We start from the raw sequence: 72,089 nt of genomic DNA, 5'->3' as shown, positions 1-72,089 counted from the left end.
AGTCACCTTTGTTTCTGATTTTTTCAAGCAAAAGTAGACGTTGTTTGGAGCCCTTTGAGAAACAGATTGCGCGACTTACTTCTAGTTCCTTATTGTGTTTCCTTTCAAGGTGTCTTGCTATTTTGCTTTGAGGCTTAAAGCAGTAGATACAGTAATGTTTTTTGTCCCATTTTCTTCTTCCCCCCTCTTTACTGCACTTCTTAACATATAATAATGACTCACCATTATCCACAGTCACTCCCATGTCACAGAGTTCCATGGGAGTGACTGGAGCTGATTTTAGTGGGGCCTCAGACAGGCTTCCCTCTGGCTGCTTTGAGGTGGCGGCTGGCTGCTTTACGGCGCTGGCTGGCTGCTTTACGGCGCTGGCTGGCTTCTTTGAGGCGCAGGCTGGCTTCTTTGAGGCGCTGGCTGGCTTCTTTGAGGCGCTGGCTGGCTGCTTTGAGGCGCTGGCTGGCTGCTTTGAGGCGCTGGCTGGCTGCTTTGAGGCGCTGGCTGGCTGCTTTGAGGCGCTGGCAAGCTTTTTTAAAGGGGATGCACATGAGTCCTCCGAAGTGCTTTCCTCCGGCAAATATTCTGAGGCACTGCATTCCGTATTACTCTCTACATACTTAGGGTCCTTTAAAAAATAAAAACAAAAAATTATGTTATATATATATATACATACACACAGCACAATATCTGTTATTATATTGGTATATTAAATGACTGCATTACAGTTAACCTCTTGTCACTTGGCAGGTGCATGCTTTCCCCTATCTACTTTCTCTCAACTTGACTGAGTTAGATTTATGTAGCGATTGAGAGGGATATAATGGAGGTTTTGTGTGGATCTAAAATATCTAGCCTACAGAAAAACAATGGTTACCTTTTCTCGGGTTTTCCTTGACTCCATGACCTATTCAAAACGAAATGAAGAGTTTAACTAAATACGTAGTATCTGAAATAGCAAATGGATCAATTTTAAAACGAGTTTACGGTACACACTCTCTGGATAACGTTAAATGATCCAATGTAGCCTAATCACCGAGTGGCTATCAAAATGGCCTAACGTGCGTCATGTGCGGCCTTTACTAAAGCTCGAATCACGACGCATAAAGGATGCATTTTAGACAAATTATATAAATAAATGTAAATATCATCATTTATACACTCAGCATTTGTTGCTATACATTGAACCAAACCAAATACTACAATATTATTAGCGTGACTGCTAGCATTGGTTTTACGGAAAACTCCACGTGCGTCATCGCTGTTTGATCTTTTCTCCTAAATACTTTGCTAATATGCATCTTTGGAAAGTTAAATTTTTTCATCCATTGGAATAATCTTTGGTAAATGTGGATTTTAATCACACGCCATCGAATTTAATCATTTTTTTACAAGCAATCAACTTTTTATCAAGCATCAGCCTACTCTAACTTACCGGGATCGGAGCTTGAGTCTGAATGGCAGAAGCTCCGCTGTTATGACGATTTTATGGATTGTTCTACTGCATATTCACGAGGCCAATTGTAGTTGCTAATATTTGTATACAATAAATACATTTTAATAAAAACGTGCTTACCTTTTTTAGTAATTTCTGTGTAGATTCTTGATCCGTAGTACGGTTCATGTACTTGTAATTTTGGAAACTTATTTCACATTTAGCGTGATGCAAACGAAGTTGATGCAGTCGCCAATGGAAAGTATCCATGTTGATCCAGAAACACGTTGACAAACACTGCTTATTTAAATATCTAGATGCATAAATGTACGTGGACATGTGTTCGTGCCCGAGTAGAACGGTTACCCATAACTAAATGTCTTAAAGATGAATACATGTTCTGATAAAATGTTATAAATATTTAATAGCACATCAGATTTGAGAACGTTATTTCGATTTGCTTGCCAATATCAGGTGATTGGTAGTGGATTAATGAGTGGTTCTCAACTGCCTTTTTGTGCTTATGTTGGTGTGCTTCTCAAATACCATTTGTAGTTACATATTATATGAAACTGACCATGTAAAATGTCCATTAGTCAAGAGAAATGTTAGCTAGAAAATAAAATACTGTACATACAGTAGATAAGGAATTTGGTGTAATACAATATCCTTAAACACCTGTCTTCATTCAAGGAATAAATCACAGGTATTATGTGGCTGAGGGAGCAATCAGACAAGCAGTTATGTAGTCAGACATTCAGGTAATCAAGAGTCCAGAGCAGTCAGGTGGTCATATCTGACCTGGGAGGTGAGGGGACAGCAAGCCTTGTATAGCTAGTACAATGACGGTCAGGCTTCCGCACTTGATAGAACAATAAGAGATCTGTCATGTCCTCGAGGTGTGAAGGTCCTCGAGGGTGGGCAGATTGCAGCCGATCACCTTCTCAGCAGTGCGGATGATACGCTGCAGTCTGCTCTTGTCCTTGGCAGTGGCAGCAGCGTACCAGACGGTGATGGAGGAGGTGAGGATGGACTCAATGATGGCTGTGTAGAAGTGCACCATCATTGTCTTTGGCAGGTTGAATTTCTTCAGCTTCCGCAGGAATGACAAGAGCAGACTGCAGCGTATCAACCGAGCTGCTGAGAAGGTGATCGGCTGCAATGTGCCTACCCTCGAGGACCTACACACCTGGTGATAAATCTTGCCTATAGGGCGCCAATAGTGCTAGGACCGGCACTGCCTGTGTGGTTCTATGCTGGCCTATGTGGTTCTGTCCTGGCCTGTGTGGCTGACTGTACAGGCCTGTGTGGTTTGGTTCTGGCCTGTGTGGCTGACTGTACTGCCCTGTGTGGTTCTGTTCTGGCCTGTGTGGTTCTGTACTGCCCTGCGTGGTTCTGTTCTGGCCTGTGTGGTTCTGTTCTGGCCTGTGTGGTTCTGTTCTGGCCTGTGTGGTTCTGTTCTGGCCTGTGTGGCTGACTGTACTGCCCTGCGTGGTTTTGTTCTGGCCTGTGTGGCTGACTGCTGGTGTGGACCTCCATCAAAACAACAATGGATCACTATCTGCTACTCCCAAACCGGGCACACAGGTTTGACCAGGAGAGCACAGGACCACAAGTAACTGACTATTACAATCTTAGTGTGTTGCATGGGCTGATTCACTTAACTATAAAGTAATTAAAACAAAATAATAATATATCTTAAAGTGACCAAAACGCGTTTTCCATCAACAATCCTTAAAACAGTTTTCCTGCCTAAATTGCCCTCTCTGATTTGAGTCCTCTGACTTACACACACCACTGACCACCTGTCATAAGCTTTGCCACTCAGAACCTAGTGGGGGAGGGGTGAGTGAGTTGTGCTGTGCTGGAAGCCAAATCAAATGTATGAAACTGCCACTTACCAACCTCTCCTAAGGCAACACAATATGCATCCTTAGGTCTCCCAACTTTAATGACTGTCACAAATGTGTATCTGATTATGTTAGGAGAATATTCAAAGTGGTTAATTAATCTATACCAAATACATTGCACGCAATTAAATCATTGCATAGACTATGCAATGCAAAGTGTGGCTGAATATCAGATTAAAAGTTTTGTCAGAAGTCTGGAAAATCTCACGAACAAGCTAAAAGTAGTATTATAAAAAAAAAAAATCCTAAATAGAATTTAAAAAAAATCTGAGTAATCTTAATAAATCTCTGTCAAGATTTCGGATCGCAGTCAGTGAGTGCAGAGCAGTGGGGGTGGGGGAGGGGTATCAGGATACGAGCGTCTGCTAATTGACTAAATGTATCGTTTTCAAACTGTCACTTCACAACCACTCTCCAAAAGCAACACAATATGCAGCCTTATGTCTCCCAGCTTTTATGACTTGCACACAAACACAACTGTTTATCTGTTTATGTTACGAGACTATTCAAAGTGGGCAATTAATTAATTAATCCATACCAAATAGATTTCATGCAATTACATAATTTCATAGACTATGCAATGCAAAGTTTGGCTGAATATCAGATAAAAAGTTTCATCATAAGTCTGGAAAATCTCATGAACAAGCTAAAAGTAGTATTATTTATTTAAAAAAATCCTATATAGAATTTATTTACATAATGTAAAAAAATCCGAGTAAACTTAATAAGTCTCTGTCAAGATTTCAGATCGCATTCAGTGAGTGCAGAGCAGTGGGGGTGGGGGAGGGGTATCTGGATAAGAGCGTCTGCTAATTGACTAAATGTATCGTTTTTAAACTGCCACTTCACAACCACTCTCCCAAGGCCACACATTATGCAGCCTTATGTCTCCCATATTTTATGACTGGCACACAAATGTTTATGTTAGGAGACTATTCAAAGTGTGCAATTAATTAATCTATACCAAATACAATGACATAATTGCATAGACTATGCAATGCAAAGTTTGGCTGAATATCAATTTCAAAACCTTTTCCTTAATATGTACGTATAGAATTCATCAACATATGTAAAACAATCAGAGTGAGCATGATATGTCTGTCAATAAGTCAGATCGCGAGTGCAGTGCATGGCAGAGGGGGTGGGGCGTCGTTTTCAAACTGCCACTCTCCCAACTGCGCTTCGTGCTTCGCGGAGAGATTGACAGACAGAAATGTGGGCAATAGTTGCAGCAATCTTATAATCCATCAAATGGTGTGGGAAAAGGCGAAACTTACAAAGAGGGGCAATGCAAATGTGCGCACACATTGAATTATTTGACCCGATGCACATCATAATGAAACTAAAGCCGAATCATTTTCGCAAATTTAGAAATCTTAATTGGCCCCAAAATGAGGATTATTATTGGTCCCAAAATGAGGACTTAAAAATGTTTTTCAAAAATGTAAAGCCAAAATCGCCATTGATTTTATAAACTTTATGTTTGGCCTAGATTGTAATAAACATTGAACTAGCAGCCCTTTTACTTTTTTCCCCAAGCTCAAATATAATATGTGAGACATTTAGTAACTGATATACAAGTTAATCCAGGTCTATGTATTGCATTTGGGTTCCCAAATGAAGCAAAAGCAGGTGGCCACATCCTTCCTCTCCCTTGGTCACGTGGTTAAAAAATTCTAGCCAATCAGAAAAATAGCCCTGATTCAGAAACCAATCAAAAAAGGTGTGCAACTCAATGGGAAAATCCGAATGCAACACCAAGCCTGGCCTACAGGGGTGCACTAGAGCATAGAGCCAAAACACAGTTTTTGACGGACTACCACATAGGTGAGGACTTTTGGTGAAATTTGCAGAGATGGATGCCTATGGTCATAGGGGGTCTGTGTAAGAGTTTGAAGCGATTTGGTTGTGAGGACCAGCCAAAATGTCCTCACAAAGAAAAATGTCCTCACTTTAAAGGTCTGTTGTCAGGTTGTGGTCCTCACAAGTATAGTATTACAAACACACACAGACACACACACACACACACACACACACACATACACACACACACACACACACACACACACACTCATATACACACACACACACACACACACTCATATACACACACACACACACACACACACACACACACACACACACACACATACACACACACACACACACACACACACCGACACACACACACACACACACACACACACACACAGACACACACACATACATATACACATACACTTACGGGTGCACTGAATATATGTTTAAGCCCATTGCAAGAAAGCCCATTTACTAAAGAGGTTATTCCAGACTCCTTCTAGCAGACAGGCCTATATTTGCTCCTAGAACATCTGGCCACTTTCTCTTCGTAACACGACACTTGTGTCTTAACTTTGAGAGGATCGGCTGCTGCGTTACTGTGATGGACCGTAAAGTGCTTCCTACTGTACCGCCGTAAAGTGCTTCCTACTGTACCGCCGTAAAATGCTTCCTACTGTACCGCCGTAAAGTGTTTGCTACGCTGCATTGTTGCGCAGAGATGGTCGTTCCACATCATCACGAATTACGATGGGTAAGATGTCAAGAGGCCTCGACCTAAGCCATGACCCCCCCACTAGTGAGGAAGTAGCGCTGACCTTTCCAACACATTCACTGGCTACCAGGGCCCTGAGCTGTGGAACACGGTTGTCTGTAGCCATTATGGTTCAAAAACAGGAACCGTGAATCTCTGATTGTTCGTTATTCGACATCAAGTACACTTGACAGTATGCTACTTGTATGTTTATATATAAATATACTTTGCTTGATTCAGTTAACATCCTGGTTGTTTTACCTTACAGACCCCCGAGAGATTTGGATTCGAAAGCCTGTGTGACCATCGGAGAAAAGGTAAGATTATTTTTCTATGAAATTAATTCATTACACTGGGATTTAATGCATTATCATACAGTGCATTCTGGTTTTATGCATTCTCTATTTGATACAGATCATTGTGATTCAATGCATTCTCTAGTTAATGAAGCACAATATGATTCAATGCTCTGCCTTGTTAATAAAGCACAGTGTGATAGTGCTCCCCCTAATTCTGCCTACATGTTTTAACTGTTGGCCCTCAAACAGACCAACACAAATGTTTGGATAAGCCAGTTTTATCTCGTCACTACACAACCATGAAGTGTCTGGTAACGTGTGTATTTTAAACTCTGTACTGTTTGGTTGAGTACTGTCCTCAGTTTCAATGCAGAAATCTTGGCTCAATTAAGGGGCTTATAGCCATAACCCCCCCCCCCCCCCCCAGCGAACATTACTGCCGAATTGAACACTTCTGATTGTAGGCAGGCTGGAATGCACTTTATTGCCTGTCAGGCAGTAAAAATATTTATTTTAAACTCATCAAATAAGTGGAATTTTCCACTGGCAAGGACACCAGCAGCTTTGTTTTTTTTTTTTTTTTTTTTTTCTTAAAATGTTTTTCTTATGGACAGAAAAGATTCCATTCTTCTGAACTACACCTACTGTTTCAGATGAAAAGGTTTGTTTACGCCTTTTGGACGTAGACTATATAATCTTTTGCAGCCTTAAAGGTTCAAAGCCTTTTCTCTGATAACTACTGTCAAGGTGCTTATTCAGGGAAAATCATTCTTCAGTGGGCATCCATTTCCCATTAAACAAAAGGAGACAGGAGAGACCAGATAACGCTTCTCAATTTTCAGTTTGTTTATATGAGGTAAAGATGAGGTCAAGCTTGTACTCTCTTTCACTACATCACAGTCTTTTTATTATTATTTATTTCTTTGCAGAAAGAACTGTTGCAGATATTTGAAAGCACAAGAAAATACATTGTCGATTTCATTTATATCACAGTTATTCTGTCTCCTTCGTTCTGTTTACGTGTCTGATGAAGCTGCTGCTAACTTCTCCCTCTCCTTCTTTCCCCCTCTGCTCTTCCTCACCCCTCTCCTCCCCCCCACACCCCCTCTCCTCCCCCCCACGCCCCCTCTCCCCCCCACGCCCCCTCTCCCCCCCCACGCCCCCTCTCCCCCCCCACGCCCCCTCTCCTCCCCCCCACGCCCCCTCTCCCCCCCCACGCCCCCTCTCCCCCCCCACGCCCCCTCTCCTCCCCCTCACGAGCAGAAGTTTGTGCTGAAGGCGGATGACCTGGAGCAGATCGGCGAGCTGGGGAGAGGGGCGTACGGTGTGGTGGACAAGATGAGGCACGTGCCCAGTGGCCTGATCATGGCCGTCAAGGTGGGTGACCTTCGACCCGGCCCACCTGAACCTATCCAGACGAAGGTGTTTCACGGCCCACGCTGTTTCCTCTTGTCCTGAAGCTGTGTGTTTGTGTTTGTGTGGCGTGTGTGTGTTTGGGTGTGTGTGTGTGCCGTTTGTGTGGGTGTTTGTGTGTGGGTGGGTGTGGGTGTGGGTGTGGGTGGGTGTGTGTGTGTGTGTGTGGTGTGTGTGTGGTGTGTGTGTGTGTGTGGCGTGCAGAGGATCCGGGCCACGGTGAACACACAGGAGCAGAAGAGACTGTTGATGGACCTGGATATCTCCATGAGGACCGTGGACTGCTTCTACACCGTCACCTTCTACGGAGCGCTGTTCAGAGAGGTGCCCATCACAACGCTGCTCCCAAGCACACTGCCGACTGCTGCTGCTTTTTGCATTATTGTTTGTTGCAAAAAAGTCAATGGCCACCTTGTTATTCTAAATGGAAGCATTTCGTTCATGATAAATAACACTTACAGGGTGAATGCCGGAGGCTCGTATTTGTACGTAGTCAAGATAAACAGACTCGGAATTCTGGATTAAAACATTTCCGGATGTCCTTCCTCACCTCCAGAGTTCCTCAGGATATCCCACAGTGAGACACGTTGGGAAGCTTGGCTTCCTGTTGGTCCATTCACTCGTCAGGAATGTGGCCTGGCCTGGCTTTGATGCCTTTTTCCCGAACCTCCTCAAAACACACACACACACACACACAGATCTTATTGGCTCTGTCATCTGTTGCCAGGGTGACGTGTGGATCTGCATGGAGTTGATGGATACTTCTCTGGATAAGTTCTACAAGCAGGTGATAGAGAAGGATCTTACCATCCCAGAGGACATCCTGGGCAAGATGGCCGTGTCTGTGAGTAGTCTGACAACAAGCCAGTCGCCTGACTCGAGTATGATAGCAACATGACAAATAAACCAGTGTTGTACCTGTTCTTTTTTAACCCTGTGTAGCCTGACATAACTTGACCTTTCTTTCTACAGATAGTAAAGGCTCTGGAACACCTGCACAGTAACCTGTCAGTCATCCACAGAGGTAAGAACGAGAGGGTCTCCAGGGCGTTCGTCCCCCAGACCAGTTCGAACAGTGATTGTCCTCCAAAACCAGGACACGCCTAGTGTCACACTTTGGGGCTTTCATACAACCGTCTAAAGGCTTTGTCCTTTCCTCGTTCCTCGTCACCGAGCTCTTTGTTTAAAACGAGTTGATGACCGACCGTTGTTGTCTTGCTCCAATCGCCCTGTGGCTTCCTGTGTCTTAAAAGTCTCATGTCGTCATTCACGATTACAGGTCATTAAAGACAAAGTGACAGTCTGTGACTCTGGATTGGTCAGTGACCGCAGTCCCCAGTGCAGATGGTTATATGTGTTTAAAGGAACTACTACAACCTCTAATCCTTATTTTCTTTTCTTTCTCTTTCTACCTTTCACTTTCTCTCCCTCACTGTACTCCTGTCTCTCTCTCTCTCTCCTCTCTCTCTCATCTCTCTCTCTCTGTCTCTCTCTCTGTCTCTCTCTCCTTCTCCCCTCTCAATCTCTCTCTCCCCCTCTCTCTGTCTCTCCCCCCTCTCTCTGTCTCTCCCCCCCTCTCTCTGTCTCTCTCCCCCTCTCTCTGTATCCCCCTCTGTCTGTCTCTCTCTCTATCTCTGTCACTCTCACTCTCTCTCTCTGTCTCTCTCCCTCTCTCTCCCTCTCTCTCCATCCTTCCCTCCCCCCGGGCAGATGTGAAGCCCTCCAACGTGCTGATCAACAACCCAAGGCCAGGTGAAGATGTGTGACTTTGGGATCAGCGGTTACCTGGTAGACTCCGTAGCAAGACCATGGACGCCGGCTGCAAGCCCTACATGGCAGTAAGAACCCTGCAGCTCTCTCTGGAGCCCCGCAGGCCAGGGACGCCATCATGCCCACACAAGTCACAGTTAAATGTCAGAGAAACTGAAAAGGAGTGGAGATGTACGCTAGAATGTAATGACAGATGTGTAATTGGCGGTGTGTTGACAGAGCAGCCTAGCAGAGCAGCCTGGGTGCGTGAGAGCCCGTGGCCCCTCCCCTATCCAGCCGTGGCCTTAGTAACCCCAGTTAGGTTTGTGCAGTGAAGGGGGGGAGTGTGTCCACAGTGCCTGGCAGTCGTCCTGGTTTTAGGGCCAGGCTAGCATCCAGGGAAACAAGAGTGCCCTGTGTGTGTTCAAGAGGTGAACATGACAGGGCAGAGAGCCCGTCGTCCCCGGAGACCAGCGGGGCCCCTAAGCACCTGTGGTACTGTCGAGTGATGTCATCTTCTTCCGGTTTGAACATTTCCCCCCCCTCTCCCCCCTCCCCCCAGCCTGAGAGGATAAACCCGGAGACCAATCAGAAGGGCTACAACGTCAAGTCGGACATCTGGAGTTTAGGAATAACAATGGTGAGTCTCGTTCTCAAAAACCGAAATCATCGGACTTTGTTGTGTCGATGGATCTCACAGGCCTCCGTCGTGACGGCCACCGTTTGTGTTCCGAGTGTCTTCGTTATTGTACGTCATGACATTCAGATTAGACGGTGCTCAGTCTGTAGGTTTAACCCCAGCCCCACGGCCGCCTCCACCTTTTATTAGGAGCTGTTAAATATTCATAGCTCGCTCATTTGCACGTTTTGAACTCTGTCCCACCCAAGAATGTGTGGGCTCCAGTAATCCAGCAGGCCTGGTTTAAACACTTGGTAATAAGGGACATCGTCGTGCCTGTTAACAAGACGCAACACTATCAACATGAAGGAATTACCACACCACAAGTGCGGTAACCCTAACCCTAACTGCAAGAGAGCAAGAGCTGTGACCCCCTCCTCTGACCGTCTCTCCTCTGACCGTCTCTCCTCTGACCGTCTCTCCTCTGACCGTCTCTCCTCTGACCCCCTCTTCTGACCGTCTCTCCTCTGACCGTCTCTCCTCTGACCGTCTCTCCTCCTGTTCCTCAGATCGAGCTGGCCATCCTGCGCTTCCCTTACGACTCTTGGGGCACGCCCTTCCAGCAGCTCAAACAGGTGGTGGAGGAACCGTCCCCACAGCTGCCCACCGACAAGTTCTCCCCGGAGTTTGTGGACTTCACCTCCCTGTGGTACGATCGCACACCCCACTCCAACCCCCTCCCCCTCCCCATGCATGCAGACACCATGCACACTCGCTCAGCCAGTCAACCGGTATCTCGTATCGAGAGTCCCAGCTGTGAGCCAGCGGAGGCAAGCTTTCCTCCGTGCTGTCAGTTAGTGCTCAGCTTCCTCCGTTGTTATGATGTTTACTCAACCTTGTTGGACAGGGCAGAATGTCATGTGTGTTCCCGGAGCTCCACAGATCTTTCTGGAAAGCGTCAGAATACACCTCCCCAGCAGCTTCCTCCAGCGTTCCATAGAAAGCATGTTTTTCCAAGTTTTTGAGAGAATTCTTTAGAAAAGTTTTTGAAAGAATTCTTTTGAAACATTTTAAGTACTGTAAGAAGGTAATGAAGTCTAAATGTGTATTTGAAAATCTTTAAGAGTGATACAGAATCATGGGTGAGCAGAAAATATAAAAAAGTTTGTGGCTGGTTGCAGTTGCTTGTTGTTTTTTGTGTCTGACACATTGTGGAGTGTTGAGTGTGGCTTGTTGAGTGTTACTCCTGCAGGTACCATTCCACTCTTTTCCGGCAGGATGTCCTCTCATCATGCCCGCTAGAGTACAATTTCCAGGTTAGAGGTGTTAACAAGAGTTTCCAAGTGTTCGTTAGAGCATTGTTCTGTACCAAGAAGACTATATTCCTGAAACATAAAGTGGTTAGCAGCGAGTAAGTGCCTGGAAACTGGGCAAATGTTTCCTGTAATCTGACAGACCTCACTTCAGAGTAGGAAAGGAAGAGAAGGAAGCGATGGCTCATGTGAAGAAGATACTATTTATGTTCTTGTTACCCACAACATTGTTGTTACCCTTTTCCATTTTCCTTCCTCCTCCTCAGTCGACAGTGCTCGTCTTGGGGCTGTCAGTCAGTATGGACTAGCTGGAGATGGGAACACTCAGACCGACAGTTTAAAGTCTTATCTATCTTGTGTTAACTCTCATCTCCTCGTCTTCGCAGCTTAAAGAAAAACTCCAAAGAACGGCCAAACTACACGGAACTCATGGTGAGTTTGTTTAAGCGTTGGCCATCCACACGACCAGCAAACGTCCATTTTTATCACTTCAGGATGGTGAACTAGGAGGATGTTCTTTGTCCTTGTCCTGCAGTCTTTGTCCACTAGAGGGCAGGCTGAGTCTACAAATGTAGAAGGTCCTGGTCTACACGCACAACTTGACAACTGTCAAGCTAACAAAGACACTAATTAGGCCAAACCCCTTTTGTGAAGTTTTTATGAACACGGTTTTCTTTCAACCTGACTTTTCATAACCAGATTTGTCTGTTTACGGCCAGATAAAGTTGAAATGACTCGTGTTTCCTCCACAGCAACACCCCTTCTTCACCTCACACGAGTCCAAAGAAACTGACGTGGCGAGTTTTGTCAAGGTCACCCTGGGGGACTGAAGCTCCGCCCCCTGGGGGTCTGAAGCTCCGCCCCCTCGAGCTACGCTCCGGCCGACCTGCAAAAGAAGAAGAAGCACCATCTGCAACCCTGTTACCTGTGGGCCCCCGCCCCACACCCCCCCCCTTTAACCCCACCCCCTGATGCTGTGGGCGAGGGACACTGAGGAGTATCAGAGGAGAGCGGCCATCTTATTGAAGGAGCGGGAGACAGGAGCTAGACTCAACGTACCACTCATACAACACTTAATAGGGCTGGGGAGGGAGGGGGGAGGGGGGGCGATATTGTTAGGTTTGGGGAGGTCCCACACACTATTCTGGATTAATTGAATATACACTCCCTTCCCTCCCCCACCAACCTAAAAATCGTCCCACACTTGTCACTACTTAAAGACCCCAAACAGTAAGTGACTCTTGGATGTTAGTGATTTAGCAGCTGTGAGGATTGTGCCCTATCGGTCTTCTTAAAATACGATGTCAGTAAAATACTGCAAAGAAAAACATTTGAATGCTACAACGCTATATCTGTGTATAATCTAGATGTGTGTATACTCAAGCAAGTGTTACGTTGGTTTACTGAGAGACTGCATGTACAGAATTCACCTTTGGGGGAGCAGAATTCTGTGGGGAGGGGACAGTGAGAAAGCCTCAACACTGCCACACACTTCGGTGGCCAGTCAGAAGTACTGCAACTCAGCAGATATCTTAGGAAGACAGCGGTTTTCCCACACATAAATGGGGTCAAGGCACGTGTGTGGCAGTTTGGGGGGGGGGGGGGGGGGGGGGGGGTAGGTGTGAGGCTGTCTGTTAGGTGTGTCAAGTATACAGTAGGTTAACTTTGTTATGGCCAGTTGTGGTTTAGTTGTATCTAGACACTCTATTGACTTTCCCTGTTCCATGTTTGACTCAAAAAGGATATTAATATTATCTTTATTAATATAATATAAATATTATTCGTTTTTCTAGATTTCCCCCCTGAGAATATATATTGCAGTTTACTAATTTATTACAACTGCTGTTTTCTTCTTGAGAACTTGATATGGTGGAGACTGTCCTCTCATGCTAGTTTGATATGGTGGAGACTGTCCTCTCATGCTAGTTTGATATGGTGGAGACTGTCCTCTCATGCTAGTTTGCGGATAGCGTGTGTGCAATGTTTTTGTGGTGTCTGTCTTCGCTCGCAAGCCTTCTGTGTGCCTCCCTGTAGAAAACGGCAAAGGGAAAAACAAAACGAGAAGAGGTTCCGAGTGATGCGGAGCGATGTTTACCTCGCTCCTTACCCCTTCCCGTTCTCTCTGCCAGACCCTCAATTTCACCCGCTCTTGTTTTTTGTTGTTGTCATTTTTTGTTTTTATCGCCGTTCTGTTGCACAGATCGTATTGTGCGTTCACTCCTGCTTGTTGCTTCTCCACGCAGGAGAACGTGTAATCAAGTGTCTCTGCGCTGGTGAGAATTAAATCTCAAAAGGAAATTATTTATTATTTTGAAACTAGATCATAGCCTTGCATGCTGGCTTCTGGTTCTCTTTGTGGTCAACACTGTTGGTCAGATGATATTGGACCGCTCAAGAGATGCAAAAAATTGTGTTTTTCTCTATTGTTATGCAAATACTACTCTTATCTAATTACGTTTGTTTATGATTTACATGGTTCTCAATCCATATTGCTGTCAGATGTCTGGCAAAAAAAGAAAAAGGTCTTAGTTGGTTTGACTTATTTGGCTTTCTATATGATTCACTACCTACAGCTGTTCTACGTTACAAAGAAACGTCTCTTTTTCAATAGGAAAGTTGGTATGGCGTGCATCATGGGTGCTGTCGTAGACCCTGTCACCTTGGCATGGCGTGCATCATGGGTGCTGTCGTAGACCCTGTCACCTTGGCATGGCGTGCATCATGGGTGCTGTCGTAGACCCTGTCACCTTGGCATGGCGTGCATCATGGGTGCTGTCGTAGACCCTGTCACCTTGGCATGGCGTGCATCATGGGTGCTGTCGTAGACCATGCTGTGGACCCTGTCACGACAGTGCCGTCTCTCTGGGCCCCTGGTCCAGGACTCCTCCAAGAGGGAAGCCTTTGTCCCGAGGCCAGCTCCGTGGTCGTAAGGACGTTCGCTTAAGTGTTTCCTGTTTGGCCGCGGCGGGCCTGATCGCCCCCCTCTCTCACCCTTGGAATACCGGCTTCCCCCCTGGCTCCTCGGCTGGTTCACCTCCTCCGGCACGGCGCTCTGAGGGGTATTGTTGAACACCCCTGGTGTTGAGGACAATCAGCTTTGGGCTATAAAGCGTTTCCGCTCCTAGTAGTAGGTTTCCCTGTGCTGTGTCCCCAGTCCCAGGGCCTCCTACCCAAACCATGCCCCCAGACCCCCCCTCCTACCTCTTACTCTCCCCCTCTGGAGTAGAGCAACTGTATTCCTCCTGGTTCGGCAGTGCTGACTAGTGGTGGATGATGGTGGCATTGTGGTGGAAAGTGTGCCTGTCTGCATCGCTGCCCGCTGCCAGTACACTCATTGTTTCCCTGTGGTCAGGTTGGCAGAGTGGGTCGAGGCGAGCTTGTGGTCGACTGTTGTGACTACTGCGCACTGGTTCATGTGTCGTGCTGTTGAATTGAATTAGAGACGACTGCTCCGCGAGAAGATGCGAGTCAAACGTTGTGTTTGTTACAGACACGCGTCGTCACGTGTGACTAATTGTGGTTGAAGAATGACAATGTCCCCTCCCACTTCCCATTTGTTCCACAGATTTTGCCAGCCCCACACCCCCTCTCCAGCCCCACACCCCCTCTCCAGCCCCACACCCCCTTTCCTACCCCACACCCCCTCTCCTACCCCACACCCCCTTTCCTACCCCACACCCCCTCTCCTACCCCACACCCCCTCTCCTACCCCTCTCCTACCCCACACCTCCTCTCCTACCCCACACCCCCTCTCCTACCCCACACCCCCTCCCATGCCCCACACCCTCTCTCCAGCCCCACACCCCCTCTCCTGCCCCAAACCCCCTCTCCTACCCCACACCCCCTCTCCTACCCCAAACCCCCTCTCCTACCCCACACCCCCTCCCATGCCCCACACCCTCTCTCCTGCCCCACACCCCCTCTCCTACCCCACACCCCCTCTCCTACCCCACACTCCCTCTCCTACCCCACACCCCCTCTCCTACCCCACACCCCCTCCCATGCCCCACACCCTCTCTCCAGCCCCACACCCCCTCTCCTACCCCACACCCCCTCCCATGCCCCACACCCTCTCTCCAGCCCCACACCCCCTCTCCAGCCCCACACCCCCTCTCCTGCCCCAAACCCCCTCTCCTACCCCACACCCCCTCCCATGCCCCACACCCTCTCTCCAGCCCCACACCCCCTCTCCTGCCCCAAACCCCCTCTCCTACCCCACACCCCCTCTCCAAGCACAGACACTAATCGCTAAACCTCATCCTTGTCTTGCAATTCTGTCCTGTACTGGTAGTGGACAGTTCCTGTCCTGTACTTTGTTGGAAGAGGCCCTGGGTCTTGTGATCAGCGATGTCCTCGCCAGCTCCCTAATAGAGGCTCCTCCTGATTCCTCGTCCCCTCGTCAGCATCAGCCAGACTCACTTAGCCAACGTGACGCTTCAAGAAAGCAGAGGGCCACTAGGACCAGACAGGGAGGAGGGGGCAGGCTGGTAGTCTAACCCCCCCCCCCCCCACACACACACCTAATCCCCCTTGTCCCATCAAAACACAAACATGTGGAGAGACTGTACCACATGAGAGAACAGCTATATCAGCTTCATTGTCTTTTTGTAGTCTTCACAAAGTCAGTTTTTTGGTTCTGGAGTTAGTAGGTCTTGTACTGTAAGTGCCTAACGCGTTTCAAATGGTCAGCTGACCTTTCCGTACGTTTCTACACTCATCATACTCGTTTAGTTTGGTTTATCCGCTTTCAAAGCTGTCGTTCCCCGTCCGTCCCCCCAACACTGAAGCTGCATGTCGCGGTGATTGTATTGCACTGTACAGTGGAGCCATATTGATTATGTATGTATATTCTTTTTTTTTCTCCATATAGGCTTTTCTTGTTTGTTTATTCAGTGAAAGGAAATGTTTCCATTTAACCAACATTAGAAAGCGCCTGTATGGTTACAGTTACAAGTATCAGGTGGCTGAGCGGTGAGGGAATCGGGCTAGTAATCCAAAGGTTGCCAGTTCGATTCCTGGTCATGCCAACTGACGTTGTGTCCTTGGGCAAGGCACTTCACCCTGCTTGCCTCGGGGGAATGTCCCTGTATTTACTGTAAGTCGCTCTGGATAAGAGCGTCTGCTAAATGACTAAATGTAAATGTAAGTATAATAGGCGGGTTTCACTGGTATCGTGGTTCATCAATACTATATGTTGTTTTGTGTGTGTGCATGATCAGATTCAAATGTCGTACAAATGTCATTTTTGGTGGATGATACTCGGATAAAAGGGGGGGGGGGGATTACATTTACATTACATTTAGTCATTTAGCAGACGCTCTTATCCAGAGCGACTTACAGTAAGTACAGGGACATTCCCCCGAGGCAAGTAGGGTGAAGTGCCTTGCCCAAGGACACAACGTCAGTTGGCATGACCGGGAATCGAACTGGCAACCTTCGGATTACTAGCCCGATTCCCTCACCGCTCAGCCACCTGACTCCCAAAATGCAAAAACAATGAACATTTAGTGCAGTAGCTACAGTAAATAACTCTTTGAGGTCCTACAGATTTTGCCCGACGGCAAAATGTCTTATGATGATTGTGTGTGGTGCTGGGGGGAATGAGTACAGTCCTCAGCTGTGTCTGTGTGTGCGTGTGTGTGTGTGTCTGTGTGTGCGTGTGTGTGTGTGTGATGGGGGGAGGGGCTGGTCCACCCACATACACACTGTGGGTGGACCAGCATGGGCTGGCCTGCTACAGGTACTGTCTCCCCCCCACTGCAGCATGCCTCTCAAGGAAGGTGAAGAGAAGCAGTCAGGTGACCCCACCCACGTTCCCACGTTCCCCCACAACAACATCTATTTCCTGCCTCGGTGCGAGAGTGAGTGGGTGTGTGCGTGTACGTGTGCACGTCCATAGTTCTGTTGAGCTGAGTGGTCGTTGCCTCACCTGCTGATGGGGTCCTTATCACGTCAGCGGGGGTGTTGTTGCAGGACGGCACAAAGGAGAAACACTGCCTTCCCATGTGTCACCGTTTTCCGCTTGGATTCTGGGCTTTCCCAAAGCCTGTATTTAAACCAGCTAAAATGAGCATGTATTTAAGGATGACTAATTTTAAGGGGAGCCTTCTTACTGGAATAGGGAGCATGCCTGTTGAAGTGTCGCATGACTCCAGAGGTCAGAGTTCATGTTTGGTCAGAGGAGTTGAGAATGAAAGGATGTCTGGCTGGCTATTTTCTCGGACTGTTCAACCAGTGATATGCAAAACTGGAACTGAAATGATTTAATCGATCTGTACTTTCCCCCTATTGTTAATATTTTGTTGGAATAAAAGAAAACATAAAAACTAACTTGTCCTCCAGCGCTGTCGTCCTCCCTTCTCCTTCTGTCCTCACGAACCCTCGTGCCGAACTGTAAATCAGACTTATTATTAAGCATACATGTCACAATGTTAAATTTGCCTGAATATAGCAAACGTAAATCTGTTGTGTGTGTGTGTGTGTGTGTGTGCACACTCCTGTACATTACAGTGTGTCTGTGTGAGTTAACTTTGCTTGAATACTATGCTTTGCACAACACGTTGTGATTGAATGTTCCTCGAGCTACTCTTGATGATGATGAACTTTGTGAAACTTACAGCTTTAGGTGTGTCTGAAGCAGGGGCGCTGCTGGCTCACACTGCTGGATGGGACTTGTTGCAGTGTTGTGCTCTTGGTGAAGCTAGACTAACATGCGGGCGAGGAGGGGTAAAGAGACATTCCCCAAGGGCAGTGGGAGGGGGGTGGGAGGGGGGTGGAAGTTTATTCAAACTAGTCTTCAAAAGAATGTGTGCAGGGATGCTGCATTCTGTGGATTAAGGGTTAATAAACAATATTTTTCTGTGTGTTGGGGGTGGGGGGGGGGGGGGGGGAGGATGATGTGTGAGGACTTTAGGTCTCACACATTTGACAGCACCTCCTCCCAGGGGAAGTGAAGTTCTCAGTACATTTACCCGTCTCGAAAGCCTCTGCAAAAGACTGATGACTGTTCCTTCAGAGCTAAATGAATTTCTATAAATATTTTCGATTGCTTAAACTTGATTGTGTGCAATTGTAATGATGGAAATTCAATAAAAGAGGTATTTTTACACAATACTTTCTGTGTTCAATTTGTGTTTTCAGTGGGTCACGACCAGAAACCAGCTCCAGCATTGGGATGTTGTTGTATTGATGTTTTTATTGTTCCTTGGTCATAACCGCTGGAATACCGTTGCCAAGCTACGCACATCCGATCCATGATCGTCTATTGACCTTGCTACATGCGCATTTGTATGTCGCTTTGGATAAAAGCGTCTGCAAAATGAATCTCCAGCTTCATGTAAATGTAATTTAACTCAGATGCGATCCTACTGACAGGCACATGAAGCACGAGAGCGCTCGTACATCAGAGCAGCGGTGCTGGGAACTGCACCCGGCAACCTTCCGCCTCGGACAGTATGAAGGATGTTGCGTGCAGGGGGAGAAAAAAAAAATCCCTGCTGAATCTGTTGTTAATGCTGCAAAAACAAAAGATGAGATGAGAGAGGGGGAGAGGAAACCTAAACAGCCAAATGAAACCAAAACACACAGTTGTGAGGCGACAACAGAGAGTCTGCATGCCCACAACACAATCCCACCTCCCCACCCCCCCTCCGAAACACACACACATTTAAATACATCCACTGCCTGGCCCCCCAGCCCAGGGCCACCTGTTGTGACGTGCTGTATGTTTTGACGCACATCCCTCCCCTCTGAACTCGCTCTGCAAACAGCCCCAGTTTGGCTGAATGATGGATATTTATAGTGTGGAGGGAGTTTGTCATGCCACACATCTCTTCCTTCCTTCAGGCTCAGAGATTGCCTGGCTATGGGTCCTCAAGGTTTAGCTGACAAGTTCAAATGACCCTCCACTCCCATCCTGTAAGGTCGTGCAGTCGAAGAAATTCACACCGTACCTCTTAAAACGAAACAAAAACCTTTTTGTGTGAGAAATCAACTCAATTATGATTTTTGGGGAGGCATTTTCATGCTTTTATTGGGTAGGACAGTTCAAGGTAGACAGGAAAGGCAGGAAGAGAAAGGTGGCCTGGGCTGGATTCAAACCCAGGCTGCTGTGGTGAGGCCTTAAACATCTGGGTCTCTCTGGGAGCCACGGAGGTGCCCACGGTGAGGGGTTACGAATGGCGATGAGAGAGTAAACTGAGATGGAGTCTTAGCTGAGGAGAAGTCCTGTAATCACACTGACGGATTGTCACCATGTTTCACCTCCCTCAGCCGGGCCCCAGGCACCGGGGTCAGAGTTCAGCTTGTATGGGCCCCACCGAACATGCTGCGGTTGTCTCTGATGTCCCCTGGTCTGTCTCTGATGTCCCCTGGTCTGTCTCTGATATCCGGCCTGGCTGGAAGGCAGCTTCTCCACAGCTATTTTTAACGCCCTCTCCACTCGCTCGTTCCTTTACAGCGAGCCCAACAAAGCTGTTTTCCTCCTCTCTCCTCAGACGTCATGTGGTTTCCTCTCTCACCTTGGATTTGAGCGGGGGAGGTGGGGGTGTGGGGGGGGGGATGGGTCTCGTGGAGTACTGAAGAAAAAAAAGAAACTGCAGGCAGCTGTCCCAGAACCAGTGAGAAAGACCTTTCACCTCGTGTTCGCTGGGTAGGGGACAGAGTGGACCAGGGTCGGTAGTGGTCTTACACAAGAGCTGAGCTCCCCTCGCCTTTGAGGCCGTCCAGGAGTCCTGACAGGGGCCACTGGACAATCAAATTAAAGACAGCTCGTCCCTGGCCTCAGTCAAGGCATTGTTTTCTAAATCAAACACGTGATCACGTTTTTTCTCTGCTTGCTTTCCTCAGGTGCTCCAGGACAAACCTAATGAACTGTCCCAGACGACAGTGCTGCTCCCTGCGTAGGGACTCTGGTCGGCGGAGGCTCTCTGCCGTCGTTAACGTACAGCTCAGCAGGCCCCGCGTGCTTCTCATGCGTAGCTTGTTGCTCTCCGCGCCCGCTTTAAACGTTCGCAATATAAGCGACTGGCTTCGCATATTGACAGCTGATGATGTCATGGAAACTGTTCTGAGTGCACTTAAAAAACGGTTGGGTTTGTAATGAAAGACAGCCCCTTTCTTCTGAGAGGGGGAGTGAGGCGGGCTGGGGTGGATGAAAGGTTGGGGGGGCTTGGGGCGGGAGGGGGGGGGGGGGGGGGGGGGGGGGCTCTGGAGAGTTTCTGTTCATTAAGCAGATCTACCTGGGTTGAACTTGGAACCAAAAGCAGCCATTCGTCCTCCAGCCCCCCCCCCTCCACACACACAAACACACTCCCCCCTCCTTCTCCCCCAATATTTTAAGAAGTAAAAAGAAAAAAATGCTGGAAAAAATACGTCCTTTTATGCACATTTTCATGTCCCTGTAGCTTTCAAGTCCGCTCACTGTAAATATATCAGGAACAAAGGTTCTGTTGACCTGTGAACCACTCTGTAACTTTCTACATAGGGGCCAACTCAATCCAATCTAGAACCTTCTACAAAGAGGCCCACTGTAGAACGGGGAGACATTCAGCCTGCGTCTAGGGCGACATGATAACTATGTGGATATTTCTATTCCAGTTTGGGGAAAAGGCAAATAAGACGGTGTGACATCAAACACAAAAGTCCTTTAATAAAGTACCCTTTCCCTAACCTAACCTAACATAACCCTGTCCCTAACCCTGAACCCAGAGGTATCTAAAAAAAAACTTTGATCCCATGTCTTAAATCACAGAGGGCCCTCATTCATTTAGATGCCAAAAGTAACTTGTTTTGACAACAATGGGAGGTTTTGTAACGGGGAACAGAGTGTGTGTGTGTATGCATGTGCGTTTTGGAAAAAAAAAGAGAGGGAGGAGAGGGAGAGATAAAGGGAAAGAGAGAATCCACGAGAGTCTGAATGAATGTTCTGGAAGTGAGTAGAGGAAGAGAGGAGCTTGTTTGGGAGGGTAGGGGAGTGTGGGGGGGGGGGGGTAAGGGGCTGTGCACCTGCAGTAGAGTAGCTTCTTGGGAAAGCGAAGAAAACAGGATCTGAAACTCAAACAACATCCTGTTGCTCCTGCCCAGCCCCCACCCCCCCCCCCCCCCACCCCCCCCCACCCCCATCCCCACCATCCCCCAAACACCTCTGTCTCACCGCTGTTTGTGTTGCTGTTCCGGCCTCGTGTAGAAAGTGGAAAAAGTTGAATCAGCCCTCGGAGTGAGCAGGGGGCGGGGGGGGGGGGGGGGGGGGGTCCGCTGCTTCCTGTTGGCTGGGACTCTGCTCATCCTCGCAATCCTCTGTCCTGGCTGACGCACTCAGCGCCATTCATCCTTTTTATTCAAATGGGAATTCACAAGGGGATGTTGAAACGTGATGAAGAGTGGAGTAAGTGAATGAGTGAGAGGGGCAAGTCCCTTTCAGACTCTGAGTAAACTGTCTGCTCCAGACAGAATCAAGTACATCTTCCTTTGTGAATATCGGGAATAAAAAAAACTAACAATGCACTGTCATTGTGATGTTGGAGTGATACTTTTCCTGCTTGAGCAAACGGTGATGGGAACATAACGAGGCTTCTTCCTTTCCACTGATTCATGAATAGCTCTCCTTTGAAAGCACTAAACTAAGAGGTGCAGGTGCGTGTGTGTGTACGACAGAGAGAGAAAGATATAGAATGTGAGAGAGCGATGTGGTTCACCACGATGAGCGTTGACTGATGGGTATAAGTATTGATTGTCCTGTCTACCCTACATAAGCTTGTTATCTCTTCTCCATGCACCCTTGTTTGTTCCGGATGTTTTCAAGTGGTCACATGCTCAGACAGTGCACACGTATTGGATGCAAAGTATCCTCCCCAGCTCAGAGAAGTGGCTTTGTAAAAAAACGGATCCATTTACTGTTCCGACAGGCATACAGCAGGCATCCTTTGATCACGTTGAGGAGTTTTGCTCACACGTCTACAAAAGTGACTCACGCGAACAAAACACACACACGCACACACACACACAAGCACAGTACAGTGCTTTCAGCCTTGGTCTCCGAGGCTGTGAAACAGGAAGTGAGCCTTCCCTGTTGTGCACAGCCAGGGGAAGACAAAGTATTGCAGTTAGTAGCAGAGGGAGCAGGGTGTTTCAGGGTGTCTCAGGGTGTCTCAGAGTGGTGAGGGGCAGGGGGCCGGCAGGGGGCCAGGGGGGTGGGCAGGAGGGCCGGCAGGGGGCCTGGGGGGCCTGGGGGGGCCAGGGGGGCCAGGGGGGGCGGGCCAGGGGGCCGGGGGCCAAGGGGGCAGGCAGGGGGGCCAGGGGGGCCGGCAGGGGGGCCGGGGGGGGGGGGCAGGGGTGGCCGGGGGGGGGGGGCTGGGGGGGCCGGCAGGGGGGGGGGGGTGTGTATCCTGCACACACTGAATGCTTCCTGCACCAGCTTCCATGTTCCAGATGAATGGCTGTTGAGCGCAGATAGAGAGCAGGCCAGACCCCAGACACAGGGGCCACTGACCTGCCCTCTCCCAGGCCACAGGCAGCCAGACCCAGACACAGGGCCACTGACCTGCCCTCTCCCAGACCCCAGACACAGGGGCCACTGACCTGCCCTCTCCCAGACCCCAGACACAGGGGCCACTGACCTGCCCTCTCCCAGACCCCAGACACAGGGGCCACTGACCTGCCCTCTCCCAGACCCCAGACACAGGGGCCACTGACCTGCCCTCTCCCAGACCCCAGACACAGGGGCCACTGACCTGCCCTCTCCCAGACCCCAGACACAGGGGCCACTGACCTGCCCTCTCCCAGACCCCAGACACAGGGGCCACTGACCTGCCCTCTCCCAGACCCCAGACACAGGGGCCACTGACCTGCCCTCTCCCAGACCCCAGACACAGGGGCCACTGACCTGCCCTCTCCCAGACCCCAGACACAGGGGCCACTGACCTGCCCTCTCCCAGACCCCAGACACAGGGGCCACTGACCTGCCCTCTCCCAGACCCCAGACACAGGGGCCACTGACCTGCCCTCTCCCAGACCCCAGACACAGGGGCCACTGACCTGCCCTCTCCCAGACCCCAGACACAGGGGCCACTGACCTGCCCTCTCCCAGACCCCAGACACAGGGGCCACTGACCTGCCCTCTCCCAGACCCCAGACACAGGGGCCACTGACCTGCCCTCTCCCAGACCCCAGACACAGGGGCCACTGACCTGCCCTCTCCCAGACCCCAGACACAGGGGCCACTGACCTGCCCTCTCCCAGACCCCAGACACAGGGGCCACTGACCTGCCCTCTCCCAGACCCCAGACACAGGGGCCACTGACCTGCCCTCTCCCAGACCCCAGACACAGGGGCCACTGACCTGCCCTCTCCCAGACCCCAGACACAGGGGCCACTGACCTGCCCTCTCCCAGACCCCAGACACAGGGGCCACTGACCTGCCCTCTCCCAGACCCCAGACACAGGGGCCACTGACCTGCCCTCTCCCAGACCCCAGACACAGGGGCCACTGACCTGCCCTCTCCCAGACCCCAGACACAGGGGCCACTGACCTGCCCTCTCCCAGACCCCAGACACAGGGGCCACTGACCTGCCCTCTCCCAGACCCCAGACACAGGGGCCACTGACCTGCCCTCTCCCAGACCCCAGACACAGGGGCCACTGACCTGCCCTCTCCCAGACCCCAGACACAGGGGCCACTGACCTGCCCTCTCCCAGACCCCAGACACAGGGGCCACTGACCTGCCCTCTCCCAGACCCCAGACACAGGGGCCACTGACCTGCCCTCTCCCAGACCCCAGACACAGGGGCCACTGACCTGCCCTCTCCCAGACCCCAGACACAGGGGCCACTGACCTGCCCTCTCCCAGACCCCAGACACAGGGGCCACTGACCTGCCCTCTCCCAGACCCCAGGACAGGACTGTATCTTCCATCCTGGAGAGGAGTCCATGTTTGAGGAAGTGTGCAGGTATGTCTGCATCACTGCTGTAGGTCACAAGGTCTACCATTGACAGGACACAGTACCTTTACCATTTTTAGCGCACACATACACATGACCGGTACACACATGCACACATGCGCACAAACGCACAGACTCGCACACACAAACACACACACACACACACACACGTGAGCCCATCAAAAACCATGAGCTGGTCAACTCCACACGGAAGAACGGATCAGATTATTGTGCATTATGAAACGATTAAATAAGATAAAGTAGGTGAGAGGGAGGGCGGCGTGATTGATAAAGCCTGTTCCTGGCACGTGGCCAGACATGTTCCTGTGAACATCTCTCTTCTTTCCTGTTCCTCCCTCCTGGTCCACAGTGAGCTGAAGAGGATGATCAGTAATTGGTGTAATGAAGGGCAGAGCGCCAACTCACTCCTCTCCTCCGTCCCTCCCCTCCTCCCTCCAGTCCTCCTCTCCTCCACTATCCTTCACCCCCGCCGGCCCCTCCCCTCCTGACCTCTCTGCCTCCCCTCCTGACCTCTCTGCCTCCCCTCCTGACCTCTCTGCCTCCCCTACTGACCTCTCTGCCTCCCCTCCGCTCCCCCAACAATCCACTCTTCCTCTTCTCTGCCTCCTTTCCCTTCCTGTCCTCCTCTCCTGTCCTCTCCTGCCCCTATCCCTTCACTTTTGTCCTCCTCTTCTCCTTCGCCCCTCCACTCCCCTGGGCATCTTCTCCTCCGCCCCTCCACTCCCCTGGGCATCTTCTCCTCCGCCCCTCCACTCCCCTGGGCATCTTCTCCACTCTGTCCTCCTCACCTCTCCTGCTCCAGCTCATACCTAGGTTCCTCCTGCTCGTCTGCTCCTGCCTCTGCACAGACCACAGGCAGGACTACGTGACTAGGCCGGAGCCAAGCATGTAGCCTGTTCTCATCAAGTCATGTCAGCGAACCTGAGCTGCCCCCAGCAGCCTCATGGGCACTGCCACTGGCAGCTGTTGTTACCCATCTCGGTGTTGCTCACCTAATACCACACACACACACACACACACACACACACACACACACACACACACACACACACACACACACACACACACACACACAGAGTAGAAACATGAAATACCTTCTGTCAGCCAGGTGGCGCTGTTCTGTACCGGTAACTCACACAGTTTTTGTGGGTAAATCCATCCTTGAAATCGTTTTATATTTAGTCCTTTTCGTGATCTCTGTCAGACTACCGTTGTTGAAATTCTTCCAAGACAAAACTTTTTAAAGGAACTTGTGTGACGAGCGTTCCTCAGAATCGGTTGTGATTTTTTGTAAATTACCAGCAAAGTTGACTGCCTGCCTTTACGTTTCAAAACTCTGCAGTATTACACCAGTACACTGGCAGTATATGGCAATACGGTATGTGGCAGTATATTATGTGGCAGTGCAGAATGTGGCAACATATCTGAAGGGACCAGTGGAGCAGCATGTCTAAGAAGCTTTTGGGTTTACAGGAATTAGCTTCCTACCTAATGCACAACACCACAATTCTGAGAACAGCCTTTCATAACCGAATCATTGTCTTGTATTTGTTTATGCCCGGTGCAGTACATTCAATTGAATTATTATGACAGATTTATCCAAATATAAGAAGATTTGATTTTAAACTATTATGGAAGGAGTCGGTGCACCAGACAGACATCAGGCCACCAACAGGAAGTGATGTCGGTATATGTTGACGAGGTGTGAATGTGTGAGTCCTGGCCAGGGCCCAGGGGCCCCCAAACATGACCCAGGGCCCATTTTGAGGCTGCCATTGATTTATTCCTCCTTTAATCTCTCAGGACCTGATTGTATAATGGCCTGGGGACATGTAGCTACTCTCCACTCTGAGGTCATACCACACTTCCATCCTCCACTCGTGTCTGGCCTTAGAAGGCAGGAGGGGAAGGAGGTGTGTGTGTCTGTGTGTGTGTGTGTGTGTCTGTGTGTGTGTCTGTGTGTGTGTCTGTGTGTTTGGCCTACTGGATGTGTGTGTGTGTGCACTTCTGCGTGCACGTTAGTTGGACTGCATACCCGTCTGAGGATGAACGATCACATGTGGAGAGTACCCCCTTCTCCGGCCTCCCCCCCCGCCCTCCCCCCCCCTCCCCCCGGGGCTACAGCGTGAGTAAGGACCCCAGAGAGGCCTCCTAAACCTGCTGGTGATGCCTGGGCTCTCTCTGCTCTCCCCCTGATGAGCTCCCCTCTGAGGGCTGCGTGTCCTCCGGCACAGAGGCCCTTTAAAGGAGACACGACAGCAGCAGGATTGGTCCTGGGCTGTCCGAGACTAGCAGGTGCTCACAGGTCTCCGCACCCCAGGAGCAGCTACCTGCCTCCTCCTGTTCCTTGAAAGGGGGCGCCATTTCCTAGCACGTCGTAGCTGTAATGCAGACTGACATCCCTGTAGCCCTCACAGAAGTCTGACAAGAGCTTTCGCTCAGGTGTTAAATGCCACCCCTGGCTTTCCTGTGTACGCTGAGAAGGCTGCATTAAGAGAAAATAGACACAAGGGCTGCTCTGGGCTCGGATATGTTAAAGCATTCCTAATAATGTGTTGCTAGTAAACAGGCTCCATCTATGTTGACCTTTACAGTGGTTTACATGCCAGCATGTGTCACCAATTTGATACTGTCCGCTGAGCCACGCTGAGATGTTAAGCTGTGCTGTACGACTGTAAGCTCTCTGAAACCCCAGTCAGAACAGTTCAAGGCCACTACTGTCTGAATTGACCTTAATGGTCATTTGAAAGATGTGGATTAGTGTCGCTGTCAGGACGTTGTGTGTGGGATACGCTCGAGACGGGCCTGGCAGTCACAACATGCGGCCCACCTGGGTCTCTTCATGTCTCCCCCTCTCCCTGCCCCTCTCCCTGCCCCTCTCCCTGCCCCTCTCCTCTGTGCCCCTCTCCCTGCCCCTCTCCCTGCCCCCCCCTCTCCCTGCCCCTCTCCCTGCCCCTCTCCCTGCCCCTCTCCCTGCCCTCCCTCCCTCCTCTGTGCCCCTCTCCCTGCCCCTCTCCCTGCCCCTCTCCCTGCCCCTCTCCTCTGTGCCCCTCTCCCTGCCCCTCTCCCTGCCCCCCCCTCTCCCTGCCCCTCTCCCTGCCCCTCTCCCTGCCCCTCTCCCTGCCCTCCCTCCCTCCTCTGTACCCCTCTCCCTGCCCCTCTCCCTGCCCCTCTCCCTGCCCTCCCTCCCTGCCCCTCTCCCTGCCCTCCCTCCTCTGTGCCCCTCTCCCTGTCCCCCTGCCCCTCTCCCTGCCCTCCCTTCCTCCCTCCTGGCCCACCTGGGGTCTCTTCATGTCTTGTCTCACACAGGAACTGTTAACAGTTTATAAAGCACCCAAAAGTAAACAAGACCCGTTGAGTCTTGAGTCTGAGTCAGTATGTGATTCTGACGACGTGGATGCCTTCTGGGTCAAGGGTCGATGTGTGTTGTAGTTACCCGGGTCACGGGCCCCGCCCCTGGGACTGCTGCAGGGGTTGTCAAGGTCAGGGCGAGGCTCGTTCTGTGAAACTCCCTCAGAGGTTGAGAGGAGATGATGGAAGTAGATGCTTGTTGGGTTGGAGCATTTTACACTTTGTGGAACTGTGGTAACTTCCTTTTCATCCGGCTTCTGGGAACGGTCCCCAGACAAGACGCCCCGGAGTGCATGGAGAGGTGGGGCTTCTGAAAACAATTTATTGGGCAAGGCCACCCTAACAAGGAAGTGGTAGGGATTTCCCATGCAGTCAAAGACACTTTAAGGAAACAGACCTTGGAAAAAAAGACCAACATAAAAAGGAAATGGGAGGTGATGACTATAAGGAGCGCGGGAGACATCAATCCAAGACTGAGTGTGAATCCATCCCGCCGAAGACAAACTGAATTTGTGTTCTGCTGAGAGCAGGAACGTTTTCCAGTCAGTGAAGGACAGGAGATCAGAGCAGGACCGCTGGCAGCATTCCGGACCATTCTGCCGTCGTGGTTTCATGATATCCCCCGCTCCAGTTTTCCACCAGATCCCCCCGCCATGTAATTTAAGATCACACAACACAACACACTGGGGCCAGGGCTAAAAACAAAACATTAAAAAGCGCCCGATGGATAAAAGACGGTTTGGATCTGAATAGATTTTCTCCCATTGAATGACATGTGATGAGGTTCTTAGTGAGTGATCATGTTTTGTTTTTTCCACTCTCCGTTTTGTCGGTTTGTCGGTTTTCCGTTCGCCGGGCCAGACCGATCATGTTCCTCGATTGCGTTTGGTTTTCCCTTGTTAAAGAGAAAATAGAACCGCAGAGGTTAAATTTAGCTGAACAAAAGATCTCTTTGGAAGCCATGTAAACTCCTGCTCTCTTCTGCACTCCTGCAAATAGACTTGTAGGGAGGCAGAATCACTTTCAATCCCAACATTACCGGTCACAGAAACAAACCAAGCTTCTGTAACAAAAAATGATCAAATGAGATCTAAAGGAATCAATTAAAACATACCTAAATCATCATCCTAAATCATTTGGACCTAAAGATGAGTGAGCAGGGCTCCTGGTCAGTGTCCCAGTGATCCTGATGATGCCCGTCAACGTAGTTCATGCGTCAGACAACGGTCAGACAACTGTCAGACGACGGTCTAACTATAGATGAATGCCTGCGGGAATACGGATTTAGGCCTTAGGAGAAAGTAAACACGGTTTGAGTAACTGGCCCACACACACACACACACACAGGACAGTAAAATACAGTGCTTTCCTTGCACCTTTCACACCGTGGAACACTTGACCCTGACAGCGGAGCGATGGAGTGCTCTCCTCGTCCCACGGAGGGGAACGTCCAGCCCAATCCCCATGCAGCCCAGATGCTCCTGCTTGAACGATCGACGGCGTAAACACACCATAAACCGTGAACACATCTCTGCCCATGACCACATGGGCAAAGATTTCGAGACCTGTTAGATCACCATCCTCACAGCGAGATGGACATGGGTCCCTCTGACATTGACAAGCAGCCCACTGACAGACTTGACCTTCTCCTAATGCCCACCAGTGACAGATGTGGAGATGGAAAATATATGAGACTGTCCCTGCTGACTCAGTCTTCACAAACGAACCCTGAGCCAAGGGCTGGAGACTTGGGAAAATATGGTGAGGCAGGGGGCCAAGAATATTTCATTGTTCCAGTCAGAGGTTCTTCGGAGCCGTGGCCGTAGGTTCCTCAGTGGAGAAGGTGGAGAACGGGGAGCAGCCCGTCCCGGCGCTGAGAGACACGAGCCTGATCACCCAGGGTTCTGCTGTTGTCCTGTCTCCCTGATCACCCAGGGTCCTGCTGTTGTCCTGTCTCCCTGATCACCTAGGGTCCTGCTGTTGTCCTGTCTCCCTGATCACCCAGGGTTCTGCTGTTGTCCTGTCTCCCTGATCACCCAGGGTTCTGCTGTTGTCCTGTCTCCCTGATCACCCAGGGTCCTGCTGTTGTCCTGTCTCCCTGATCACCCAGGGTTCTGCTGTTGTCCTGTCTCCCTGATCACCTAGGGTCCTGCTGTTGTCCTGTCTCCTGCTTGTTTTCTAAAGAACCCCAAAAAAGCAAGAGTGAAACCCAATATTGAACTGTCAAGACTTAGGTCATCCATGGAAGGACAGCTGCACTACCCAAGTTCTGTTTATAAACTCATACACAACAAGGTTAAAAGAACGCCTATCAATCATGGATAGGCATGTGTAGCCGGTGTAGATCGGTAGACCCCAGGTATGTAGACAGGCCACCCGTGCCAGCAAACCGCTAGCTTACCGCTAGCTTTCCGTTGGCCTAGCTGGTACATTTACATTTACATTTTACATTTAGTCATTTAGCAGACGCTCTTATCCAGAGCGACTTACAGTAAGTACAGGGACATTCCCCCGAGGCAAGTAGGGTGAAGTGCCTTGCCCAAGGACACAACGTCATTTGGCATGACCGGGGATCGAACTGGCAACCTTCGGATTACTAGCCCGACTCCCTCACCGCTCAGCCACCTGACTCCTGGTAGTGTCCGTGGGATGTCAGAGGTGACGGGTTTGATCCCGAGTGTACGTCTGACAGGGCCATGGCTACATCTGTCACTCATGGATCTGGTGATCGATTCGGTGGTTTCTTACTCCAACAGTGTGTCTGTGCATGTGCAGATGTGATGTTAGGAACATGCAATCCCAAATAACAATCGCAATAAGGTAAGTTTGTGAGTCTTATGAACTCATATTAACCTTCCTTAGCATCTTATAAAGGCCATATAACCATTATCTCATCTTGCAAAAACACGAATCCTCACCCTAGCCCTAACCCTTACTAACGTTAATAACACTCGAATAGTCTTACTAACACATATTCATGTTAATAAGCGTCTTATAAAGGCCTTATTCTCTGTTCACTGATGCTTATAACAAGCACCTGGATCTAAAGTGTTACCAGTGCAAGCTCCGCGTATTTGGGAGGGGTGAAGATGGAGGGCAGAGAGGGGTGAGGAGGTTGGGGGTGGGGTCGCTCTGGGGACACCGCAGAGAGGTGTCACACGGTGGTCTGGTGACGCTCTCTCCAGGAGAGGAGAACAATAGCCGGAACCAGCTGTTGTGGGACAAGCAGCGACACATGGCTGGACCTGTTTACAAGCAGCAGGCCCACCGGACTCTGGCCGGACACTGAGCTACGTCACCTCCCCTGAGGTCGTCACACAGGGCCGTGGTCAGCGGAGGCCGACCCTTCTCCTGGAGGTCGTCACCATCCACCGTGTGTCGGCGTTCAAATAAAATAAAATCTGCGTTTGTCTGTACAGCCCTTTTAACAAGCAGTGTAACAGAGGGCTTCACATACGCACACAGAACTGCCCTTCAGTTGTTACATACCTGGTGATGTACTGACAGCTCCTGTAGTCATGTTCAACAGGGCCAGGCTGTGGAATTATAGCCCATGCATTTCATCTTAAACTCTGACATTAGGTTCATTATAACTAAAATAAGTATATGTTTGATGTTTGATTATCCTCTGGATAATTGCAGTGCTGCAAGGATAGGAAGAATGAAGGAGCTTTCATAGAAGTTAATGACTGATACAAAAACGAGCCTTTCAAACCGCGGGCCTTGGAGGTTACATTTACATTTAGTCATTTAGCAGACGCTCTTATCCAGAGCGACTTACAGTAAGAACAGGGACATTCTCCCCGAGGCAAGTAGGGTGAAGAGCCTTGCCCAAGGACACAACATCATTTGGCAGAGCTGGGGATCGAACCAGCAACCTTCTGATTACTAGCCCGATTCCCTAACCGCTCAGCCACCTGACTCCGAGAGGGGTGAGGAGGTTACGCAACATCAACGCAGGCCGCACGTTGCAGTCGACGGGCACATTCTCCAAAGCTGGACAGTTGCGTGCTAGTTCCATGCCAGCTCACTGAGATTTGCTCTGGGAGCCACAACTGTCCCCTAGGATGAGGCGTGGCCAGTCTTCCAAAGCATGGCAACCTCGCAGCAGTACCAAGGCTGCCATTTGTCAGATGTGAAGGCTGGTATGTTTCTCAGACAGGTGGAGAGGGGTGGAGAGGGGTAGAGAGGGGTGGAGAGAGGTGGAGAGGGGTGGAGAGGGGTGGAGAGAGGTGGAGAGGGGTGGAGAGGGGTGGAGATGTGGAGAGGGGTGGAGAGGGGTGGAGAGAGGTGGAGAGGGGTGAAGAGGGGTGGAGAGGGGTGGAGAGGGGTGGAGAGAGGTGGAGAGGGGTGGAGAGAGGTGGAGAGGGGTGGAGAGGGGTGGAGAGAGGTGGAGAGGGGTGGAGAGGGGTGGAGAGGGGTGGAGAGAGGTGAAGAGGGGTGGAGAGGGGTGGAGAGGGGTAAACCTGACCGGTAGTTCCACATAAACCTGGAGACTCCAAACAGAATCCCTGGGCAGTTGCGAAGGGGGTAAACAAGAAACGGTCTAATTTGAGCCTGAGCCTTGCGTGTCTTGCTGTCACCCACCCGTATCTGTGTGTGTTTTGTGTGGACGCTATGAGCAGCCATGCATTCCTGCAGGAAACTGGCAGGAGAATCCTAATCCGGTCCCTGCCTCTGTCTTTTCCTGAAGGTAGGAAGAGCCCCTGGTATATTTAGATCCCAGCTGTCCTGTATGGAAACTGTCAAGGCCCACAGTGGCTCATTGGGGGGGGAAGACTGTTTGAAACACAAAGACAGTGAAAGGCACACATAGTGCAGCAACAACAGACTGGGGTGAGGAGTAGGGGGGGGAGGGGTGATGTTTGGGGTTGAGGGGGGGAGGGGGGGGAGTGGTGTGTGTGCTGTGCTGTGCAGGCTGACTTTCTGTCAGTGTGTTTAGTGCAGGAGAAGTCATACAAATTCCAATAAAATATGCATGTTAAACCTGTGTTAAGATCTGAAACTGTAAAAGACAGTGTGTGTGTGCATGTGTCTGTCTGTATTTATGCTGTGTGTATGTGTCTATTGTCATCTGTAATAACTGACAGTACAGTGACTGACAGTGACACCTTCAACACGTCTCCTTCCTCCTCTTCCTCGCCTTCCTCTTCCTCCCCCTTCCTCTCCACAATCGAGTCCCTGACTGGGAATTCCCCAAAACCCTCCTTAGCTTATCGCCACGACGACCTCGGCCTCACGTTCCGTGCGGGCAGCTGTCACACGCCTTAGTGAAACAGCTGTGTGGGAGAGAGCAGGGTGAGATGGACGAGGGACAATGACAGTTGGAAGGTCCCTGTTCGCTTTCAAACTTTGCTGACCTGTTTCCAGCGTCGTTTTTACATTAGAGAGGAGTGGCCTAGGACTATTTCAACCACTGTTGCGGGAAAGAAAAGACAGCTGCTGTAGTGAAACTAAAAGCTGCATCTGACAGCCTCTCAAAAAGCCTCTCGTAAAAGCAGTTTTTTTATGAGGCAAAGGTTAGCCAGGGCGGTGTGCCCCTCATCCTGGAATTGTCTCAATTATGCTCCTGTTTCCACAACTGAGCACAAATTCAAAGCTGTGTTTGGCCGTTTTGATTTACAACCGTTAATGGTTGTGAGCTGATTCCCCCAGAAGTGACTGCACCCGTTGAACTATTTATGTCAAAATATTCAAAGGCTAATGGAAACTAACAACAACTGGGAAAGATTAGGTTCAGTCAAAAATAAATTAGCATTTGCTTGATGAGCATGAGAACAAACTGCTTTTCTGAGCTTTTCAACTTCTAAAAGAAACACCTGTTCGAAGAATGGATTTTGAGGGAAAGCTTGTCAGTGGAGGGGCTTAATCACATCCTTGAACTCTCAAGTTGTTTCCATGGTCACGTTGACAAAGGGAACATTCTTTTCTGGGATGGCCTGCGGCTTTGAGCAGAAATTACAGATTGAAATTTGCCACAAGAGGATCTCTCAGGATACGGATCAAGAGCTCCCCGATGACTTTGGGTGCTTTTGAATCTTAAGAACAGGTCGAACAGACCGTTCGGGAGTCAGATGTGGTCAGATGGCTGAGCGATTAAGGAATCAGGCTATTAATAAGAAGGTTGCCGGTTCGATTCCCGGCCGTGCAAAATGACGTTGTGTCCTTGGGCAAGGCACTTCACCCTACTTGTCTGGGGGGTTATGTCCCTGTACTTACTGTAAGTCGCTCTGGATAAGAGCGTCTGCTAAATGACTAAATGTAAAATGGTTAGGTACTGTGTTTACCTCCCACTGGGCTCTGGTGTTTTAACTTCAGTAACACATCCCTGGGTCACCACAGTTCCACTGGGTGCCCTGTGTGGCACCGTGACGGTGGTGTGGGTTTCTGATCGCACTCAACTCTCTCTTCCTCCCACTTTAGTTAACCAACACCTGATAGTAGAAACCCATGAAACCTTGAGAGAATTAGTTACACCAAATGCTACTCCATTACCTTGGAAAAACAGAGAGCTGTGTTGCTCAATCCACCTGTGACCCATACGTTGAGTTGAGGGCCTTCTCAATCGATCCATCAACCCATCAACCCATCAATCCATAATGTATGGAAAACCAGCTACTCTGAGTGTGTGCATGTTGTCGTGTTGATTGCTTTTGACATCCATCATGCTGACTGGCCGCGCAGGATGAGCCGATGTCTCTGGCTGACTATCCCTATCAGGTAACAGCTCCAAGCCACAAAGGAAGTTGTAAGATAGGATTTCTAATGAAAGCAAGGTAACTGGGAAGCCTCCATGCTCCAAGCTTGACCCTGCTTCCTGTGTCAGTGATCACATGTCGACATGCTCCAGAGACTTTGTGGGACTCTCTCAAATCAACAACCATCCCTTATATTTGACCTGGCTCCACTACAGTCTAACATCCTCGTAGCTTCAAGCACAGCTTAAGCCATCGAGAAAATATGCCCACACAATAGATCGGAATCGCTGGTGAGACACAGCCCAGTTCTTGGATCTCACGTGCTTCTCGCAGCTCCTCACTGCCAGAGCTCCAGATTAATCCCATTCCCCCCCCCCAAATCTCTCATTATGTTTCATTACAGTGACACTCCAAATCTGTGTGTTCTCTGTCGTTGCCATAACAACCCGCCAGACAGGCCTTGCTATGCCTTCTGTGTGACGCAGCTTCAGTTCGAGGCGGCCACAGAACTCCTGCCAAACAGAATGGTTGTTTTTGGCTGCCGTCCCACGTGAAAGGCCTTTGATGGATGCTTGTGGGGCATTTCCCAGGTCAGTCCGTAGTGGGTTCCTGGCAGCCTTGGGAGCGTTCTATGGAGACGTGCTGTATCATGGAACACACACACATCCACACACTATGGAGACGTGCTGTATCATGGAACACACACACATCCACACACTATGGAGACGTGCTGTATCATGGAACACACACACATCCACACACTATGGAGACGTGCTGTATCATGGAACACACACACACTATGGAGACGTGCTGTATCATGGAACACACACACACTATGGAGACGTGCTGTATCATGGAACACACACACACTATGGAGACGTGCTGTATCATGGAACATCCACACACTATGGAGACGTGCTGTATCATGGAACACACACACACTATGGAGACGTGCTGTATCATGGAACACACACACACTATGGAGACGTGCTGTATCATGGAACACACACACACTATGGAGACGTGCTGTATCATGGAACACACACACACTATGGAGACGTGATGTATCATGGAACACACACACACTATGGAGACGTGCTGTATCATGGAACACACACACACTATGGAGACGTGATGTATCATGGAACACACACACACTATGGAGACGTGCTGTATCATGGAACACACACACACTATGGAGACGTGCTGTATCATGGAACACACACACATCCACACACTATGGAGACGTGCTGTATCATGGAACACACACACATCCACACACTATGGAGACGTGCTGTATCATGGAACACACACACATCCACACACTATGGAGACGTGCTGTATCATGGAACACACACACATCCACACACTATGGAGACGTGCTGTATCATGGAACACACACACATCCACACACTATGGAGACGTGCTGTATCATGGAACACACACACATCCACACACTATGGAGACGTGCTGTATCATGGAACACACACACATCCACACACTATGGAGACGTGCTGTATCATGGAACACACACACATCCACACACTATGGAGACGTGATGTATCATGGAACACACACACATCCACACACTATGGAGACGTGCTGTATCATGGAACACACACACATCCACACACTATGGAGACGTGCTGTATCATGGAACACACACACATCCACACACTATGGAGACGTGCTGTATCATGGAACACACACACACACACACACTATGGAGACGTGCTGTATCATGGAACACACAAGCTGCACACATCCACACCAAGGAAAGGGCTGACAACAGCATGCAAACTCTGACACGGTTCGTGTACGTGAAAATTGGTTTCATTTGGACACATGGATTCCTGTAGCTGTAATACTGTACTTCTTCAAGTGTGTCGCCCTGGTTACCGGTTTTGGGATGAATGGAAAAGTACAACTGGTCCCACATCAAACTGCTCACAGAGCTGAGTGCCTGATGCAGGCCTGCTCGTTGGTTTCCATAGCATGCTCGTACAGCTGCTGGCCACCAGGGAAACAGCAATGACTCCCCTTGAAAACTGTTTCCACCATATGGCAGAGAAGGAAGTGGCCTCTGGACCAAACGTAGCTCCAAAATCTGTCACTGCGTTTTGGACTTTCACTGCAGCGAGGAAAATAAGGTGTCAACCAGACGGAGTTAAGAATCCATTCTGTGCAACAGCAACAACTTTGTCTCTGGGGTTCAATGAAAGAGGCATGATGTGTGTGTGTGTGTGTGTGTGTGTGTGTGTGTGAGTAAGGGGCACAGCCAGTGCACTTTAGAGTATGTGATGAAATCAGAGCGACTCACAGAGCCTTGCCTATCCCCAGAGAGGTCCTTCCCTCGGTGCATGGCCCATGGGACCGCATGCTGGGACAAACAGATGCATTGATGAAAGGGTAAGAGATCCCGCCTCCCTCCCTCCCTCCCCCTCCCTCTCCCTCTCCCTCTCCCTCTCCCTCTCCCTCTCCCTCTCCCTCTCCCTCTCCCTCTCCCTCTCCCTCTCCCTCTCCCTCTCCCTCTCCCTCTCCCTCCCTCCCTCTCTCCCCCCTCCCTCCCTCCCTCCCTCCCTCCCTCTCTCCCCCCTCCCTCCCTCCCTCCCTTTCTCCCCCCTCCCTCCCTCCCTCCCTCTCCCTCCCTCTCCCTCCCTCTCCCCCCCTCCTCCCTCCCTCTCCCTCCCTCCCTCCCCCTCCCTCCCTCCCTCCCTCCCTCCCTCCCTCCCTCCCTCCCTCCCTCCCTCCCTCCCTCTCCCTCTCCCCCCCTCCTCCCTCTCTCCCCCCTCCCTCCCCCCCTCCCTCTGTCTCCTGTCTTTATCTGAGGGTTTATCCTGGAGCCTGGCTCCTTCATTGCTCTCTGGTTACCTGTGTGTGTGTGATGTGGAAAACCACCAGATGAAGTATCTCTCCAATCCTCCTTTCGTTAATTGAATTTGCTGACTGACAAGGTTAATATGGGGCACATCAGCGTGTGTGCTCAATGTACTTTATCTATATTGTACTTTATCTATATTAGATCCTGAGTCTTCTTGATAACTCTCAGGTGTCTCTTCATGTTCACTTTCCGGTTCTTTCTGCTACCTGTACTTTGCTCTGTGGTATTTAGCCCATATTCCGTATACTGACCACATCCAGACCATGCACGTGATACAGAGGATCACATCTCATTTCCATCCTGTCGGGGGAAAGTGTGTTGAACTACAGGTCATTGTGGTGATGAACTGTGGGAATTGTTTTATCGACTCCTCTACTCTGTATTACAGAACCAGGCAGGTGTGACAGGCACACTGTCTGATGAGTACCTGGTTACCATGGCTCCAGGTTGAACCTAACTCACGTTTTTCTCTTAAGAGACTGAAGTGACCCACTCCCACAGGTCTGGGGAAACTAGATAGCAGTTTATCTCATTACCAAGCTAACTTCTGCAAACACTAGCAAATTTATGGATTTACTGTTAACTAAATGTAATGTTTCATTTTAATGTCCCAGAGATACTGTAAGTGTCATTATAGTGAATGTGTCAGATACAGTAAACAAAAGTAAAATGTACCCTTTCAACTCTTCGTGCTGTCATCCTGAAAAAGTGAAATAAAAAAGGATGGAATTGTCGGAAATATAAACATGATGACGTATTTCTAACACTACGTCTGACTCCCTCAACATTTGACTCTAGCCCTCAACACCGACTCTTGTGGCTGGGGAACACTGTATTTCGTGTTTCGTAACAAGACACATTTTGACGTATCTTCGCCCACTGATACCAAGCAGCTCTGGGGTTTGTGCTGTGTTCCTGCCTCTTCACACACACCCTGTTGTCATGGTGTTCTGAGCAGCGACGAGTCGAGGCCGGGGGGACCTAGGCAGCGACAACAGCAGGGGCATCAGGTCAGCTGACAGAGGCAAACAGACAGAGCACCATTAAGTCCCAGGTAAAGCGCGGCCTGTCGGTCATCAATCACCCCCAACCTGTTATGCAAAGTCCTAAGTGGACCGTTTCTGTCAGAAATGTACAAGATGAACCAAACACCGTGCTTCACCTCTTTTATGCCTCAGTGTGAACGCCTTGTCATGGAGCTGTGTGTGTGCCTGCGCGTGTGTGTGTGTGCCTGCTCGTGTGTGTGTGTGTGGCGTGGGAGAAGTGGCGGGCACATGAAACTAAACAATATTAGAGATGATGAGGGGTAGCAGTGGGCTCGATATCCCCTCTTCTGTTGCCTTGGCGATGCCTGGAGAAGCCATTGTGGGTCTCTAATTAACAGGAGATCCGTGGACGTCTAATTACCTCAGGTCACGCACACTGTTGAGGATAATGATATCAAAACACACTGTGACAGGGACTTATCTAATGTTTCTGAAAATGACGGAGGTCCAGTGTACTCACGCTTGTGACAGCTAGAAGAAAAGACTCACAGGAAGGAACCGTTGTGATGTTGAAGCCACATCATGTGCCTCCATCGATTGTGTGCCATGTGTTGTCCTTTCCACTGCCCTGTCGCGAGGTCTGAGGGCGAGCTGTGTCTGATGACGACCACACTCACCCTTTATTTAGATCAGAAGCGTTCGATGTTTCCCGTGGGTGAAGGTTGCATCACGGGCTGCGTCCATGGTGAGTCAGGAGGTTGATTACCACTACGACCACACAATCCGGATTCTGAATTTGAAGATGGCGTCAATAAGCAGGTGAGAACCAGACTTGAACCAGTTTGTATGCTGTTTGATTTATGTGACCTGGAAAACCCAGTTGGACATCTGGGCAGGGTTGACACAACAAACTCAAGCTGGCTCCACCTAGCCCTCATGAGGCTCCTCCACATGCACCCCATCCGTTTCTTTTCACTCACTCACTCACTCACTCATATAAACGTTTTTAAAGTTTTTTCCTCACAATGGCATTGAGGCTCCTGAGAAATCCTTCTGAAGGTGAAGGTGGGGACGTTAATTAACGTGTTCAAAACAGTGGGGAATGCCTTTGCTTTGCTCCCACACTGCTAAGATTCAGGCATCAGCCTACCCAATAATCTAATTTTGAAATATATTAATTGCCTTTCAATGGCATTCTACGTTTCATTTATAATTTTGTCAAAGTGAGTGAATTTAGGCATCCCACAATACTTACGGGCACAGCCATAAAGGGTTAGGGTTAGGGCAGGGTTAGGACAGGGTTAGGACAGGGTTAGGGTTATGGACAGCATGCTTATCCATATGATCTTTTCTGGCTGGTTCATCTTGTACCACAGCCCGTCTCTCATGTTTCAAGGTCATGCCCTCCTGAAATGAAGCATCCAGGATGTGGCTGCACACTACAGAAGGTGAGAGAAATGAGGTGTTTGCCAGATCTCTGTCACCACCAAGCTCACCCCCTCAAACTATTCCATCCTCCCCACAGCTGTTGGTTTTTTTCTCCCGTCTTGGATCGGCCCTCCCCTCTGTTCACCTCTCTGACCAATGGCCGACCTTTCCCCCAGGCCTCCACATCCCCACCCACACCACACAGGTAATCCCCATCTCTGTTTGTAGGTTTGTATCTGGTGCACTGCCTTATCCCGACCATTTGTGGCTTCAGCTTAATGATTCACAATGTCTTTGTGTGGGCTTGATTCCTGCTGATAAAATCACCATGTTACCTGTACTGACAGCTGCCTTTCCTGCTCCACGCATTAGTCAGGTAGCAGAACAATAAAATCACTGGGACATGTCATAAAATGACAAACAGAAAAGAAAGTGTGTTTCACTGTTCTTGCCCTCTCTCTCTCTTTCTCTCTCTATCTCTCTCTCTGTATCTCTCTCTCTCTCTCTCTCTCTCTCTCTCTGTATCTCTCTCTCTTTATTTCTGTATCTTTTTTCTGTCAGTCTCCGGATACAAATCACTCATGCTTGCGTGTCAGCGATCTAATCCTGCTTTTGGATCATTTGTAAACCAAAGAAACCTATTTGATTACCTAAGCCAGAGACACTGGATCTGACATATCCGCTACACAAATGTGTATGGCCTTTGAAGGGGGGAGCCTTTTGAAGATTGGAAGCTATTGCAACCAGAGATCTCCTTCTAATTTACCGGGCATGTAAAATACCGTTCCACAACACATTGCAGAGTGTGTTGTGGAACACACCGCTGTTGTGCCCCTGTGGCAATCTAATTCAGTGGCCTTGTCACATGTCAAATCTTTGAAGGGAAACGACAACACCAGTCAGGATGCAGGTATGCTGTGAGAGAACTTGCTGTGACCCCGGTGAGGAAAGGTCAGCAGAAGAGGACATCTGGAGAATCTCTCTGTCTGACACCCACCTGCCAGTCAAAAGGAGGCCAGCATCCAGAGAGGTGTGGCCCTGCCAAGGACCTCTCCCACGGCTGCTCCAATCAGACCCTGTCTTTCAGAGGGGATCCATCAGTCGTCCGCAGGTGCGGTCTGACAGGCTGGCGGGGCCTGAGCCTGTGCTCAGAGCACAGCGACACGTCGACACATGACCCTCCCCAGCGACCCACCGGAGGAAGCCGCACGTATCGGCCATGATTCAGCTGTCGGAGGACAGGCGAACGCTGTTACGAGACACCACACGGAGATCAAGGCTGATCCCATTTATCATCGAAATCCAAATCTGTCATAACACACGCCTAGCAAGAGGACGTGTCTTGTGTCAGGCAGGGAGAGCGGGAAACAAAGTGATACCAGGAAATCACGGCGGTGCGAAGATGAGGATGGGCCCAGACTCAGGCGACAGCTTTCCACCTGGTCCTCTGAGAACCATGGAAAGTCTGACTGGTCAATGGCCCTCTGCAACAGTCTCATGTGGTGGAATGTTGTGAGTCACTGTGGACTAACTCCTATGTGTTCCTCAGGGCCTTCACCTCCAGACTAGGCCCGTATCTAATGCATACACCCCACCCTGCCTGTGGGAAACTTTCATGGCGTCTTGATTCCACTGATCTTCCTCCTCCCAGGATGGATGAGATGTAAACTTTCCCTTGGCAAGGACATGAATGCAACGAGGCTGATCACAGAGCGTGATACTGCAGTTGGAGTATCATTAAAGTATATCATTAAAAGAATCATTGTCTCTGAACGTGCTTTGGTATCACATTTTGCCAGCGACTACACAATTACATACACATGACAATACACCGTTGATGATGGAAAAGGCCTGGTCGATTGTTGAAAACATTCCTGGCATGCCTGACTCTCCTTTTTTGTCCTGGCCAGCACCCATACTCCCCCTTAGTTCTCCAACACCAGCTGTTTAGTGTCCCTTTCAGCACTGCTAGCGTGACGGGAATGGGATTAGATGACATACAGTCCATTCAGTTCAGCAGGAGCAACACCAAAGAGGTGACATGTAATGTAAAGGGAGCCCTCACTGCGGTGTTTCGAGTCAAAGGAACAATAAGATCGTCCTCCATGTAAAAACACATAAACCAACTTTCCTGTCAATTAACCCTTCAGAATGTGAGCCTGTGTGTGTGGCAGGGAGTCTCGTCAAGTACAGCTGAAAGCTCTATAGAAGACTACTCTGTCTTTGTGGTCAGTGGTCATAAAATCACCAATCATTCCAACGCAGTTATGGCAGGCATGATGTTGTGGCAGCATAGTATTTGAGGCATGCATGTTGTGCAATATATCAAGGGGAGTCTGTTGGCTGAGCGGTGAGGGAGTCGGGCTAGTAATCCGAAGGTTGCCAGTTCGATTCCCGGTCATGCCAGCTGACGTTGTGTCCTTGGGCAAGGCACTTCACCCTACTTGCCTTGGGGGAATGTCCCTGTACTTACTGTAAGTCGCTCTGGATAAGAGCGTCTGCTAAATGACTAAATGTAAATATCCATGTGGTTTAAATGAGCTATTAAAAATATGATTTATTTGTGTATGGTAGCTGGTGTTTCTGCCTTTCAAGTATTTGGATTTGAATATATTCATCAAACGACCCCCAACTTAACAACATTGTGCCAAACACAGCGACTCATCAGAATGTGTTTTTCTGAACACCTAGCTTAACGTAGCTTTTCCAGCCCCTGTGTTAGCACCTCTACATCTCTCTGCCTCGTTTCAACATTCCTCCATTGAGCAGAACCCCTGCGTTCAGAGTAGATGGCCAAGGTTGGCACACATTCTTTTGTTGCTGGCACTTTTAGCCAATATTCTGTTGACACAGTGTCCCTCTGTTAAAACTGCACACAATTCCTCTGTAGAAATGTGTTACCTGTGACACATTCTCTGCAGGGCTGCCACAAGTTGCACGAGGATAGTAACACCAGGCCTCGGGCTTGGAAGTGGCGCTGCCTTGTCAAAAGATGACATTATGACATTAGAGATAATAACATAAAATTGTCCCAAGATAGAGCAACCGTATTATATACCATTGTAACTATGTCATTTTCCACATGAATAACTCAAAATGATGGAAACTATGGAAATGATGGATACTGTGGTGCAAAGGTTACTTCAGCACTCAAGCTTGTTGTTAGTGCGTGTCATGAACTAAAAATAGACTGAGTGAGGGCAAAATTGAATTAACCAAAGGATCTAGAGATGTAATGATGATGATAATGACGAGACATGCTTCCTAATTGTCTGATATTGTTTACAGTTATCGTCGGGAGGGAGACAGCTTTGTCTTTATTCAGACCGCCAGGCTCTTGCCCAAGACACCGCCTCATCACTCCCTCCGAGGCCTTGTTGTGGCGTTGTCGTGGCGTTGTGGTGTTCTGCCTGTGACCGCGGTTACGACTGTTCCCCCCCCGCATCCTATAGCTTTCCCTTTTCAGCTGTGTGCCCTGGCTGCCTCGCAATGCTGGAGTTGGGATTGCCTCTTGGGTGGTTAACCAAATCCTGAAGGATGATGATGATGGTAATGACACCATTGTTTTATTTACATTTTATTTATCCAGGCAACATGATTGGATTAGTTTGGGGTACTTATTGGGCTCTGAGATTAGACTGGTGATGAAAGGTTGGTGGTGTGCATTTTTAGAACGCTGTGCACTAACCCTGCACAGTTCTACACTTAAATGAAGCAGTTTCTGTAGTGTCATTCATAAATAGTGTTTTTTTCCATTCAAAACAGAGTGCAGAGAATAATAACATGAATGAGACACACAAAACCGACGTACTATAAATACAGCATCAAACTGCTGGTCTCGTTCAGTCTTTCGGAGGCTTCTACCTTTTGAATAATAACTCGGCTCAATGCTCTCAGGACTGTGAGCAGTTTGGAGGCCTCAAATGCTCTTTCCAGATCTGCCTAGTGGATTATCTTGTTAACAAATTCTGTACAGTCCATTGGGTCTCATGTTGCTACAGCAACTATTTGAATATGTAAATACTACTCATCCGATGATACACAATCTGATATTAAAAGGTAACAGACTGTGAAAAAGAAATGTATAAATACATAAAAAAGACAAAAATAACAGACTGTGTATAGAACCAGGTATTCAAATATACTACATTGACAATAAATCCCTGGTTATTTAACCATATTTCTATTCTAAGCTGCCGTTACTTAGCACGAGGAGGGCAGAGGGGAACATCTGTTGTCACTCGGCCTTCCTGAAACCTTCCTGTCCGTAACAGTCGATTTCTGGAAACAAGATGAGCTTTGCGAACAGCCCACCTTGCTTCATATTTTCTTTGAGTCCGTCCCTGTGGAGGTAATGAGCTGTCTTATTCAAGACCAGGGGCTATAAATGTTAGCAGACCCTTTGTCGCGGGTTAAGCCCTTCTGCTGGGGTTCAGGTTGCTGGCCAGCAGCATTCTCCCCTGGATATAAACCCCTGTTAACCCCCATCAAGCCGGCGTGATCAAGGTTACGCTTCCCTGGCGGGCCGGGCTGCCGTATGTCCGAGCCAAGCCGATTTAGCTCCCAAAAACAGAGATGAAAAATTCTGATGTGTTTCATCATCATCAAGTGTCACTTTTGCCTTCTCAGTTCACCTGTCTGATCGGTCAGTCGGAACGGAACGTCTAAAAGCACGTAGCACACCGAACACTGTTAGCGTCACATGCGTGATCGTTTGAAAGTGGGCGAGATTCGAACATTCCAACTGAATATTTTCCGATTGACAAAACCTTTTCGACAAACGCTTTAGTATGGCTTCAGAATGTCATAGCATTGCAATGAGCTTCTTGCCAGAGCCAGAAAGTGAAAGTAATCAAATAAACTTCTGGTAAACCAAGTGGTTTTTCAGGAAATCTTCAACATATAATCCATATAATCCAAGCCTTTCTCACCTGTTGAGACTGGCTTCCTCCCTGTAGGTGAATATCGAGTTGTGAACACTTCCTTGAGTAGTCATGTCAGGAGAAAGTGCCAAGTCAGATATGACAGTTTGTGATTGTATAAGTTTTACACATTGTTGTTGTTTTAGTTCAGTCCTGTATATGTCCTTCAGGGGCAATTACCCCTTTAAACCTACCAGTGCTTGGTTGGTTATGGCGTGTTTTCCTTTGTTTGTTTGTGTATTTTCATTTTCCCACTTGTGTTCCATATAAGTATTTTTGCAGAGAGGTCAAGTTTCTACAGAATTTGTTATTTATCCCATTTTAAACTAAAAATGATTCTCCTGACTTTGTTATTTACCTTGTTCAACTCTTATGAAACAGGTTTGGTGGCATACTGATTTAAAAACACAGATGAGAAGTTTCACTTTACATCCTTTCTGCACAAGACTGGATTAACTGGATACATCTATGATTCTTATCAGAGCCAGAAAGTTAAAGTAATCAAAGAACGTTCTGGCAAACCAGGAGGTTTACATGAAGTCTTCAACATATAATTAACTATTTAACCGTACTGTGTTGAGACTGGCTAGTTATCCCCCTCTCTCACCTGTTGAAACTGGCTTCCTCCCTGTAGGTGAATATGGAGTTGTGAACACTTCCTTGAGTAGTCACGTGTGCGTCAGGAGAAAGTGCCAAGTCAGATATGACAGTTTGTTTGTGATTGTATAAGTTTGGCACATTGTTGTTGTTTTAGTTCAGTCCTGTATATGTCCTTCAGGGGCAATTACCCCTTTAAACCTACCAGTGTTTGGTTGGTTATGGCGTGTTTTCCTTTGTTAGTTTGTGTATTTCCATTTTCCCACTTGTGTTCTATATATTAAATCCACAAATACACTGATTTCAAGACAATGATTTCTACACCTACAGCACCTTTAAAATCATTAAGTGTGTTTTCAGAGAGGTCAAGTTTCTACAGAATTTGTTATCTATCCAACTTTAAACTTATGTTGAAAAAATGTTTCTCCTGACTTTGTCATTTCCCTTGTTCAACCTTTATTAAACAGGTTTGGTGGCATACTTATTACAACACAGGTGAGAAGTTTCACTGCACATCCTTTCTCCACAAGACTGGAATAACTGGATAAATTCATCTTAGAGACAGAAAGCGAAAGTAATCAAAGAAACTTCCAGCAAACCAGGATGTTTACAGGAAATCTTCAACATATAATGAACTATTTAACCGTACATGTTTGAAGACTACAGTGTGCAGTATCCCTCCTTCCTCTTACATCCCAAGATGCACCTCCTTCCTCAGCACTGGACCACTGGCTAGCCATCACCCTCACCTGTTGAGACTGGCTAGCCATCATCCGCTTTGTACGCAGCAAAATGTTGGTTGGTCCCACCAAGTCTCACTCCAAAGGTTTTTTGAAAAGTTGGCAGCCCTGTTAATATAGAATTTTAACACCACCGATTTTTGGGGTTTTGAACTCACCTCTTTAAAATTTTAATATGAATTTATTTCAATGTAACCCCCCCCCCCCCCCCTAAATATAATATATAAAAATGTAAAAACAAAATTCAGGCTGCTCATATTCTAATGGTGCAATTCTGATTGCAACATCCGGGACACAAAGGTATTGCTTCTTAGACCGGAACTCTCTGAATTTTTTGATTCGAATATTGGGGATCTTAATTTCCCCATTTAAATTTGAGCAGCCTGAATTGTATTCTATTAGGATGTTTAATTTTACTGTTCGAATTTGAGCAACCTGAATTTCCGAACCTTGAATGTTTGGATCTGAAGTTTTTCTAAATTTAAATAAATTCATATTTAAACTTTAAAGAGGTGAATTCAAAACCCAAAAATTGGTGGTGTTTAAATTTCAATACATTCAATGCCTTTTAAAATTCACATAATTATGTCATTGATTGTCATTGATCAAAGCCACAATTTCTGAACTTTTTTTATGCTCTGGGGGCAAAGAGTGAGGAACTCACTCTGTAATCGTCAATGTTGAAACCGTGTTTTTCTTTTTGTTTTATGTAGCCTGCTGTGTGCAGCCTGGGGATGGTTCCTAGTAGCAGATGGAGAGAGCAGACTCCTCTTTAGGGAATATGATTCAGCTGGTCAACCAAGCAGTAGATGTAATAAGTAGAAATTAAGCCGGAACATTAATTATTTAAGATGTGATGTAATCGTATCCCATTTTTTATTAATTCCTACTTTGGCCCATTTCGAGTGGAAAGGTGCACCTGACCAGGCTGTTGTATAAAAATGTGAATAATAAAAAATATCAAACCACAATGGTTTCCTACATGCTACTTTTTAAGTTATTGAAATACATTTCAGCAGGTACATATAATACAAGTTATTTTACATGACTAAACTGTTCAGTACATGATCAGGACTGTAACACTCTTTGCAGTTCTTTCAAATACTTGTAAAGTGCTACTGTACGGGACATCTGTACAAACGGACATCTTTCAAAAAACACTCATGAGACTGAACGGCTGGTCTCTGGTTATGTTCTGGGACTCACCGTCCAGAGCAGCTGGACAACTCTACCTTGTTACAGGGTGGAAAGAGACAAACAGCCTGCTGCGCCTTCCACTGTGCCTTGTGCCAGCATATGAACGCCAAAAAACGCATAACAAACACTCCTCTAACATGGGAGGTAGAGCTAAATTAGTATAAAAGTATACTGGACACGACAAAGGATCCTAGAAGATTAAATTTTTCAACAACAATGTTTAGTTGATGGAAGAGTCTTGTGTCTTGTCTGGTGACGAGAGGATGAGACTCTGAAGGTGACAGGTTCTGGCATGGCAGGTAATTGGCAAAGCTTCAAAGTCAGGACAGAGCTGGAGCAGCATGTGTCTTTAGTCCTCTGGACGATCAGGCCTTGTCTGCATCGTCCGGCTCGTCTGAACGGATGAGCGCTGCGAAACCAAACGGTCACAGGGAAGAATTAGTGTGAGCAGGACATTTGTGATCAGGATCAAATAATAATAATAAGCATATTTATTTAAACTGATTTTTGGTTTGTACGGTTTAAAAGAAAAATACGCTGCTGGTTAGGTCTTTAGCTGAGAGGTTTTTTCATGTTTCACCCAGATGGGGGGAGCACCTTATCAAAAGGCCTCCTTTGATCCGTCCAGACCCACTGCGGCACCACTGAGAGGGGTTTGTCTGGCAGGGCAGGGGTCCGTGTGAAGCCGGAAGACATCCCTCCAGAGACAGACCAAACACACGGGGATCACAGGTCTGCAGGAGAGCTGGGTCTGTCTGAGAGTCAAGTTCCCAGAAGGTTCACGACAAAAGGTGTTTTTCACAGTGTTCCTGTGATAGTTTCGAACACAGATTGTTTTGTGTTACCGCCGCACGATTTTAGCTTTGCATTGTTGTTCCACTCATAGCGTTGGACACATAGCCTACTAAAAGAAATCAACTGCAGAGCAGAGTGCAACAGACTGAGTAAGGATTCTAAAAATAGGAAAAGTTGTGGTATTTTATATATTTAAGGTTTAAACCTAAGCACAGAAAGTTAGTCCACTGTTTCCTTTCGGAAGTTTGTTTCACTCATATACAACCTTTTTATTGTTTTCATAAACAAAGGAGAGCGACGTATCACAATAGCGTCAGAGCTGTTCACCTAGCCAAGGACTCTGTATGGTGCTTAACAATGTGCCACTATTCTTCCTTTTGAACAGGAAGTAGCCTCAATGTGCCTTTCCTGGTCACCACTTTTCAATTAATAATTCAATAAATAAATGGAATATTAAATGGTGTGACCGGATAAGGTGAAGTCCTTACTCCTGGCTTTCCCACCCCAAGCCCCCTCCGTCGTCTTTCCGTCGCTTGATGGTACAAGATGATACCCTCCTTTTCTGTTCTGCTGGGGCTTTACTGTACTGTTCTTAAACCTCTTAACTACTGATTTATAATGACCGCCAAAAGTTATGGTCACATGAGCTCAGAACGCTCACCGTCATTTACGGTACTTCAGCAAACACCTTTGTGTACTGAGTCACTTTTAAATACTGGACTTGGACTGTATATTTTAAGTGATGATTTAGTAAGAAATTAAGGCAAGCCTAATGCACTAAAAGTAAAAGAGAAAGTATGCGATTTGAGCCGCGGGGATAGAGTATCACATTCGGAGCTATGAGTCCTTTCCAGAAGTTGATATTAGTGTCAGTCTTCCCTAACTGTAAACTGAGGAATTTTCCACTGAACTGGGTTCAAGTCAAGTTTTTCTCCAACTTCTCAATCTTCTCTAAAACAGAAGTGGAGAGATGATGGGGTAGAAGCGGAAGGCCACTGTCACCTTCATCCTCAGTAAAAAATATTTCCACATCCTCCCCCAATCTGTTTTCACTCAACATGACACGGCAAGAGAATTACACGGTTAATAGATGTGTTGTCGGAATTCATCACCCTTTTTCACAATGACACAAATGTGTTGTCTGGGAGATGTAGTCTTTGGGAGAGATTAAAGACATTAAACGGCAACTTGTGATAGGGGGGAGCAGACCTGAACAACAGGAGGACAGTAACAGATAGGGCAGGAGATGGATTAGCTGTTCTGTATGTGTCTAAAGAGCAAAAGGAAAAAAATAAAAAAGGGGTTCTAATCCCTACTGTTGTAAGACGAGGTAGGCTGCTTTGTGTCACAGGCACAGCCGTGGCCACAGCAGGCAGGTCTGACGCACAAGAGCAGGGGGCCATTCAAAACACACTGGCTTGGAGCTGCCCACTGCAGGGCCAGGTTCTCCCACTGCGGGGCCAGGTCAGGTTCTCCCACTACAGGGCCAGGTTCTCCCACTGCGGGGCCAGGTTCTCCCACTACAGGGCCAGGTTCTCCCACTGCGGGGCCAGGTTCTCCCACTGCGGGGCCAGGTTCTCCCACTGCGGGGCCAGGTCAGGTTCTCCCACTACAGGGCCAGGTCAGGTTCTCCCACTGCGGGGCCAGGTTCTCCCACTGCAGGGCCAGGCCAGGTTCTCCCACTGCGGGGCCAGGTAAGGTTCTCCCACTGCAGGGGCCAGGTTCTCCCACTGCAGGGCCAGGCCAGGTTCTCCCACTGCGGGGCCAGGTAAGGTTCTCCCACTGCAGGGGCCAGGTTCTCCCACTGCAGGGCCAGGCCAGGTTCTCCCACTGCAGGGCCAGGCCAGGTTCTCCCACTGCGGGGCCAGGCCAGGTTCTCCCACTGCGGGGCCAGGCCAGGTTCTCCCACTACAGGGCCAGGTCAGGTTCTCCCACTGCGGGGCCAGGCCAGGTTCTCCCACTGCAGGACCAGGTTCTCCCACTCCAGTGCCAAGCCAGGTTCTCCCACTGCAGGGCCAGGCCAGGTTCTCCCACTGCAGGGCCAGACCAGGTTCTCTTCTTGTTCGTGTTTGGGGGTCAGTGAGGATTTCTCATAAATCAGTCTCAAACAGAGTGACTGTGTGGCTTAACCGACGTTCACCAGTGGGAAAAAACAGTAACAAGCGGAAGCTTATCCAATCTGTGTATCTTGCAAGAGGAGGAGAAAATTACCTCTCCTATTAAACATGGTTCATTGAGTTCTGTAGGTGAATTCATATTTGTATATGTTTAGTTGGGTAACGATAACCACTGCATTTGATCATTCATTGAGGTTTTATTGAAAAAAGAACAATATAATATCATATACAATAATAACAATAATATTATTAATATAAAAATCTGTACATTCCATTGTTTTGCAGTACAAGTGGAAGACTCTGATACAAAATGACTGCAGGGAGGGATGTATTTACAAAAGAAGAACCTCTAAAGCCTAAAGGCTTCCCATCGTTGTGTAGAGACAGAAAATAGATTTTACCATGACGCAAACTCTAGGTTTGAAAAACAGGGTTACAGTACTTGTGGTTTTAGACTATGCTTTCCAATCAATGATAAACAAGTACAGCAACACCTTTAAATGACTTTTCTTTTAAATAATGTTGATAACGAGGATGGCAACCTATGCTCTGGATATTAAGTATACAAGCATGAACAACAAAGACAGTGAAGCGTTGTGAAAATGGAGAGATGTACATTTAGTCGTCTCCTGATTGAAAGTGCCCTGGAGGACAAGGAGGATCCTGCTGAACTGCAGTGTCGTCATGTTCATTTCATATTTTTCAATGAATTACTATTGTAACACTGTTCTTCTGAGATTAAGGATTATAATGTTTTAATTGGATGGTCTTGAATTAACAAAATCCTGGCGAGACTTCACTTGAGCCTTTAGATGCAAGACCTACAAATCCGTCAAAATGATTGTTTAGGACAATTGATAAACACTTTCTATTTAACCTCAGAACTTAGATAACTGTTTGTGGCATCGTGTGGCTGACTCAGACTTTTTGTGTTTCTATTGACGATGACAAAGGCTTCGTGTCGAGGGGCTCAAAGGTAATAAAATGTGAACAACTAGTTGAAAAACATTCTTTTTACTTAGAAATTATTTACTCATATCAGTCTTACAAGTGGAAAAAAACACTTTTTAACTATTATAATAATACTCTTTGGCTTTTGTTGTCAAACCCTATAAAATGCAACAACATAGCAGCACTTTTAAGAACATTCATATGCTCATTTTAGCCCAGCCCTCCCCCTCCATTTTGTAGGCTTCAGTTCATCTCCGCTTACTTTCTATACTGATACGTCTACCCTGCTCAATTCCTTCACGTAAACAGGCTCGTTTCCATCAATTTGACCAGCAACTATTCTGTGGGATGAGATACGAGACAGAAAATAATCTCTATGTTTTAGAAACATCGTTGCTCGCGTGATCAAAAAAATAGTTCCAATACATACAAAAAACGTTTCTTCTTTAGACCTCTGCCATGTGTAATGTCTGTCGAGAGACCAGCTCATAATCATTCGTGCAGTGTACCATATCTGCCTCAGACACATATTGATATAGCAAACAGCTAGTAAGAAAATCATATTTCACTTGTATCAGTCTTCGACGGCAACACCCATCAGACAAAGATTTAAAAATGTGTTCAGTTACTTTGATAAAGAACCAGTCATTCCTCGTATAAGTAATATTTCAGTTTGGAAAATGTCTTTGTTACTGAGAGGGATTCCATGGATGAAACATCCAATAACTTTAAAAGGACCTTTTACAAACTTATGCCCAATTAATGTGCAAATTTGCTAAATGTTTCTGGTTTAGAGAAAAACTAGTTCTCGATGAGTATCTTTGCATATTTGCCCATGTTTCCCTACGTGTAAAAGCAGAGCTCCTGCACCTTGCAACATTTGAGAAAGACTGTTGAAGCATAAAAACAACTTCATAACAAACCCTCGTGTACATCGTTAACTGGGCCAATCAACAGACATATCGCTGACATTTTCAAGTCATCTAAACCCCCCCCTTTCCTAATGTGACATGGTATGCTCCAGTCAATGGACACAAAAGACGTCTTTTGTGGGAGACTTTTCCTCCTATGCACACACTTTCAGCGTGCTAAGATTTTCCCGTTGCCCCAGTCCTAGGCCCTTCCCACAGCAGTACCATCAGCGGCAACATGTCCTCCACCCAAGGCCCAGCTCGACTCAATGTGCCTTTTAGAGCAGGTCGTTAAGGAGGATCTCATACGCGAGGTCTCCGCCAGTCATATCTCAGATTCTCGCCTCAGAGGACGCGACTCTAGCGGCACCGTGGCCTGGCTGTGGTCAGTCTCTGAAACATTGTCCGTCTGGGTTCCGTCCGGGCCCACACTCCCCCCATTCCCCTCGTCTGTGTCCTCCTTGCTCGCGAGTGCCACCTCGTTCTCGTAGCAGAAGGAATTAGAGTTGGATAGGATGTATTTTTTCTCCGCGAGGTCTCTGGCACAGCACAACGGGGTGCTCGGCACCTCATATGTCGTATGAAAGCGAGAGTAGTCCACCTTGTAGTAGTTCTTCTCCTCGAAGAGCACAGGTTCGAAGCGATGTCCCCAGAGGATCTCGGAGGCCAGGTAGGAGCTGCGGCACTGCGTGGTCATAGCCGTGGCCTCCACCATGCCCTCCAGGATGACCACGATCTCAAACTCGGACGTCTCCAGCTCCTGCTTGCTCATGTCATAGAAGGGGCTGTCCTCGTCGATCTCGTGGACGATGGTGATGGGCGACACCAGGAAGATGCGGTCGACCCCGCTGTCGAAGCCCACGTCGATGTCCATCTGGTCCAGGGGGATGAACTCCCCCTCCGCCGTGGTGCGAGACTTGAGGAGCTGGGCCCTGACGTGGGCCTCCACCAGGTGGCTCTTCCTCAGGTTCCCCACGCGCCACATCAAGCACAGCTTGTTGTCTCTCATGGCCACCGTGGCGTTGTGACTGAACACCAGTGTCTCGTTCCTCTTCTTGGGCTTGGCCATCTTGGCCATGACGGCGCCGATGATGAAGGCGTCGATGATGCAGCCCACGATGCTCTGGAAGACCACCATGAAGACGGCGACGGGGCACTCGTCCGTCACGTAGCGGTAGCCGTAGCCGATTGTCGTTTGCGTCTCGATGGAGAAGAGAAAAGCGGCGGTGAAGCTGCTGACGTTGGAGACACACTTCTGGCTGTTGTTTTCTAAATCCCCGTGAAAGATGGCGACCAGCCAGAAGACGCAGCCGAAAAACAGCCACGACAGGAGGAAGGCCAGGCAGAAAATGACAAACATCCACCGCCAACGGATGTCCACGCAGGTAGTGAAGAGGTCGGCCAGGTAGCGCTGACCTTTCTCGCTCACGTTGATGAAATGCACATTGCAGTGACCATCCTTCTTGACAAACCGGCTCTGAGTCTGGCGCCGCGTGTGCACCTTGCCCTTGCCGTTCCCGTAGCCGTTGGGAACCGCCATAGTGGCCAGCTTCATTCCGTCCTCCTCGGATGATACAATGCTGTAGCGCTCGGTGCGCACACTTCCCATTACCTCTGTCTGGGTGGGCTGTGCTGCTTCTGCTCTGGAAAACAGTCTGAGTTTCTGGAAGAAGCGTTGGAGAAACAGTTTTGAAACGCTTGCGGGGGCCGACTCAAGCAGGAAATGGTGTCGAAGGAAGGGTGGACAGAGGAGGCACCTCTTGGGTGTCCTTGGTGGCCCCTAGCTCGACTCGGACCAAGGAGACGTCTGTTGAGCTGAGGATGAGCTGGTCAATCCTCTCTCATCAGACAGCAGGACCTCATCAATTATATATGCTAGGGAGAAGATGGCAGAGAGAAAGTTTGTTAGGCTTAGTAGCTATTACCAACTTTAGCTATAAACTCCCTATAGAGTCCCTTTGTAGCTTGTAAAAACCCCTTGGAAGGTGCTTTTTCATCCAAACTCCTAAGATTGTAAATGATTACTCATGATCCATTTCTCTGCAGTGTGTGTAGACTGAGAAACTATTTTAATACTCTATGGACAAGGGCAAGTAAAAGCCTGAATTCTTGTGCCAACAATATTTCTTTCAGTTATGACAAAATAACCGTGCTATTGAACCCTACTTTGACCTTTCCACTCTCATTGAGAGGGAGCACAGAGTAATTTGAGTAAGGTCCCATTGATTGTCATTTTACAAAGCAAGCTTGTTTTTGTTGTCAGTAGAATGTTGACAAGATAATTTCTTGTTGGACTGTGGGTTACAGCATGTCTATGGGATCCAATGAACCTTTTGTTAGGACTTTTATTCAGTTTTTGAACCTCTGTGGCAGCAACAAAAAACAAAAAAAAATATGAAGACATTATTGAAGAAACGCAATAACAGGTGTGAATAATTGACTAGATCAAACATGATGATAATACTTTTACCAGAATGTCACTGATGCACCTCAGTGTCAGAACAATCTATTTGTCCCAATGTCATACAGCATGCATTATTCCTTCTGCCCTTCTGCTCAAGCAGTGGTGCATTACTAATGCTCATTGTCTACCTAGCTATTAACAGGCCCTGAATAATGCAATGTTTTGCTTGACTGTGTAAGTAAACACCTCACTCTATCGGACTGATTCTTTGTTTACTTTAAACTAGGTGTCTGGAAACTTTTTTGAACTTGGATTTTTTTTGTTGTTGCTTATTTTGCTTTTCACGCTGTATTTCTTTGGGTGGTCAGCACTACAGTAATATGAGTAACTCCTTTCCTCTTTGTCTTTATTTACTATTGCTGGAGCTGAGTGCTGAACAGAGACCATGTCGATACAACACAAACACAGCACACACATTTACAGATTCCTCACATTGTGTCTGCCACATTAGAAAGCTTAGAGACCGCAGTGTCTGCTTGCAGCACTCAGCACTCATGAATATCAAATGTAAAAGCTCAGGTCTTCTCTGTGGGTGCACTGCGTAGCTTGTTGACTCCCAGAGAGTCCACCACAGGGACAGCATCTTCCCCCAGCAGCATAATGTGCATCCCAGGAGGATTCTGCGCCACAACTGAAACACCGCTCATTAAACCCTGTCTGTTGTACATGTTCTAGAGCTTGCTGTCCTGGCAACAGAACTATGCTACGAAATCAAAATCACAGAGTCATTTGGAGAGATTTGGTAGCAGGCTTAGTGTTGAACACCAGGGTGGGAGTTACTCATGAAAAATGGATGGCTGCTCCATGAAATATGTAAATGTGTAAACAGTCCTCACACTAAACATGTTTCATATGGAGCTATGATTCTGCTTGGCTTTAGTGCGCACTAAGGTTCATGTGCAGCCATTTCTTTAAATGTATTTAAAGTTGGAGAGATTGTTCTTTTAGGTTGAACATGTGGTGGTATGGTATAGTAGATGGTATGTTTATTGGGAGTGAGGTATAATGACTATTTTACCACATTTCAGACTCTGTTCCTGTTACTTATGAATACTTACATAAATGCCAAATGTCTTTGTTGATTTAGCTATTTTGCAAAGAGGTCACTGATGGAAGTTATTACATAAATACAAAGCTACAGAAAAAAAATATTTATCTCAACAATATTGTATTTTTTAAATTTCCTTTTAGGATCAAGACACTTTAGTTAGAAGAAAAAAATGGAGGGAAAGTGTTGCTTTGAGTTTATTGGCCCCAGCAGTTACAATGGTGTTTGTGGAAAATTCAATATCCTAAATCACTTCCCCAAATTTCACACGTCAATACATTCAGTGACAATATTCAAAATGAATAATTTCTCTCTAGAATATACAATACAATGTAGTGCGTAAAATAATCTAACTACTAGAATTTTGTCTTCTGGACTAGCTTCAGTGGGAAAATTATTCTTAAAATAATTAAAAATGTTCTAAGATTTGTATTGGTGTATGTTACCAAGACAAAAGTAATTTACAGATTTAAAGCTGCAGTCAAATACGCACCAAATGCCAGCGACAAATGTGAACAGGTGCGGGTGAATCACTGATGCAATCTCTCATTGCAAATGTTCACTATTTAAAAGTGAAAATGGGTAATTAACTGGACGTGTATATTACTGTGTAACTTTTTGCATTGTTATTTGGTGTCAAAACAATAATACGGTGATGTTAGGCAGTCATTTCGTGCTACGGTCGTTGGCATCTGTTTTTCAACTGTTCAACATCCCTTCAGTGCGCGCAGCGCTCTCGTGTCATCGTGTCATACGTACGTATCATGCCAAATAAACAAAGCTAAACGTCTGTCTATGCATACCCAACGTCATTTTTAACACGATACTTGCAACATATGCCACTAGATTTCTTGGAGTATCCTCAATTGTTGAAAGTGTGAACTTTTTCATTTTAGGAAGTATGAAGTGTCTAATATTTACCTGTTGCTCATTTGTAGAGGTAGTTGGTTTATATATTATATTCCAGAAGACAGGTCCTCCGCTATCCACTCGTTCCTACTCGTTTTCGACTCGTTACTCGAAGAAGGATGATGTATTTTGTGTTTTATTACAGCGAGAACTGAAATTACCTCATGCCACCAAATTGACCGGTCTTGATAATGTGCTTAGCAAATAGTTCCCCAAGCAATTTAAATAGTACACCGGGTGCCCCGCCTCCGACTCCCGTACCAGCCAATCGGGAAGAGAGAGCCAAACTGTCTGATAAAGACAACTGATAAACTCTACTGAATAAAATCAGAAGTAGCATTTCAGAGACCTCCAGTGTAACAGACGAGTTGCTCGTGCAGTTTGAAGAACAGCACGCGCAAAACACTGGTCAACTAATTGAATAGTGATGATTGTAGTAATTGAGGAAATATTTTCTTTTAAGCTTAGTAGACTATTAAGTATAAATATTTCTCAGTTTGTATTTGCAAACTGACTGTTTTGACAACTGTTTGAAACTCCGATGGAATCAACAATTTAAGAACTTCGTCTCATTGTTAGTATTTGAATGATGGCCAAGGTTATGGCTCTGTTTTACTTAAGAACAGCTCATTTTGAATCTTTTCAATAGTTGTGTAAGTCACTAACTGTAGTAGGCGAAGCCCATTCACCCACCCTTGAACAGCATCCCAGTTTTCACTGGAAGACTTCTGCAGCTAATCTCTCAAGAATAATTCACTCCCATGTGACAGACCTGAAGACCTGAAGATACCATACTGCCATAACAGTTTAGTTCCATTTGATGTCGAGAATGTCTGTAAACACACCAATACTGTATGACACCCATATGGTACACATCAAACCAAGGCAGTGGTTTTAGATTAGGCTCTGTCATGCCAAGTAGCTGTTTCAATCATGTGTCATAACAGCATGCTTACTAATAAGGAGAGGCTGTAGATTCAGTACGACGTCCCACTCACCCTGCCATTGAACCGAGAATCCTTTTTTTCCATTTCGACAGCTCTAAAAATAGCAGCACATATATTTAGCCCAAACAAGCTGTGTGAGCTGGCTGTCTGCAATCACCATATATCTTTTCATCCCCCATTTCAATCTGCAGGTCCGTGCTTCCACGGACCACAAGGGGGCGACCCGGATTCTCAGACAATTCGGTGTTCACGGGCCCCCACGCGGAGTGCTGTGATGCTCCACTGACTGCTGCCTCAGCAGAGAATCACCAGCTGCATCCTTATTAGATTCCCTTTCTTGCTCTGTGTACAGTTGGAGGTGGCTGTCGACAGTCACTGTGTCACATATGAAGCGAAGATGCCAGATGCAGTGCTTGTGTAAGCCATCTCCTTGCCATGTGAACAGTATCGTAGCTTTTTGATGAGCTCATAGGGAGCAGTTCTGTTGTCTTAATGATGGTGAGCCTCGCGCCGGATCAAAGCCTCGCAAGGACAGGCGAGGGCGGCATGGGCTCTGTCTACGACACATCAAAGTTACACGGTCAGACAAGATCTTTGTTCTCAGAGATGATAGATCAACGACAGGGTGGGGGGAAGAAGCCAGGTCTCTCCAGGGCCCACCGGGAACCAGGAAGACACTTCCCAGAGCAGCAGGTGTTTCAGCCCAGACAGGTTTTAACCCTCACCTTTCCCCTCACCTTTCCCCTCACCTTTCCCCTCACCTTTCCCCTCACCTTTCCCCTCATCTTTCCCCTCACCTTTCCCTTCACCTTTCCCGTTCACCTTTCCCCTCACCTTTCCCCTTAACTTTCCCCTCACCTTTCCCGTTCACCTTTCCCCTCACCTTTCCCCTCACCTTTCCCTTCACCTTTCCCCTCACTTTTCCCCTCACCTTTCCCCTCACCTTTCCCTTCACCTTTCCCCTCACCTTTCCCCTCACCTTTCCCGATCACCTTTCCCCTCACCTTTCCCTTCACCTTTCCCCTCACCTTTCCCCTCACCTTTCCCCTCACCTTTCCCCTCACCTTTCCCGTTCACCTTTCCCCTCACCTTTCCCTTCACCTTTCCCCTCACCTTTCCCCTCACCTTTCCCGTTCACCTTTCCCCTCACCTTTCCCTTCACCTTTCCCCTCACTTTTCCCCTCACCTTTCCCCTTACTTTTCCCCTCACCTTTCCCCTTACTTTTCCCTTCACCTTTCCCCTCACCTTTCCCTTCACCTTTCCCCTCACCTTTCCCCTTACCTTTCCCCTCACCTTTCCCGTTCACCTTTCCCCTCACCTTTCCCTTCACCTTTCCCCTCACCTTTCCCCTTACCTTTCCCCTCACCTTTCCCGTTCACCTTTCCCCTCACTTTTCCCTTCACCTTTCCCCTCACCTTTCCCCTCACCTTTCCCTTCACCTTTCCCCTCACCTTTCCCCTCACCTTTCCCCTCACCTTTCCCCTCACTTTTCCCTTCACCTTTCCCCTCACCTTTACCTGTAACACAAGGCTTGGGCCTGACGTCCTTCTACTCTCAAAAGAAGCAAACCATCAGATGAACGTATTTCTATTCGTGACTGGTTTTAGTGGTATTTTGTATAATTGTATTTGTTGGGAATTATTCAAATGAGTTGCCTGGTAATGTGTCGTGTAATCTAGACATGAGGGTATGATGTGGACTCTATTTACACAGGCACAAAGGTTATCATTCAACCAAGGCTAACATGTGAGCATTCAACTAAATTCTGATATTATGACAAGACCTATGCATGTTTATGAAGATGACAACCATTCGACGGAAGAACCTAAAACATCTGGAATGTTCTTGTACCTCTGTGCTTGACTCTGAGTCACGTACTGGACACAAGGTAATGCTTGCTGACAGTTTACATTTACATTTAGCAGACGCTCTTATCCAGAGCGACTTACAGTTGGCATGACCGGGAATCGAACTGGCAACCTTCGGATTACTAGCCTGATTCCCTAACCACTCAGCCAACAGACTCCCACCCAGTTAATGTTAGACTCCCCCCTCTGAATCACCAGCTCATTAATATTCAGGAGAAGGGGATTTTAATATGATAAATGTTTTCCCAGCTCATCTTGTACAATACAATGTTTGAACATTGTATTGTACATGAACACAGTCATAACAAGTCATCGCTGTACAATTTTGTTTGACTTAACACGAGACAAATGTACAAAATGTATTTTTCATCATAACCGTAATTTTGAGCCATTCAGTTATTTACATGAATTCCTTGACAGTGTCTATTTAATATTTAGAAGAACGACATTTCGACTTACTCTAATTGAATGCCAGCGTTTCTACCTGTGTTACAGTGTGAATTCAGTATGTACGTTTCTATTGGGAAATGTCCATTGGTAGAGAGCACGCATAGACTACGATTCTGAAGGGTCAATGTTAGCAATTATTGGCACGTCTTGACAGAGTATCTACAAACTGTCTTCAGTAAAGGTAGTAGTTGGGGACAGTGTGTCGTGGTGCTGTTGCTTCTCATTAGTTGTTGTCCTGGAAGAAACCATCTCAGCTTCAGTGACATTGCCGTTCACAAGTTCCACCGTCACCGTGGGGGGTTTCAAATGCTGATCCTGGAAGTTCGACCGGGGGGACAGTGGTGAAGGCCTAGGTGAGGGCCTGGGTGAGGGCCTGGGTGAGGGCCTGGGTGAGGGCCGCGGGGTGTGTAGTGGAGTGCCTCGCGGAGAAGGCTTTATCAGTTTCTTGCGGTCGAACTCCTCAGCACTGACCTCCGGCACCAGGACCTTAGCGGTGTGGTGGAACATGGAGTAATCCACCTTGTAGTACTTCCTGTTGACCAGGAGCATGTCCTGGAACAGCTGGCCCCAGTAGATTTCGTCGGGCATGTAGGAGGTGCGGGTCTGATGCAGGATGCCAGACGAGTCGTCCGTGTAGGTGAAAGACATGACCAGTTCAAAATCCTCCTTTCGAAGGTCCTCCAGACCCATACTGTACAGGGGGCTTCCGGCCTCTATTCTGTGGAAGACAGTGGCGGGCGTTGTCAGGATGATTTCACTCTGATTGATCTTCAGGTCTCTGTAGGTCATGTCGACCTTTCCTGTGGTGTGCATCGTGGTGCGGATGATCTGAGCGCGGGCCGTCCCCTCCACCACGTGGTGCCTGCGGAAGTCTCCGATTCGCCAGCACAGACACAGGAAGCCATCCCGGAGGTTGATGACGGCGGTGTTGCTGAAACCCACTGTCTGGGCCCTCTTCCGGGCGGACGCCATCTTGGCGACGGCGATGCCGATGACGAAGGTGTCGATGAAGCAGCTGATGACATCTTGCACGGTGACAACGATAATGGCCACCATGCAGTTCTCCGACATGCCCCTGAACCCGTAGCCGATGGTGGTTTGGGTCTCCAGAGAGAACAGAAAGGCAGCGGTGAAGCTGCGCACCTGATACACACAAGGGTCATTGGTGGGGTCTTTTATATCCCCATTGGCCAGCGCTATGATCCAGTACAGGATGCCAAAGAAGAGCCAGGACAGGATGTAGGAGAGGGCGAACGTGAGAAACATGACCCTCCATCGGATCTCCACCAAGGTGGTGAAGATGTCCGTCACGTAGAGAAGCCACTCTTCTGGGACGTGACGGAAGAGGATGTGGCAGCTGCCGTCTTTGCGTACGTAGCGTCGTTTCTTGGGCTTGTATTCCGGTTCCGTGATCACGCTCAGGACCGCGTTGTCTTTGGGACTCACAGACGAATACTGTTTGCTCATCCTGCAAAGTCTGCACGGGGAGACATAAAAAGAAATCGTGTTTGAGATTTAATTGTTTACTACTAAGCTAAACAATAGTTTCATAACACATGGGGAACCACAGGATGCAACCACATGGCAGCATTTGTGAATTAGGTTTGATACACAAACACACACACACACACACACTCTCCCTTTCAATGTTTGCAGTCACTTTTCTGTGACCCTCCTGTTATGCAATAGGAAAAGAGGGGTCACTGACGGGAATGGATGACTAAAGCAGTTTATTATGGGGAAAACACTGATGCTCTATTGATAGTCCTTATACCTTTGGAAGTTCCTAGTTGCGTTCCTAGTTGACCTGACACTGCTACCCAAGAATGAGAACGGTCTCTGAAATGCTTTTTGTGTTTTGTTGTCATAGATCAGACACGTGGCCCTCATTACAAATGCTTGCCCATTTTCCGCCTACTTTTCCTATAGTTACTGTCTGCTTCCTATCAAGAGGAGGCCGCTGCTTTCTTGAGATACAAAGCCTATCTTCACCCCCAGTAGCATCGTTAAGTGGATTTTTTTTTTTTTTTATGTTGACAAGAACTCTCAAAGGAAAAAGTGGCACCGTACTGTGTCCGTTTTTCCATGGTGGGATCACTTCGTTCACGTGTTCAATCATATTTTGACCCATATTTGGTTATTCTGAAGTACTTTTCTTTCTCGGAACATCTATTTTAAGATATCAATCTGGGAATGTTTACCATCAACGATTCCCTTTTGTCCTGCCTCCGTGCACTGTGTCAATACAGTTTATCGTAACGAGACCTAGAGATGCAAAACTTGACGTAACAGACCAAGCTTGGCTCTGGTTTCTGCGGTGTGCTCGGGCACAGTACTTGGAAGTGCCATGGTTCTGTCATGATGCAGAGGGGCATTTCTCTGTGCTGTCTCCAAACATCTCTCAGGCTTTGATCTGCCCATTTCCTGTCTGACAAAGGTCACCTGAGGGCGTGAGGAGGAGGAGCCTATCTCACTGAGAGTTAGCGATGTGCTACACCAGCAGCTCACAGAACAAGGCTGATGCGGTCCAAAGAAAAGGGCCCTGACCGGCAGTTAAGGAGACCTTTTATTCAGAGTGCAGTCCAGAGAGTTGTCTTGGGGCCAGCACAGGAAGAACCACAGGACTGAATTGGTCTCGGGTTAGAAGGGGAAAAACGAATGTGGAAACTGGAAGGATATGGCAGTGTGATCTCGGGCAGAGACAGGATCCATCACAGCCAAACCACTGAGAGCATCCTCTCAGCAGACACCCCCACGCCCAAAACAAATGGGCTTGAGTCTTCGCTGTCTGACAGAGTAAACTGGACCCTGGTCATAGAGTGCTTCCTCCTGGCTAGAAACTCTGCTGCCTGTTGCCAGAGTATGGAAAGCTGATGAAATTCAAATGGCTTGAATGAAAGCAGTACAGGACAGGACAGGTCAGATTTTAAAAACCTTTTCAACATCGCCATTGTTAGTTGAGAGTGGACTGGACCCTTGTGATAGAGCTGTAGAAGAAGTGTGGTTCTATCACGAACAGCCCTTGGTGACTCAGATGGTAGTGGGGGAGGGGTACGTGAGCTATGATTGGCCACCACGTAGGTGAGACAGGCAGGAAATGAATAACGGGGCAGAATGGAAGTAACACTGAAAAGTTAACTCTGCAACAAGACTACATTTTACTCTATCTAGACTGTTCATAGAAAACGAAATTTGTCTTTACACAAACCTTGTTCAGGATGTTCAAACTGTTATCCAAAACCACAAAACCCAACACATATACACAAGAAGCGTGATTTACAGGGTTGTAACATATTACAGTTTATTTCATTACTGTAGGATGTCATTGCTTTACATGTTTCTTGGAGAACAAGAGTGTACCGAACAGAGCGCACAGCCTTATAGTTCTATAATTATGTAGACTGTGTAATTATATTTTATCCTACATGGCAATGTCAGGCTCAATATATGTAATGAAGACTTACGTCTCCACTGACAATGAGCCTTTTAATCCAGCAACTCCTTCTGTTCTGTTAAGAAGGCCAGACTATCTGGTAACTCTTAACTGCTTCCAGGCAACATGCAAGGTAGTCTAATAAGGATAATTATATCTCGTCTCATGTGGCAGCCTTATCTCATAAGGGCTTCAAAGGCCCGCCCTGCCATGGGATGTTCCGTGGATAGGACGTTTGATATAATCTTATTCTGGATCACACTTACAACTTCACAATTAGTGTAATCCATTTGTTATTCAAATCCGCTAAAACCAGTTTGATTGAGTAGGACTGTTGAGATATTTCTTTGGGCGTGACATCTGTCAAAGACTCACACATCAAAGAAGGAATCTCACTGGGCCACTCTTTCATTCTTCATTAGCAAAGTGAAATATTGTTCAGTATGTATTTGAAGAACTTCCTGTCAAAGCTACTGTTCTTTGTATGACAGTCTCATGACAGGGTATTTCCACTAAACACAATCAACAATGCCAGATATTAATGTCTACAAGAACGTTTCCAATGTCTAATAAAATGTGTTTTCCTGTCAGAGCCAAATAAAGATACTGCATCCAAATTAAAATTAGATAGCCAGTTGCTGCTGCTGATTGTTAGACCAGGACACAGTATGAGATGTATTTAGGGTTCCCGTCACAGTACCAGGAAAGGTCTGGTCATCGTGGCGTTAGACACCGTAGCGTCTCTATCAAGAATGAACTGTTGTTATGGAATTCTGAACAAGGTCATTGTAAATCTATTGGATGTGTCAATACATCTGTACAGGAAAACTGTCTCAGCTTGTGTTGACTTGAATATGTGTGTTATTGTTTGTTAATCATAAGTGTAAGCTACTTACAGTTAACATGGGCCAACGTGGGGCCCTGTGTAGAACTTTTGGTCTCCCAGACGGGACCATCTCTTGCATGTGTTTTAACTGTCACAGCTGGGAGAATAGGGCACACAGACACTGGACTGTTGTGGCTGTATTCCAGAAAGAAGTTAAAGTAAAAAAAAAAAATGTCTGTAAAAGTCAAGGTCAGGTGGCTGAGCGGTTAGGGAATCGGGCTAGTAATCAAAAGGTTGCCGGTTTGATTCCCCGCCATGCAAAATGATACTGTAAGTCGCTCTGGATAAGAGTGTCAGCTAAATTACTAAATGTAAAAGTAACCCTGAAGATTCTCTCCTCAAAGGTAAAAAACACACACTCTGCAAAACAGCATGGACAGCCCGGCAGGTCTCTCTCCTCTCCCAGCGGCTGGAGTTTATTGTGCCTTGACGCAGGCTGTCCTGTGTACAAAACACCGCCTCACCACGAAACACCCTGTTTACCTACAACCTAGAGTCACCTGTGCCTGGCGGCTGGTGTCAGCAGCACACGCAGACACAACACTGTGTCAGAGCCCTCCTGCTCAGCGCAGTTGCATGTCACCTTCTGTACTCTCACTGACTATAAAGGAGATGAACTCTGGAAACAACGTGGGCAATCTGCATATTTCCTGTACCGCTTCGGGTTCTTACAACCCCATTACGTGCTCACTTAGTGGAAACAACATTCATGGTTCCATCCACTCAGGCTTCACTGGTACAAAACCACCAAGCTGATGGCCTGCCCTGACCAATGCCCTGGGCCCACTGTCACCCCTGACGACCTTCACGTTCTCCATGTTGCTCAGGAGTCCTTTCTAGTAGGGTAATGGTTCAACACCACATCAAAGAGCCGGTTGTGCCAGAACACGGTCGTTTTGCCTAATCAGAGATTGCGTAAAGTTGTTGTCCAAGGCACTTGCATCAAGATGTTGGCCTTTGTTGACCAAGGCTACATTGGTGATTACCTTAAAGCAGAATTATATGTTTATCGTACATGCCAGTGTATTTTCTAACAGTAAGATGTAACCGAATTATAGCTCCAACATGTGTTGGTTGATTCTAGTTTAGTGTATTCCACATTTCACAGCAAGGATTTATCAAAGGTGATGCATGATTTACTTTACTCAGCATTACCACCGCTGTGTAAGAAACATCTTGACCTTCAAGGGTGATCTACCCATGCAGCCTTACACGTGACTGTTTAAGAGATCTATAGAAACAGACAGTAAACTGTTTCACAAAACAGTTTTTCCCTGCTCTCTCTCTTACAATACCATCAAACAGTACACACACACACCTACACACACTTGTCAATGCTCACCCACACTACAAACAAATGTGTTATGTTGTTTCCACGCTTGGGTAGATTCATCCTGAGGTAGTGGAAAGAGGAATACATTTAATATTCTAAATGAATAACTAACCTTCATCTAGAGAGTCTGGAATTTCTGTTCTGTGAAAGTAATTTTACAATTCTTGAGATTTGGATGAAAGTTGAAAGTTTCAGTCGGTTATTACGACTGCCATTACTACCGGATCTTGTTGATCATTACTTAATCCACTTCCTTTATTGTTTTGGCAACCGGATCTGTTTCACATTCAGTCGTAGTTCCCTTACTGTACCCCGTTTCCATACGCCTTACTATTGAGTACTATTGAATACCCATGGCAACCTACAGGCCTAATTTGTTTCAACACCATTCAGGCTTTATCTTACAGTTACCAAACAACCAAGACTACACAGTGTTCTGTTGTTTCGCCTGATAATCTTCTGTTGTTGTCTTACAATCGTGATCCGCAAACCTTCACTTGGTCCCCATCACCTACAGTGAGGCATTAATTTTGTTTAGATTTGGCGCTTCACTTTTGAGCCCCAATGGCGGCCAAAGTTCCTCACCGTTATTTTGAGTACTTAGTTGTTATTCTAGACCACAACTTACACTCGCCATGGCTCCTTAACCCCACAACGTCTCTGTCTCGCTAAAGTAGCCGCTGTATGGAAGCCACAACATTACACGGGAGTTTGTTGTTGTGAAGCGTTACAAAGTAGCTTTTACGATTCGTAGTGGACATTTTACATCTGACAAACAACTCACCTACATTGCTACATAGCTACTGCATTAGCTTTTCACTGTCAGGTGGAAAGTGATTTGCCCCCCCCCCCCCCCCGTTCACAAGAAAGAAGTAATCAAATGAAAGAGAAAAAAAAAGAAAGGAAAGAAAGAAAAAGAGAAGAAAGAAAACTAGCGTAGCTTCGTACCTTTACTGAGTGAAGCCGCAGCAGTGGTGAGAGGGTGAAGCCGCAGCAGTGGTGAGAGGGTGAAGCCGCAGCAGTGGTGAGAGGGTGAAGCCGCAGCAGTGGTGAGAGGGTGAAGCCGCAGCAGTGGTGAGAGGGTGCCCGGGAGTTCGGCTGCTCCTCAGCTGGGTGGAAGCATCAACAACGGTTGTACCTGCCAGAATGAATCGACTCACCTGTAACAACACAAACTAAAGATTAACACCTCCCCCAGGGCTGTGAGTGTGTGTGTGTGTGTGTGTGTGTGTGTGTGTGTGTGTGTGTGTGTGTGTGTGTGTGTGTGTGTGTGTGTGTGTGTGTGTGTGTGCGTGTGTGTGCGTGTGTGCGTGTGTGAGTGCGTCCATAAAATGTTTGTGTGTGTGAGTATGTGTGCTTACGTGTATTTGTGTGTGTGTGTGTGGGCACACTTGTGTTTGTGTGTATGTGTTCGTACAACACATACACATCTATGTGTATGCGTGTATATGTATGTGTGTTATCATGATGGTAGCTTTACCTGCTCCTGGAAGTATAAATCAGTGGTCTGTGGTCAGAGTAAACACATGCCCCCTTCTTTGGCTCACTGATCCTATCCCAATCCCACATTACATACTGTCTCTATACATTCATTCTTGTATTGAACCTACACATACCTCTAAACACTTAGTATTTACACTACAACACCAGCATACAGATGTGACGTCATACAGAATGTAGCTGGGTTTCAATGGCAGGTCGGTGATGGAATAAAATGGTGTGACTGGAAAAGGGACAATGCTCCACTCATGAGAGTCCAACTACAAAGCTTCCCTTCCTCCGGACATGAAATCATCTTTGTGTGAATGTTCGAGGATTCCAACAATAGATGAAAATTAGAGCATGAGCGCTTTGTAGTACACCTGAATTCACCCGTACCCCATTGAAAGTTGCTTTCCCTCTGCGCCTTGACCCTTTAGAAACTTCATTATTTCCCATCCGAAATTCTCCAGGGGATATCTCTCTGTGTCTTCATATCTCATAATGATAACAAACATTACATGACTCAGGTTTCCCACTTGAGATCCGACCGAACACTGAACCTGTCTTTCCAATCTGTGGAAAAGATTCACACACCCACAACAAACACACACACACACACACACACACACACACTACCCACACCACAAACACACACACACAACACTAGGACAGACTGGCCCTGTATGTACTTGTGCTATGCTAGACATGCTGCAAGGTAGGGAGCTCCCCCTTAGATATAACCACACCGCCAAAGACAACCTATTTACATTTAGTCATTTAGCAGACGCTCTTATCCAGAGCGACTAACAGTAAGTACAGGGACATTCCCCCGTTGCAATAAACGGTTAATCAATACGTGAGTGTCTTGACAGAACTAAAGTAGTATATATGGAACAGTCAACTATACACTTCACAGGGCCAGTACATCATTTATTTATGTTACCACTGAGTTTTTTCTTTTTCACCATGCCCACCTGTGAGATCATTGGGACTAACAGTCACTATGGAGATGTATACTAATTACACCTTTTGTCAATGACTACTGAGAGGGAAATGAACAAACACAATAAAACTGTGAAGCTTAGTGTGTACGGAAGGGGATTAATACGTCAAGTACATTGAAAAGAGGCAAACAGAAAAGCAATTTGAAATTTGAGAATAAAAAAGCGAAGCATATCACCTTACTCCACAGATAATGAATGGTTTTATTTTATTGTTCCACAATAGAAAGCCTTCAGAACACCTTCCTTTGTGTCTGCCTTTGTGTTGAATTAATTGTAAAAGTGTTTACACGGCAACCTGCGTGCATATTTAGATTTTGTGAAGTCAGTGTGTGTGTATGTGTATATGTGTGTGTGCCTTGGTGTGTGTGTGTTTGCGAGCAGTGAGTTTATGGGGGGTCTTAACATAGTGGACCAGTAACATAACCACCTCATTTCCAGGAAAGGAGAAAGTATTTGTTCCTAATAAAACAGATCCATGTAAAATGCCAACGCACACAGCTGAACGGTGTGCTCTGATTACAGATCCTGTGGGGAACAACGGAGTCTGAGGAACTGGGAAGCACAGAACGCAGAACGCAGAACGCAGAGAGAGAGAGTCCGAGGAGAGTGACCGCTGACCTTTTTCTAGCACAATCTTAAATCACACAGTGTATCGTTTTTTGAGACAGACCATCACAAAAACGATGTTTGTGTGTGAGAGCATCCTTCTGATCTTGCGCTACTGCTGCATAATTTGTCAGTGAAGAAATCACTTTGCACATGCTTTCAATGTAGCTCAATTTAATTAGAATGTGAGCAGATCTCCTGCTTACTGTTTGCCTCATTCCACACTTGACATGGCATTTAACATTCCATCATTTGATATGTAGGAAGCTTTCATAATGGGGGTCTTGTTATTCTAACTGAATTATCTTCCATGATGGGATCTTTTAAATTTAACATTACTTCCAAACAACTGCTCTCTCACTAACTTTACAATGTGTGCACTCAAAAATCATTCAAGCCTATTAGGTTAATTGCACGATCTGCAACATCTTACTGTCCTGCACTGCGTTTGCGTGCGGTCGCATGTGTGTGTGCATGTGTGTGTGCATGTGTGTTTGAAGGTATTTGGTATCTAATGATTCAGAAAGTTCCCCTTTCTAATTGCCACAACAAGCAAACAAGCAAACAACCAATAAAGATCCTTGTGGCCACGCTCACTACAGTGTGACAAGACTGAACAAGAGGGTTCACTGGAGGTCAGCAGTTTCTGTCATATGTGAGAGATTACATTTACAATTAGCAGACGCTGTTATCCAGAGCGACTTACAGTAAGTACAGGGACATTCCCCCCGAGGCAAGTATGGTGAAGTGCCTTGCCCAAGGACACAACGTCATTTTTCAAGGCCAGGAATCGAACCGGCAACCTTCTGATTAATAGCCCGATTCCCTAACCGCTCAGCCATCTGACCCCTCAGATCCTCAAATTACAGCTCCATGTCCCATCCGCTCTCTTTCAGCTTCGCTGGGAAACGGAACAGAAATAGTGAATGCTTTTGAGAAAAAGTGTAGTTTGTTGTATGGTTCAACAATCGAAAATACATTCTCAAAAACGTATTCACCTGTTTAGTTTTTATCACAGAAATAAACGTTTGTAAAAACGTTGATCTTATACTGTAGTTGCTTCCATGGGAGCTTAAATCTATAACATCCAAGTTCTCCCAGTTTTTCGTTTCCTGAATCCATTTCAGATGTTAAATGGTCAGTGGATTATTACTAAAGAGATTATTACACACGGACCGATTTTCTCACTTCTCACAGTGATTTCCAATACTTGTTCTTTGGCTTCATTCACTAATATTGTGAAGGTTTAATTTTTATAACATTTATTTTACTTTATTTTTTCTTACGGATTGCATAATACATGCTTGTTTGCTACTTCATACTGCATGGTTGAGTCATATCAACTTTTTATTGGCCTGTCTTTATTTACATTTAGTCATTTAGCAGACGCTCTTATCCAGAGCGACTTACAGTAAGTACAGGGACATTCCCCCGAGGCAAGTAGGGTGAAGTACCTTGCCCAAGGACACAACGTCAGTTGGCATGACCGGGAATCGAACTAGCAACCTTCGGATTACTAGCCCGACTCCCTCACCGCTCAGCCAACTGACTCCCCCTTTATCCTACATGACCTGATTCCAGCTGCCTTGAGAATACTGTTCACCTAATGCGCTCTGTGGGCTGGGGTTTGCCAGCTCGGTTTGGACTGTTTTCTTGAGAACTTAGCTGTAAAATTTTAATCTTTGAGGAGATTGTTTTGACTCTGACTTTTTGTTCATCCCCTTTGGGTGGAAAATCCTTTCCACAGAGTGAAAAATCATTTCCACAGGGTGAAAAGTTTGTTTTCATTTATTTGCAGGAGTTAGACAATGTATTGTCTTAGACAATGTATTAGACAATTGTCTAACTACCCAGGAAGGGTAGTTAGACAATACATTGAGCCTTCAACTAGAAAACATTCTGCAGAGAGACATCAAACATGCAGATCCATGGGATTTACTAATGGTCCTAATCACAAAGAAAGAACAGACATTGTAAAAGCGATGTTTTTTAAATCTCCCATTAGCCTCAAATAACTTTAATTTACAATTACAAAAACACTTTGCGCAAGTTTTCTCTCTTACATGTCACGTACAGGTCAAACAAGTTGCACTCTTACCACTCAGTAACAAAACGAAATTCTTAAATTGTAATTATTTACAACTCGACTGCAATACATAGATATCGAAAAGGCACTTACTACAGACTCCTGGTTGATAATGGGAGTTAAGTAGTGATTATGGAGATAAGAGTTCTTCAAAGTGATTAATGTTCTTTGACATAGTACCATCCTCTCTGACTGGAACTGTTGCACTGTTGGACACTGTACATTAAACGTTTGGGCAAAAATCACTCATCTACTGACACACCCATGACCAATGGGCTCCTCTGTGTGAATTCCACCTACTTTCAACAAGCAGTAAGTATTTTCCCAACACTACAGTCAAATATATATTGTAACTGTACTTCATGTCCCTAGCCTAGATCCCTGGTTGGCTGTTAATGTATACTACAGGGTAACACAGTGCTTAAGGAACAGTCAGCAACTGTATGACAAATATTACTTGGTCCTTAAATCTGGTTCTTAAGACCCTCTTTTGTCAGTCATTGTCAGACAGTTAAACTTTGCAAGTTAGGCAAGTTTTGGCATTCTTTCTGACAGCCATTCCCGGATGTTCAAGTAAATTTATAATTGGGGTCAACCTTTCTCTGTGTGTTTCCAGAGAGTCTTCACCACTGCATTCAAACTTGGAATTCATCGTGGTAACGTTGAGATGGACATTCAGTCTCTAACCAAGCAGCCTACCGAAACATTTTGTCCTGTTATTGTTGAAAGGAAGCATGCTGCACCTTCTCTAGATCTATGCAGCTAGCATGAGAAAGACAAATTAAAGGTCCATTTGACTTTTTCCTGCAATTCCTTCTTTCTCTTTTCATTCCTACATAGCTTTGGAAAGTTCTCTGGAGTTTATTTGTAGTTCGACACAGTGGAGGAGAGAAGCTCTGGAAGTGTTTCCAGCCAGGAGGCTTTTTCCATGGGTTACATTTTACATTACATTTAGTCATTTAGCAGACGCTCTTATCCAGAGCGACTTACAGTAAGTACAGGGACATTGCCCCGAGGCAAGTAGGGTGAAGTGCCTTGCCCAAGGACACAACGTCATTTTGCGTGGCCGGGAATCGAACCAACAACCTTCTGATTAATAGCCCGAATCTCTAACCGCTCAGCCATCCGACCCCCACTCCACTCACTATTTTGTGAAGTTTGCAGCCACATATAGGACTGATACCTTTTTGGTAAAATTATTTTTTTCATCATCAAGGATTGGCTTGTTTTTATCAAAATTAACTTATAACAATGGCCGTCATTTCCTGAACGCCAAGTGGAAGGCGACAATCCTGTCAGAAGTGTTCCGATCCATCTAAAGAGAGATTTATCGTCTGTTGTCAGGAGTAGAGGGCTATCAACATTCTCTTGTCAGCTGATAACAATCATTGTTGGATTCAGCGTCAACTTCAAAATGATTGCATGACGTAACACAGTGTTTTGCGGAATTGGCGGAAAGTGTTCATGACTGAACAGTTGCCTGCTGTTTGATAAAGTTTACAAACACACGCACCAAATAAAACAAATTAAAAAGACATTTAGAAGGCTTGTTAAGTTGTCTGTATACCATTCCTGCTGGAGTTCCCCCTGTGCCTACTGTCATTATTGGTGGTGGAAGGTTCAAAGATATTTTCTAAATTGTACGCATGTATTATTTTTTACAACAGGCCTACGTAATTGGTGGGGTTCAGTAATTTTGTTCTCTCTGTGAAAGAAAGATAAGCACCCAATCTGTGAGTG

The 72,089-nt window shown here is 47.1% G+C and overlaps 3 protein-coding genes across 3 annotated transcripts in view; 1 reads left to right on the top strand and 2 right to left on the bottom strand.

Moving 5' to 3' along the window:
• map2k6 (mitogen-activated protein kinase kinase 6) overlaps positions 1 to 12,363 on the top strand; it is a 26,748-nt gene extending 14,385 nt beyond the window's left edge. The window contains 12 exon segments of the mRNA XM_067245063.1: positions 6,177 to 6,225; positions 7,471 to 7,584; positions 7,825 to 7,944; positions 8,348 to 8,464; positions 8,593 to 8,644; positions 9,331 to 9,359; positions 9,361 to 9,418; positions 9,421 to 9,458; positions 9,932 to 10,009; positions 10,558 to 10,697; positions 11,688 to 11,733; positions 12,054 to 12,363. Of these exon segments, the coding sequence (XP_067101164.1) occupies positions 6,177 to 6,225; positions 7,471 to 7,584; positions 7,825 to 7,944; positions 8,348 to 8,464; positions 8,593 to 8,644; positions 9,331 to 9,359; positions 9,361 to 9,418; positions 9,421 to 9,458; positions 9,932 to 10,009; positions 10,558 to 10,697; positions 11,688 to 11,733; positions 12,054 to 12,131 (919 nt within the window). The 3' untranslated portion in view covers positions 12,132 to 12,363.
• Positions 12,364 to 30,132: 17,769 nt separating this feature from the next.
• kcnj16a (potassium inwardly rectifying channel subfamily J member 16a) lies at positions 30,133 to 60,986 on the bottom strand. Its single transcript, XM_067245374.1, has 2 exons — positions 59,664 to 60,986; positions 30,133 to 30,195 (listed from the first exon to the last, which is right to left on the bottom strand). Exon 1 carries the CDS (start codon positions 60,984 to 60,986, stop codon positions 59,679 to 59,681), a length of 1,308 nt encoding a protein of 435 aa, XP_067101475.1. The 3' UTR covers positions 30,133 to 30,195; positions 59,664 to 59,678.
• kcnj2a (potassium inwardly rectifying channel subfamily J member 2a) lies at positions 50,168 to 53,526 on the bottom strand. The gene has a single exon (XM_067245042.1). It carries the CDS (start codon positions 53,439 to 53,441, stop codon positions 52,158 to 52,160), a length of 1,284 nt encoding a protein of 427 aa, XP_067101143.1. The 5' UTR covers positions 53,442 to 53,526; the 3' UTR covers positions 50,168 to 52,157.
• Positions 60,987 to 72,089: the final 11,103 nt, after the last annotated feature.

The sequence above is a fragment of the Osmerus mordax genome, chromosome 10, assembly GCF_038355195.1.
Source record: "Osmerus mordax isolate fOsmMor3 chromosome 10, fOsmMor3.pri, whole genome shotgun sequence".
Classification (NCBI taxonomy): Eukaryota; Metazoa; Chordata; class Actinopteri; order Osmeriformes; family Osmeridae; genus Osmerus; species Osmerus mordax.
Note: the sequence above shows the minus strand (reverse complement) of the source record. Positions and strands in the feature narration are given on the sequence as shown.

Bases quoted from the DNA above. Each gene is read 5' to 3' on its own strand.
- kcnj2a (XM_067245042.1), bottom strand. From the start codon at position 53,441: ATGGGAAGTGTGCGCACCGAGCGCTACAGCATTGTATCATCCGAGGAG.
- kcnj16a (XM_067245374.1), bottom strand. From the start codon at position 60,986: ATGAGCAAACAGTATTCGTCTGTGAGTCCCAAAGACAACGCGGTCCTG.